The following is a 71,065-nucleotide window of genomic DNA, read 5'->3' as shown; positions in this document are numbered from 1 at the left end:
ATTTTTTGAATAAATATTTTGAATAAGATGAGTGGTTAAAGTTTTCGAAAAAACATTAACGGTGTCATATATTTGTGAACGTAGGTAGTATAATTCTAGTCATACGGTTACCGGGCAAGACTAGCTACCCAAAAAATAAATCACTTTGAGTTTCACTATGTTTATTAAAAAAATTAGTTTACCCTAAATTTAGTAAGAATCAATATTTTTATATTAAATAAGGATTGTTAAATTTATCACAACATATTTTTAACACCTATATTTTGGGTTATAAATCTTAAGTCATTTTATAGATTATGTTTAACTTTAAAATTTATTAATAAGAACATAATTACACTTATGCAATATCTTTTTATGGTAGAATGTCCTAAAAAAATGTGACGCGTTGTGATCCCTACAAGGGCTTATTTAGTTAGGATATCGAAGAGGATTAAATTCTCTACTAGTCAAAATCAAAATTGCATAGAAGAGGAATTAATACCTCTCAATTCTCTTCGATCCGGATGCAACCGAACCTGACATAAATGGTGAAGGAACCTTAACATAAGGGCATGTACAGTGGAGAGACACTAAAACGGTTCTCCAAGCACAGGAGACAACTAAGAGACTCTATTGTACAATGGAGTGTCTATAAACGTAGTCTATTAATAAATACAGAATTAAATGTATTTGTATAGCATCAGATCGATAGAACAGACGACAAATTCGTACAGTGGGAAGTGAGGCGTCTGTTGCTACTTGGTTTACGAGCCAGAGGCGTCTCTTCACGGAGAGACGGCTCTAAGATTTTTTTTGCAAATAACCCCCTTAAACACCTTAAGAGCCTCCACATTAAACACCACTGTACATGCCCTAAGGTCTAACTGCTTCGATGAGATGCAATAGTTTTGTAATGACAAGTCTATTCTAGTGTGTTGGATATATATATGATGAAACACTGGTCAGAGATATATCGTGGCGTGAAGAGTTTACTATTACTAACATTCATCATTATCGAACTAAGATTTTCTATGTTGCGGTTGCTAAAATTTGTGTAAAGACGAATTGTCGGTTTGGTAAAAGCAAGCGGAGATCTGTTGTTTTTGCTTATCATGTCTCAATAAAAAAATAATGTTATCTAAATTTGGCGCAAACAAGCTTGCTCGACTTGCTAGAGTTTGTGATGATGATTTCTTGGATGGTGAGTGTGAAGTAACAAGAAGTCAACTAAAAACTTTTAATCTTCATGTCAGAAAACATCCTACGTTTCTTGTTGTATGGGTATGAAAGTTTAGCCGCAAAGTGATCGAAACCCAAAAGGACATGGGTTTTTCCTTTAGTTTACAAATTTATCGAGTTGAACTTATTACTGCCGCCTACCGGTTTCTAGAGCATCAGAAGGAAGAGCCTTCTCTGCAGTAAAAATAATTAAGAGCAAACTGCGGAATATAGTTTTAGATTAATGATTTAATCGTGTGATATTGTGTTACACAAAGAGCATCTCCAACAATGCCTCAAACTAGTGCCTTAAATTGAAATATGGAGCTCTATACAGAAAAAACTACTCCAACAGTGTCTCATTTCATAAAATTTTGTCAAAAAACTATAGGGCACCCTCTCAAGTGACTCAAATATACTACACCATAGTGGGCTGCCCTATAATCTAGATTTGGGGCTTTACTGTTGGAGCGGAATGTTTTGTTAGTGCCCTAAATTCTATAAAATATACTTATTTTTAAATTATGGGGCATTTTTATAGGCCACGTTGTTGGAGATGCTCTAAGGGCCTGTTTTGAACCACCCAGTTGTTAAGAAACTGGTTTATGGAAACTGAGGTGTGGTTCAAAACGTACCAGTTTATGCCCTAGTTTATAGAAATTGGATTCACGGTTTTTTAAAAACTAAGAAGCTAGCCTCTTCTAGCTAAAAAAATAAAAATTGGTTTCTTAAAAACTGATCGTTTCTAAACAGGACCTAAGTTATTATAACACTTGATAATACTACAATAGCACCATGGTTCCGATAAAAAAATGCATCTCATGTTAGAAATAATCAGCATAATTTTTAAGCGATTCATTAAAAATGCATGTTTTATATGAATAATTTTTGATACTATCTAATCTCTGAGTAAATTTAATTTAGGGTGTGTTTGGCATAACTCTGCTCCACCCCAGAGCAGCTCTACTCCAAACCTTTGGGTGGAGCAGCTCTGCTCCAGAGTTTAAATTGTTTTTCATAACCGGTGACAATTGCGGGTAATTAACTCCATTGGAGCAGCCATGCCAAACACGCCTTTACTCAGCCTCTTATGTAACCCTAGCTTCGCCAGTGATCGACCCTAAGCTTTTTTTATTTATATATTCGTAGCCAAGAGTACTACCACGAGGAAACAAGCAACAAAATGAAGAGATGGCGTGTTGAGCGATCTTCGTTGGTAGTTCGAGCCATAATAATCGTGCATTATAGCTGGACAAAAATTGGGAGCCAAACGAGCCGAGCCCACATGCATGTCGCCTATTCGAGCAGGAAGCCCCCCAGAGCCCATATATACATACATATACGCAGGAACGTCTCTGCTTCCCCTCTCCACACGTTCCCGCCAATTCTGAAGTCGGCAAGCAGCAACGACCGCCTGTTGCTCCATCCAAGCATCTCCATGACTCCATCACTCGTTGGCACCATCAATACCGCAACCACTTAGCGATCGAGGTCGAAGGTCGGTCACACTCACAGCAGCCTGGCGACGGCTACCGGAGCTGTCAGTCGCATCACCGCTGGCTGCTGCTGCTTCTTCACCGTCGTTCGTCAAGTCGCTCGCCGGAACGAGCTCGTCGTCGTCACTGCTGCCACCGCCACCACTCTCCTCCTCGTCGTCGTCAGCGCGTAGGTTCAGGTCAAGGCCACCGCCGCCGCCGCTGCCCTTCCAGCGGCGCTTGTTGGACTCGCTCGGCCTCCGGACGACACTCTCCTCCGCCTTCCTCTTGAGATCGCCGGACGGCAACCATGGGACCCCGACCTTCTTCGTGCCACTGGGTTCAGCTTCAGCTGCCCCCGCCACGTCTGGTTCCTGCTGCGGCGCCGCCGGCCTGGGCTCGCTCCCGTGGCGGTGGACCTCGTCGGATGACTTGTCGGCGTCCGGGAGGAGGCTCAGGGTGGTCCTGACGCCCTGGTGCTCGATCTTGTTGCTCCTGCATTGGAAGGTGGTGGGAGCCTCCTCAAAGCTCAAGCACAGGCCTGGGTTGCTGCTGCTGTTGCTAGAGGTGGTTGCATTGCACGGACGACGGGCCGGTTGGTTCCGCTGCTGGCAGAGTCGGCTCCATTTCCACTTGAGCTTCATCAGATCATCCTGCACCATTAATCAAAACGATGGATGTCATCATTATTATTCAGATGAGAACGGATCCTTCCTAATTTTTTTTCATCAGCACATGCTAGCGTACGTGTGTGTGTTTCTGCCTTTGTTTTTTTAATCCTGTTTATCATTGCTGTACCTTGTGCGACGTCTGGGGCTCGTCCGCGTGCGGCCAGCCAGGGAAGAAGGTCAGCGCGAGATCGGTGCCTGCTGCCTTGGCTCTCACGTCCGATGCTTCCCTCTCGTAGTGTTCGGCGCATTCAGCGCACAGGGTCGGCGTTGGCACGCCATCCTCTTCTCTTGGTGCACGATCCAGCGGAGGGAGCTGAGCAGGTCGTTGAGCAGCCGGCCTGCTAAGACCGCATAGCACACAACAGGAAGAACAGATGCAACTAGACTTCAGTGTTGCGTATAGACATCACACAATCAGATTGTTTGCATTGGAGATTGCGAATCCTGCTAACGGAATGAAAAATGATACGTAACGTGCACTAGTAGTTTCCGATTATTTCAGGCTACATACGTCTACTCTACTCTAATGGATATATGGCTAAAGCAATGGTTTCAGGGGTATCCGGTATCCCCTTCCAGTGAGTGCAGGGCTGCAGCCTGCAGGCAGTCCATCCAAACTCCAAACAGAACGGACGAGACCAAAAGAGAGCAACCAGGGCAGCCGACAGATAGCAACGCATCAGTCACAGCAAAGTGAACCAAAAGCAAGCAAGGAGCCCTAAAATAAACAAACAAACAATGCAGTAGCCACGTGGATTAATGCATTGTCACCTTGCAGTGGCAGCGCGAGGGCCGAGCTCCAGGCCGAGGCCGCCGCCGCCGCCAGCGCCAGCGGGGACGGACACGGGTTGCAGGCCCCACGTCACGTCCAGGGACGACCGCTGGCAGCGCATGAAGGTGGCATAGCTGGCGGCCGCCAGCAGCCAGGCGCGCGACGCGGCGCGGAGGCGGAGGTCGGCGAGGAGGCGGGCGAGCTCCGCGGCCAGGTGCGCAGCGGGGCTGTAGGAGCCGGACGACGACGGCCCCTGCAGGCCGCGGGCGTGGTCGTCGTCGTCGGTGCCGTCGTCGACGGCCCAGCGCATGTCGCCGACGTAGATGACGAGGCCGCCGCCTGCGCCGGTGCTGTTACTGCCGGCGACGCTTCGGCGCAGGCCGGCCGCCCACGCGTCCGCGTCGGCGCGGGTCATGAGGCGGACGCGGGCGCGGGAGAGGTGGAGGCGGAGGACGCGCGCGCCGCGCAGCTCGTCGGGGACGTCTCCTCCTCGCTCCACCCGCCGCACGAGCTCGGCGACGCACGCCTCGGCGGCGGGCGCGGAGTCGGCGACCACGACGGGGTTGGCTCGTCGGAGTCTCCCCCGGCGCCGCGTCATCACCTCCACGATCGCTCTCACGTCTTCCGCCTCCGCCTCGCATGGGGGCTCGGAGTTCACGTCGTCGGGCTCGGGCGGGTGGCGGCTGTGGACGCTCGGGAAGGGCGCTGCCCACGGCGCGCCGCTGCAGGCACCGGCGTGCGCAGGGAAGCCTCCTCCTCCGTAAGGGTCCAGCAGGAAGAAGTGACGAGGCGGTAGTACTAATCCGGCCGCGGTGGGAGGATGATGGGAGGACGGCGGCGGCGGCGGCGGCGTCGAGGAGGCGCCGTGGTGGTGGACCTGGTGGTTGCCGAGGGCAGCCAGCATGGCGGCGCTCTCCTCCTCGAGGCTGGCCTTGACGGCGGCGCTGGAGAAGCCGGCCTCCCGCATGACCCGGCTCACGCTGGGGTCGTCGAGGATGGAGACGATGAGCTGGTCCAGCTCGACCTTGATCGTGAGCACAGGCTGCTGCTGCTGGTGGCTCGGGGAGGTGGTGGAGTGCGGCTGCTGGCCTGGCGGTGGCGGCGGCGGCGACGGCTGGCTCTGGAGCTCGACGCAGCCGCGGCGCTGATTGGCCTGCGCGCGCTTGAGCGCGGCCACGAGCGCGTTGGACAGCGTCGGGCTGGCGGGCTGCTGCTGGAGGAGCGACGCCGCGAAGGAGGTGGCGGGCGAGGGCGAGGAGCCCAAGCCCCCCGCGTTGGCCGTGCCCGTGGGCAGGCGGTTGAGGGCGACGTTGAAGCAGAGCTCCAGCGCCCGGCACTGCTGCGCCGGGTGCGTCTGGCGGCGGGACCTGGCGCAGGCGCGCACGAGGAGACCGTACGCCGGCGCGGACGCGGCGATGGTGGTGAAGAGCCGAGGCGACGACGACGACGGGGGCGGCTCGGAGCCGCCGAGCAGCGTGTAGGCGACGTGCAGCGGCGTGACCTGCGCGTGGCCGCGGCGGCGCGCCAGGCCCAGCGAGAGCTGCAGCGCCGCGGCCGCCTCCGCGGTGAGCGACTGGTGCACCGTGTACGCCCCCGCCCGCATCGCTGATGCGCGCTGTGTCTGTCTGTGTGAGCGTGTGGCACACCGCCGGTCGCTTGTCAGCAGCAGCTATGCTATGGTATGCTACAATAGTACTGCTCCCCTCTTGTTTGGCCTAGACTAGTAGAGCCCTAGGCGTGGATGGAAGATGGATATAACGCAACCTGTGCTTTTTGCTCCTAGTCCTAGTGGAGTGGCAGTGCAGGTTTTTCTCATGGTCATGGACGCGCGTAGCTTTCTCTTTTGTGCTGGTTTTTTTGAAGCTCCACTGTTCACAGTGCACAGAATAGGTAGACTGGCGACTGGGCTGGGCTCCGATGCAAAGCGGCTTTCTCGTCCCTCTTCTCACCTATCTGATCGGCGGCATGCTCTTTTCTTTTTCTCATTCCGATTCGTCTGCGACTCGTGTCTCTTTGTGCAGAGAAAGAGAAAGAGAGAGAGAGAGAGGAGGGCAAGGGCAGGGCCAGTTTGTCTCTCTTTTTTTTCATGCATGCAGAAGATACACAGTGGACGTACTACTGTACTGCTAGGACGGAAGTGGGGTTGGGCTTGGCTTGGCTTTGCCCTTTGCTTTTGTTTTGCGGTGGCTTCGTGCTCCGTGCTCCCCTCCCCGCTACACACACATACATCCCTTTCAGTCTTTCTGCATCCGGCCAGTACCGCCCTTCCTTTTGTCCCTTTTATCTGTTGCCCTCTAGCTACCTAGCGCCGCGCGCGTAACCTTGGCTTGTTAGCGCATGCATACCACTCTACCACTACCAGTAGTACTGCTGCCCTGCCCTGCCCTTTCCCTACTTAGGGGGTGTTTGGTTGCTCCTGCTAAAGTTTAGCCCGGGTCACATCAAGCGTTTGACTTTTAAATAGGAGTATGAAATGTAGACTCAATCAACTGGACTAGATTCGTCTCGTCTTTTAATCTTCGGCTGACAAATTAGTTTTATAATCCGACTACATTTAATACCCGAAACGGAGATTCAAACATTCGATGGGACATGGGCTAAATTTTAGCGGGGTGTAACCAAACACCCCCTTAGTAATGCTCTTTGAGTTAACACGTCATATAAATATTTGATAAAATAATATCGTATAATTATTACGTAATATATATATATATATATATATATATATATATATATATATATATATATATATATATATATATATATTATGGATCTCAATACCTCACAGTTTATTTGCCAACAACAAATACGAAAGTTAAACTCGAGATCCGGAGCGCTTCTTCCTTCTCCTCTCCCTCGTTCGTTCTTACTTGCTACCTGTGGAGAGCAATGGCGGCGGAGAGTCGCGTCAGTAGCTCAAGGCGCTTGCCGACGGAGAGAGGTAAAGGATGTGCCACGGTTGGGGGCGCAACGGCGATGGATGTTTGTGCATAGAAGGGATAAGACTTATCTTACTTGGTTTTTACACAAGATGTGGTGAAAAAAAATATCTACGTGAAGCATGTGAATCACGATAGTGGTAACTCATACAAAGCAGTAGACAAAAGTAATGACTGCCGGTTGATTTCAAAGAAATGCAAATTTTTTTGAAAGAAAAGTTTACGCGAGACGGCTAGAGATGGCCATACGGGCCACCCGGCCCGGCACGGCCCGTTTTGGATCTAGCCCGCTAGGCACGGTTAGAAAACTGGGTCGAACCATCTAAGCACGCGGGCTCAATTCCTTGCCCGAGCCCGGCCCGCGGCGGGCCTAAACGGGTCGAGCGGCCCGTTTAGCACGAAAAAGCGGGCTATGCAGGCCGGTAAGCACGTTTTAGTGTAAAAAGCAGGCTTAACGGGCTTAGAGGTAAACGGGCCGTGCCGGGCTAGCCCACCGTGCCTAGTTTTCTGTCCGAGCCCGGCCCGCTTGTTCGTGCCGGGCCGGGCCGGGCCCGCATAGAACCGGGTCGTGCCGGGCTCGGACTGGGCCCAAACAACGGGCTTCATACCGAGCTCGCGGGCCTCGTGCTTATTGGCCATCTATAGAGACGGCTGTCGAAACTGGTGCTTTATAGGAGTAAAGAAAAAATGAGAAGTAAGTGTAAAAAAGTTTAAAACTATTTTAACTTTAACCAAATATATATGAGCAGATATTACTATTGATAGTTGTTGAATCTATTTTTATAGTATATTTATTTGGCGATATAAATGGTATTGCCGTTTTCTATAAATTTAGTTGAACTTAGTAAAAAAAATAACCAATATAAAAGGCCCTCTTTGGTAGCGCTTCTTCAAGAGATCCTTCAACGGGTTCTTAGAAAAATACCAAAAGGAAGACTCTTTGATGAGATATTTCTAAAAAAGGAGGGAGAAGCTTCTCAAAAAAACCGCAGGAGCCTAGATCTAGAAAAGGAGTTTGTACCGGCTTCTCTCCTATATTTTTCTCTTTGACGATGCTACATCGTAGGATAAGCTGCACGAGGAGCTATATTTGAACTACAAATAGTGTTATTTCTAGAGCTCTTCCTAAAAATAAGGAGAGGGAGGGGGTCGTTTTCTCATAAAAGCCAGAGACAGGGCTGAAGCTGGCAGAGAAAGAGCCCTATCAAACGGGGCCTAAGTATCGAGAAAAGTACTACTTCCGTTCTCGAATATTTATTGTCGGCTAGTTTATTTTTAAACTAAATCACGACAAATAAAAAGTAACGAATGGAGTACACGTCATGATTCTTCGCAAGATAATTCATTTATACATGTGGGCATGGATCATGACGATTGCCATCACATTCGGTTCGCCAAAAATCATTATTCAATTACAACATCCTCCTGCACCTAGATCCTCCCCGCCTATTGATGGGAAGAAAGCTCAAACACCGCGGGCCAGTAACCCAACCCGCCCGTAATTTTTTTTTATATTTTACCATTGCTGATGTGAAATGTTTTTTTCCATTAGCATGCTGTCAGGCAGGCGGCTCTCTGCACTAGCGAGTCACGGGCGCCACGGGAAGAAGGAAATGGACGACGGGCTGTGCTGCTGCTGCGCCTCTCACGAGGAAATTCCACTGCTCTCATTCCATTCCATGGGCACGTCGTTATACGACGACAGAGGCGATCTTTTCATCCATCCATCGAGCTCGGCGCCGCGATCCTTCCCCCCTCATTCCTTTTGGTCCCTTTTCCTTTCCTTTCTGTAGGAAGGAGCGACTCGTCTGCTGTACCGGCAGCACCGCCACCACCAGCAGCAGCAGCGATGGGCAGCAGTGGTTGCTGGGGGCCGGCCGGGCCCGGGCACCCTGCCGGCGTGGCGCGCGCGCCTTTGGGCTCTGAGCCTCTCTGACCCCCCTCGGCGCCTGCCTGCCTGCATGCTGCCAGGGAGGAGGGATTCGAGGTGGTTTGGATGGATCATGGATGGTGGACGACGGGTTCGCAGTTCGCACTAGCCTAGCCCTAGCCAGCAGTGTGCACTGCACCGCAGGTCCGCAGCAAGCCGGGCTTTCCCGGCCGCCTTTTCCTCGGACTCCGGGGCGGCGACACTTCGCTATCGCGTGCTCCAGCTGCCGCCCCCCGCCGGTTTTTTTTTTCTTCTTTCCCAGAGGAATTGACCGAGCTATGGATCTTGAGAGTTTGAGCGCCTCTTTCCGCCGAGACCTGGGATACTACTACATAAACTTTATCGAACTCCCAAAAGGAAACTTTGCCGTGAATTGTTGGCGATCACCTTTATGTATCGAGACTGCAGCTAGCGGATGACCAGTCGTTCCAACGACACCAACAATTTTTTTTGATAGGACAGGAGGGGCGAGCCCCTACTGAAAATTTTATTAAAACTTTAAAACAACAGAGTTACAAATCAAATAATGGCGAGCAGCTATTCGTCGTGTATATATAAATTAAGAGTATGTTTAGCTCACCTCACAAACATATGCCGCACTAAACATTAGGTAAACCGTGGCTACTGCAGAAAGTAATTAAAGTCTCACTTCAAAAGTTAGGCAAGACAACGAGTTTACAAGCTTGGCACGACTCGCCTTGGCTCGCTTCAAATTTTTTATAAGCTAAGCTAGCATCTCAGATCAATTTGTTAACGAGTCAACTGATTATGTTGCTATATATATTTATATGTTGTTTTTATTGTTGTGACTCGCAAGCTAAACGATCCAACTCAAGCTCACAAGAGAGTCGAGTCGAGCTAGTTCTCTGGCTCATTTTCTTAACGAGCCAAACCGAACCAGCTAGGACCAGCCTTGAGCCCACGCAATAGAGGCGACAGCTGTGGGCCCAATATTTAGTATCTATATCACAATATAATACACTAGTTTACACTTTACAAAACTCATCTAACCAAATAATCCATACACCCATAATCTTTACTAAATCCACCAAACAAATTACACTCATACTATACACAAAATCAAAATCAACGGTTAAGATCGTTGAATAACATCATCTCTCTTGCGCACTTAAATCTAATGGACAATATTATTTGGATCATCCTTCATCCCTTTCCTCCTCACGTCCACACCGCCGTCAACCCCTCCCCTCGCGCCACCACCGTTGTCGTTCATCCCACTCTTCCCATTCTTAGGAATGTAGCATTAGCACGAGCTATATACTAGTAGTAAAATAGTATAGGTAGCTAACAAGCCGGTAGGGCTGGGCACACGGACGCCCGACGCACACGGACCACACGACACATGTTGCCCACTGCCCAGTCATCACGCTCACATCGTCGCGCGTCTGTGCGACCATACCCTGCACGTGATCGTCGTTCGCCATCTCGCCAATCCAGCCCTCCAGGATTCCAGGGCACTGGGCGCCACTGCTCCATCCTCCAGCCACGCACGGTCGAGCAATCAGGATTCATGTTATTGTGTGGCCGTCGTTCTTATTTCTCAACTTGCAAAGTGCTAATTTGCACCGATGTATATTATCTAACGTCTTAGATATTTTAAAAACCAATTTCAATGCACATCATCATTTACATATGAAGTACTAATTTGCTCCGCTGCATATTATAGAATTTTTTTATATAGTCTAGAGGGCCCACCATTATCAGTTCGCCTGGGGGCCCTCAAAATCATAGGACCAGGGCTGGAACCAGCTCGATCGAGTCAAACTGATCTAGCTCGATATCTAGTCCTATTTACATGTGAGACATGGCACTAACAAAACGTTCCAAGCTATATAATTGTGACAATGTAAGCATTTGTGCCTAAAAAGCCATGCCATGTAACATGTGATGTGACACTGTTTCATAGTGAACCAAACATTTTTCTAAGAGTCGAACATGGTTTCTTTTACAATAAAGAAAACGCAAACTCCATCATGCTGGGTCAGTAGCGGAGCCAGGCCGAACTCGAAGCCTAGACACCGTTATAATCTTCTAAACCTCACTTGAAGTCTCAAATCAATTATAGACTAGTAATTCCGAGAGAATAGATAATACTAACAATTATAGACTTGATGTGATAATGTTCATCGTTGAAAATGCCCTTTCAATAGATGTTGTGGATACCGACAATATTTATGCCAAGTCAATGAGTGAACCATATGCTTCTCTGTCTCAACCATTTAAAAGTCAAACTAGCAATATTTGTGCATGTAGAGAATGTTGCATGCCTTCTCACATGAAAAATATAAGTCTCAAGTTATGCCTAATTTATGCAATCTCATTATTAGTAGAGAAATCAACATTATACATTTGAGCAACCCGAACAAGACTATTTGTATGAAACTTGTAGAAGTTATTCTTTGGATCAAGACACAAAAACATGTCAATATCTGTATAGTTGATTATCTAAATCATTGATTCATCTCAACACATATTTTTTTTATCAAGAACCATAAAGAAAAATCTAGCATGATAATGATGAAGGAAAGTAGTAGTTTCATTTCGACGCTTTGCACGGTCTCTAACTGGCATGCCATCCATCATATTTGGCACCGAAATATTTTTTTGTTCACAATATTGCTTAGCCTCATCAAACGCTTGGTCCCAATCGCTCTCACTAAACGTGGATAGTTGAGCTTTCTAAGTTTGTTGATGCTACAACAGCCTCAAATCTTGTACCATCTTCACTTCTATGGTAATGATCTGATTGCAGAACTTTAGATTCAATCTTTTCATTGTTTATTAAGCTCTTACTCGGCTTGTTTATCGTAATTTAGTGGTCATGGCAGCTCTTCTAAGTTGGACACTTTTGTTCCATCCATGGAGATCGTAAATAGTTAGGTTTCAAGAAAGTTGAGAAACACAGTGAAAATGCTTCGTGGAGTGTATCTGAGCTTCATGTTGGTGATGAGAAGTGGCCTGGTTCTAACAAATTTGATATGGTAATAATAATTCTTCCTCTTGCAGCTTATCATCTGTTATAACGCAAGATAAGATTTCTAATGCTCAATCTCCTCCAATCCTCCCGTGATCCTCTTATCACCAAATCAACCTTTAATGGACAAGTTGGTGGCACTCTGTTGAAGTCTTTAGACACCTGCCCTTCTAATATAATATCACTGTTCCTTGGGAAAAAAGATGCTCTGGATTTTACCTTAAAGACTAGCTGGCAGCTTGTTTCATTGTCATATGTGAAGTAATTGGGTGTGCACTAGCTTCTCTTACCATTCTGTATTGAAAATTTGCTTGTATCAACATGGTGTCTATATGTTGCTTGAACCTATAACATTTCCTGGCTCAGTTGGCAGTCTTAAAACTATATTTGACCATATGTTACAGACGGGCGCCTAATGTTCTAGTGCACGTAAACTCCAGCTTATAAACATTTTTTTTTTGTCGAGACGGGACTGATCAAGTATCATAGTTGACTTGCTGTCGATGAAATCGTCGACTAACACTCTTGCACTCATGATTTATCTATCTGTTCTTGGACTCCACGCCACCGCTTTAGTTGGGCTGGAATTTTTTTGGGCCGAAATAAACACAAGTAACGGGAGCTCTTCTAACGAGTAAACTAACACGAGATGGGCCGGGCACTTGGGTCACCCATTCGGGTCAGTCAAACTAGTGACACACCATCCGCACGTCCGGCTGCGCGCCCAGCGTCACTCTACTCTACTCTACTCGCCTGCACGGCAAGCCGCACGCCAACTGTTTCGCGGCCGTTACTGCATCCAGCTAGCTAGCCCGCCGGCGTGACGTGCACCGCGCACGCGTCCATTTCGCCTACCACTTCCGCCGACCAGCTGTATCTCTCTGGCTTTCCCCTTCTCTTCGTCGCCGCTCATCACAAGCCTGTCGTCGTCGTAAACACAGAGAGGGAGCTCGTCCATGTCCTCCTGATTCCTCTTGGCGATCGAGGGAGTGGCCGACCGGCGATAATCTAGCTATAGCCAGCCTCGCCATGCCTCGCCAGAGGACCCTCACCTCCGAGGCGGCCGGCGGGCGGCTGCTGCTCGTGGTGGTCGCGGTCCTGCTATGCCTGTCCGTGCCTCTGGGGCGTGCGGCACCCCCGGGCGCGGAGGTCGCGGAGTTCCCTGGGTTCACGGGCAAACTCCCCTCCAAGCACTACGCCGGGTATGATCTGTCGTCGTCCATCTATGAAAAAAAATCGAACATTTTGTGCCGGGTTCAGTACCTTCGGTTGCATTGCATACACACAATCTCGTCAGTGTTGCAGACATTTCGAGTGCGCAGGTACGTAACAGTTGGTCAACATGAGCAACGAAAGAGACACCTGTACTACTACCTTGCCGTCTCTGAAAGGAACCCAAGCTTGGATCCTGTGGTCATCTGGATAAATGGCGGTCCAGCATGTTCAGGGTTTAGTGCATTTCTGCATTCATTTGGTAAGTATGTGCTCTCGTGTGATGGTATTTGCTCAGTTTTCTGGCCTGATCTTGTTATAGAAAAAAAATGTTATATGCTCTTCTCTTGCTCACTATGTGCAAACGATCTTTTTTTACAGGACCTTTTCGAATGGAGGGCTCCCAAGTTCATATCAACGACGGTCCACGAGTAGCCGTGAACCCTTACTCATGGACAAAGGTACATAAAATTCAGTGTAAAATTGCGCGCCTTTCAGTTCTGCACTGCAATAGTTCTGAAACAAGGCCGCAGACCACCAACAATCCAAGTTGGTATCTCTAATCTCTTCAATGTCCGAAGTCTTCTGTATCTCTTTTGTGTTCAACAGATGGCTAGCCTCCTCTTGGTCGACTCGCCAGCAGGTGTGGGCTACTCGTACGCTGATCATGAAGATGACTACACCACAGATGACACAAGCAGGGTAGCGGACCTGTATGACTTTCTGTCAAAGGTTAGAATGGTTTATGATAAACACAGTATATATATTGTAATGACACAGCGAAATTTCTCCTGTTCTCATGACGTGCGTGGTTCTTGGTCCAGTGGTTCGCTGAATACGCAGAATTTCTGTCGAATCCTTTCTACGTAGCTGGATGCTCGTACAGTGGAGTGATAGTACCTGTACTTGCACACGAAATTATAAAGAGTAAGTTGCAATGCGTGATCTTTTTTTATCCATTTATTATACAACATTCTAGCTAGCTGTGTCGTCTCTCAATCCTGTATGGTTCTCATGTGTTCATACGACATAATGCAACATCTAGGAAATGAAGAATCCGGTGGGGTCAAGATCAACTTCAAGGTAATTCATTTATAGCATCGTTATCAGTAAGCACAGTAATTATTAGTGCGAAAAGAATAATTACTGATGAAATATTCAGTAGTTTATTACTTAAGCAGCGAAGAAATGTTTGGTGATTACCGATAAAACGTTGAGTAACTACAAACAAAACATTCAATAACCAACGAAACGTTCAGTAATTGTTAAACGGAATTGTCAGAGGGCACACTTGTGGGCGCGCGGGGCTAGATGCATGCTAGGACGTGGTGACGCGAGAGGCAGTACGGGACTGGTCCACGTGAAGCTTCACCTTAGGTGACAAATAACATTAGCCTATCTCTATATATATTGCTTTACTTATGTGGAAGCATGTAAAATCTCTACCTTATGATGCACATGTAATCTCTACTACTATAAACTATCAGTTTCGATGGTCATCAAGCGTCACACGCGGAGCACGTAGGTTTATTTGCCTCCTCTACTAGTCAACTATTAACCATAGATAGGCCATAAAAACCATCAAAGCTTCTATTAGTGGGCCGTTACCTACAGATAGGTCGTGAAAAACCACTTAAGCCCAACACGAGAGGAAGCCACACACAACATAACTTTCTCATATAGTACCAACCTGCTAAATGAAGGAGGACGAGCGAGCTATAAAAAAGAGGGTCGAACTCTTTTTTAACTCATACCTTTCTAGACTTTTTGGTTAAGATAAAATATAATATTTGTTCTTATGTGCCGCTGCAATGCATGAACATTGTACTAGTGTAATGTAAGCCAACACTTAAGTGGTGACACCAAAACAATAAAAACAACTAGTACAATACTCGTGTGTTACGACATACACTAATTATATTTGATGGTATAGTACAACGACGGTAAGGCAGACGAGGACCCAGTGACAAGCCAGTGTGATAGACCATCCCCAAATAAATTTAAAATTAAAGTGGACCCTCTCCATAAAAAATAATTTAAAATTAAATTAAATATATGTCTCACATACTAGATATTAATCTGAAGATACTGCACTTTATTTAACAAAAATGTCGAGAAAGATGAGTTGCAAAGGAGGCTTGTCCCTGTTTTATAGCTACCTCGGACGCTCGTCCTTATTTAGCTAGCGAGGTGGTACTATCCGGTAGCATTGCGCTGCATGTGGATTCATGTTGTGTTGGGCTTGGGTGTTTTCATACTGTTCAGTTAGATTAAAAAGAAGTATAATTTTTTTTTTTGTAAAAGGGACGATGGTGAAAACCAAAAAAACCGGTGCTATATAGGCGTAGAGATAAAGAGACATTTAAGCTTGATTGCACAATAATTGTTGCCATATTGTATCCTATTGTTTTTACTGTCCTACTGTCATTAGTACACTAGCACTTTGGCCTTGGTCTGCTTGAACACCCTAACATCAAACTAAGATTTAGTTCACCAACGGCCAAACCCTATCAGATGATCATCATATGGAAAAGGCTCCAAATATTTCTTTCAGTATTGCGGTCATAACAAATGGACAAGTAAAAAAAGGAAAATGTACAAATTACTCCCTTCACCTTTGGACAATGTTAACATAACCCCTAAAGTATTTTTTAGTTCACTTTACCCCTCTACTCATTTGAGTTGGTTCAATTTACCCCTTAACAAAATTTGTATTTTATTTCTTTATGTATAAACCGGGTTTTCAGTTTAAATTTTGTTCGTTAGTAGCAAATAATATAATTTATCCTATAAAATATATTATTACTTTTTGTATTATTTTGATAGATTAGGGATCAGATAAGATAATAATTTTAATGATACAAAACTAAATATAAAATAATGATTAAAAATTCTTAACATATCTTTATACAATAAATTATGATGTCCTCAATTACCTTAGAAAATATGAAATTGGAATTCAACTTGTACATGGAGAAACAAAAAAGACAAATCTCCCCTTAGTAAGATTGGTCCTTTTCGTTTCTCCATATACAAGTTGAATTTCAAATTCATATTTTCTAAAGTGATTGAGGACATCATAACTTATGTTAAAAATGTGTTAATATTTTTTCATCACTATTTCATATTTATTTTTGTACCATTAAAGTTATTATCTTATTGTCGGCGTTTCAGACCCGCGAGGTCCGTCAACCGACCAGTGAATTTGTTGTTGCGTGCCCCTGCCCAGATGGGTTGATGCAAGATGAAACACAAGAGGGAAATGAGGCTTATGTTATCTCGCACCGGGGTGCTCGTAGTAGGGGTTACAAGCGTCGCGAGAGAGCAAGGGCGAGAGCGAGAAGGAGAGAGTCCCTGCGTGCGTCCGTCTGTGCCTATCTCGTCTGTCCTGCCTCCCACTATGTCAATGTCTTTGTGTCAACGTCCACCTGTGTCCATGTGAACGTGTGTCAACGTGAACGTGCCTTAGGAAGGCCCTAGACATCCCCTTTTATAGATACAAGGAGATGCCCAGCTGTACAATGGGGTGTAGCTATGTGCTATCGTGGCTGGCGGAGAAGCGCCTTCAGCCCTGTACGTGCGCTAACGTGGCTGTCGGAGAAGTGCCTTGAGCCCTGTAGAAGCATAGCTGGCGGTGCAGCATGGATCCTGCTGACGTTTGCTTGCTTCCGTAGGGGGTTTGAGAGCAACCGACGTCATGGACGCACGCGGGGAACCATCATTACCTGTTACCGGAGTAACCTTAGATGGGACATCGGTCTTGTTCCTTCGTAGCTTGAGGCAGCTAGCTAGGAGTAGGGTAATGATGTATCCCCTGTAGCGTAGTCGGTCCGAGGCCCAGGTCGGGTGAGGCGGAGACTTCTCCTGAGGCCGAGACTGAGGTCGGGCGAGGTTGTGACTCCTCCCGAGGCCGAGGCTGAGGCCGAGGCCTAGGGTCGGGCGAGGCGGAGACCTTCTCCCGAGGTCGAGGCTGAGGCCGAGGCCTGAGGTCGGGCGAGACGGAGCTCCCTGTTGCGCCTGAGGCTGAACTCGGGAGAGGTCGCGACTTACTGTTGCTAGTCTTGCCCTGGTGGTTGGCACAGCAGTTGGAACGGGGTGAATAGCGCTGTTTTCCTGTCAGATCGGTCAGTGAAAGGGCGAAGTGTCTGCGGTCACTTCGACCTTGCCGACTGAGGCACGCGTGTCAGGATAAGGTCTCAGGCGATCTCCGCATTAAATGCGCATGCGATACGGTCGGTTGGGAGGGCGATCCGGCCGAGGTCGCTGCACGACAAAGTTCGCCCAAGCTGGGCTTCAGGCGAGCCGAGGGTGCGCTCACTGCCTGAGGAGGCCCTCGGGCGAGGCGTGAATCCGCCCGGGACTACTGTTCCCGCCCGAGGCCGAGGCTGGGCTCGGATGAGGTTGCGTCCCTTGGTAGACGAGGCCTTGACTTGAACCACGCTTTATCAACTATTTATGGTTTGTTCTGAAGATGTCTTCCGGCCGCGTTTAAGAGTATTGGGGGTACCCCTAATTACGGTACCCGACACTTATCTCATCTATTAAAATAATTATACAAAAATTATAATTATTTTTATAGACTAAATTATGTTATTACCTACCAACCAACAAAATCTGAATTGAAAACTCAATTTCCACATAGAGAAGTGAAAAAGACAAATTTTGTTAAGGTGTAAACTGAACCAACTCAAAGGAGTGGAGAGATAAAATACACTAAAAATACTTTAGGGGGGTTATGTGAACATTGTCCATAGTCGTGGAGAGTAATTTGGACTTTTTCCTAAAAAATAGATTGACATTTCTAACCAAGAAATGTAATGGAAACCCTATCCTTAAGTTGATCTTTGTGGATAGCATATGAATAATAGACAATTCCGTAGATAGATCACCTCAAGATAAAACTAGCAACTTGATATTTAATATCAAATAAATCCCTAGAGCAAAACCTATGCAATTAATCAAACTAGAATGCTTAATATAAACGCGGAAGCTAAAGAGCAAGGTAGAGATGCAAACTCTCGTGGATGACGTCGGTATTTTTACTGAGTTATCCGGAACCATGCAAGGTCCCGACTAATCCTTGTTGGTGCCCCTACGCAAAGGGAAGCCCACACGAGGGCCAAGCACCACGGTCGAGTAACTATGTAAAGAGCCACAGGCCTTCTCCACGCGCAAGTGGTGCTCCGCTTCCGGCTCCTCTCGGACGCTCCCCGTCGTCTCCACTATCGAGCTTTCGACCGAAACGCCGCGGGCCTCGTTCCCTCCGGTACACGGTGGCGTCCGTGACACAAACACGGTTGTCACGGTCTCGCGAGACTCTCGCCCCACTTGGTACAATTACAATGGCTCGCGCAAGAGCCGAGGGGTTGTGTGGTTTATCTAAACTCACTCAACTAACTAGGGTGCACCTAGAGCAAGCGCTAATGCGGTCTAACTAACCTAAGCACTTCACAAAGCACCTACGCTAATCACCGAGTGATTCTATTAAGCACTTGGATTATGAGCTCTTGGAAATGTCTACTATATGCCTTGGTTTTAATGCTTGGGTTCCCACACCTTGAAATGGCCGGTTAGGGGTGTATTTATAGCCCCCAACACAAAACTAGACGTTGGAGAAAAGTTGATGCTTTCTGCGGCACACCGAACGGTCCGGTGGGGTCACCGGATAGTCCGGTGCGCCTAGCCGTTGGATTTGACACCGTAGGTGACCGTTGGCGCTGCATGCTTTTACACCAGACAGTACAGACATCACACCGGGCAGTCCAGTGGCTTCTCTCCACTAGTGCCACCTAGCGTTGGGCTACTGTTCCTGGGTGCACCGAACAGTCCGGCATGTGGCACCGGACAGTCCAGCATGTGGCACCAGACAGTCCGGTGCTCTCACCCAGACAGTCCGCCAGTGGCAACACTTCCTTTGTTTCTTGGACTTCACTGGATCTTCATAATGTCTTCTTTTGAGGTGTTGCTTTCCTCAATGCTTTGGTCCAAGTAACTTTAGCATCCTGTGAACTACAAACACAAACACTAGCAAACACATTAGTCCACAGGTTATGTTGATCATCAAACACCAAAACCTATTGAGTCAAATGGTTCGGGGTCCATTTTCCTTACAACATGTTCCAATATTCAATTTGTCCTCCTCCATCCAAGGACAATTGAGGACATGAAGTGCTTAGAAAAAGAATACAATCTAACATAGTACCGAGTTAAAGCATCTTGAGTTTCACATATGTTATATAAAAATATCAATATTTATTATATCAAATAACTTGTATTACTTTATTTAAAATATTTTAATTATTGTCGGGGACCATAATTAGGGGTACCCTCAAGACTCCTAATTCTCAGCTGGTAACCCCCATCAGCATAAAGCTGCTAAGGCCTGATGAGTGCGATTAAGTCAGGGATCAGTCCATTCGAGCGACTCGATCACGCCTCGCCCGAGCCTAGCCTCGGACAAGGGTAGCCGACCCCGGAGGATTTCCGTCTCGCCCGAGGCCCCCCTCCGACGGCGAACATATCTCTGGCTCGCCCGAGGCCCTGCCTTCGCTAAGAAGCAACCCTGACTAAATCGCCGCACCGACCGACCAAATCGCAGGAGCATTTAACGCAAAGGTGGCCTGACACCTTTATCCTGACGCACGCCCCCCGGCAGAGCCGAAGTGACCGTCGTCACTTCGCCGCTCCACTGACCGGCCTGACAGAAGGACAGCGCCGCCTGCGCCACTCCGACTGCAGTGTCACCTGACAGAGTGAGACTGACAGGCAGTCAGGCCCTGCCAAAGGCACCATAGGAAACTCCGCTCCGCCCGACCCAGGGCTCGGACTCGGGCTAAGTCTCGGAAGACGGCGAACTCCGCTCCGCCCGACCTAGGGCTCGGACTCGGGCTAAGTCCCGGAAGACAGCGAACTCCGCTCCGCCCGACCCAGGGCTCGGACACGGGCTAAGTCCCGGAAGACGGCGAACTCCACTCCGCCCGACCCAGGGCTCGGACTCGGGCTAAGTCCCAGAAGACGGCGAACTCCGCTCCGCCCGACCCAGGGCTCGGACTCGGGCTAAGTCCCGGAAGACGGCGAACTCCGCTCCGCCCGACCTAGGGCTCGGACTCGGGCTCAGGCCCAGAAGACGACGAACTCCGCTTCGCCCGACCCCAGGGCTCGAACTCCGCCCTGGCCTCTGCCGACGACCTCCGCCTCGCCCGACCCAGGGGCTCGGACTCGGCCTCAGCCATGGAAGACAGACTCGACCTCGGCTTCGGAGGAGCCTCCACATCGCCCAACCTAGGGCGCAGGCCAGCCACGTCAACAGGAGGCGCCATCATCACCCTACCCCGAGCTGACTCGGGCCGCAGAGAACAAGACCGGTGTCCCATCTGGCTAGCTCCGCCATATAGGCAATGATGGCACCCCGCATGCTCTATGACGATGGCGGCTCTCATCCCCCTTTCGGAAGCAAGAGGACATCAGCAAGGACTCAACCGCTCCGACAGCTGTCCCTCCGCCAGGATCCATCGCTCCTCCAACGGCCACGACATCACACCAGCTGGGTGCCAAAATCTCTCCGGCTGCCACATCGGCATGTACTTAGGGCGCTAGCTCTCCCCCGCTAGACACGTAGCACTCTGCTACACCCCCCATTGTACACCTGGATCCTCTCCTTACGCCTATAAAAGGAAGGACCGGGGCCCTCTTAGAGAGGGTTGGCCGCGCGGGGACGAGGACGAGACAGGCGCTCTCTTGGGGCCGCTCGCTTCCCTCTCCCGCGTGGACGCTTGTAACCCCCTACTGCAAGCGCACCCGACCTGGGCGCGGGACGAACACGAAGGCCGCGGGATTCCCACCTCTCTCACGCCAGTCTCCGACCGCCTCGCTTCTCCCCCCTTCGCGCTCGCCCTCGCGCTCGACCCATCTGGGCTGGGGCACGCGACGACACTCACTCGTCGGCCCAAGGGACCCCCCGGTCTCGGAACGCCGACAGTTGGCGCGCCAGGTAGGGGGCCTGCTGCGTGTTGACAAACAGCTTCCCGTCAAGCTCCAGATGGGCAGTCTCCAGCAACCTCTCCAACCCAGGACGGTGCTCCGTTTCGGGAGTCTTGAGTTCATGTCCTTCGACGGCAGCTACGACATGATACTCCTTCCACCGCCGCGTGACAACGACAATGGCGGCCGACAGCCCGCCCGTCGGCGGCGGAATCGACGACGTCTTCCCCGCGTGGTGGAAGAACAACCTTCGACCTCGTCCCGCCTTCTTCCCCGCCGACGGAGGGGAAGGCAGGGCAACCAAGGCCAAGCAGGAGGCAGCGCCTCGTTGGCTGTCGAGCGAGTCGACAGCGCCGGCACCCCAGCGAGGGGCGCACCGGGTATCGACTTCGCGCCTGAGACGAAGACGAGCGTCGTCTCCCCGCGACACGCCAATCCCAAACAAGCGGACGACGCCAGCGCGCTCGCGGAGAGCTTGCTGGACGTCACCCTCGTACCTGAGATGACGGTGCAGTCAGTCCCCGACGTGACTTCATCGCCGCTCGTCGACCGAAAGGTACCGACCGATTCCCATCCTACGTCATTTAGATTCAGCCTCAACCCGCCGGGTGTGCGGGTTGAGGCGAGTCCAAACCCTCTGGGGTTTCGCATGCGGTCGCCTTGGGACCGGCTGACGGACGTCTCGACCTACGGGCCCTCTGGGTCCGAGGAAGACGACGAGCCCAGCATCTGTTGGGATTTCTCTGGACTTGGCAACCCCAGTGCCATGCGGGACTTCATGACCGCGTGTGACTACTGCCTCTCCGACTGTTCTGACGGTAGCCGCAGCCTCGACAATGAGGACTGTGGCCCAAGCCGCGAATGTTTCCACGTCGATCTAGGGGGTCCCTCCGAAGGCAATCATCTCGGCATGCCGGAGGACGGTGACCTCCCTAGGCCGGTGCCCCGAGTCGACATCCCACGGGAGCTAGCTGTGGTCCTCGTTCCGGCGGGGGGTCACGACCCACAGCTCGAGCAAATCCGCGCGGTGCAGGCCAGGCTCGACGAGGGAGCAGGAGCGCTTGAGCCGATCCGCCGGGACGTCGGGCAGGCATGGGCGGGCCAACCCCCAGCCGGAGAAATACGTCATCTGCCCCAGGGTCTCCAGCACCGCGTCGCCGACGACGCCAGGGTCAGGCCACCACCCGCATCTAGTGGGGTCGGCCAGAACCTGGCTGCAGCAACGATGCTTCTCCGCGCGATGCCGGAGCCATCAACCACCGAGGGTCGGCGAATCCAGGGGGAGCTCAAGAATCTCCTGGAAGGCGCCGCGGTCCAACGGGCCGAGAGCTCTGCCTCCCGAAGGCAGGGATACCCCTCGGAACCTCATGCCGCGACTTCCCGATTCATGCGGGAAGCCTCGGTCTACACCGGGCGCACGCGCAACACCACGCCTGCGGCCCCGGGCCGCCTTGGCAACGAGCACCATCATCGCGACCGTCGAGCCCACCTCGACGAGAGGGTGCGCCGAGGCTATCACCCCAGGCGTGGGGGACGCTATGACAGCGGGGAGGATCGGAGTCCCTCGCCCGAACCACCCGGTCCGCAGGCCTTCAGCCGGGCCATCCGACGGGCACCGTTCCCGACCCGGTTCCGACCCCCGACTACTATCGCAAAGTACTCGGGGGAGACGAGACCGGAACTGTGGCTCGCGGACTACCGTCTGGCCTGCCAACTGGGTGGAACGGACGACGACAACCTCATCATCCACAACCTCCCCCTGTTCCTCTCCGACACCGCTCGCGCCTAGTTGGAGCACCTGCCTCCGGGGCAGATCTCCAACTGGGACGACCTAGTCCAAGCCTTCGCCGGCAATTTCCAGGGCACGTACGTGCGCCCCGGGAATTCCTGGGACCTCCGAAGCTGCCGGCAGCAGCCGGGAGAGTCTCTCCGGGACTACATCCGGCGATTCTCGAAGCAGCGCACCGAGCTGCCCAATATCACCGACTCGGATGTCATCGGCGCGTTCCTCGCCGGCACCACCTGCCGCGACCTGGTGAGCAAGTTGGGTCGCAAGACCGCGAGCGAGCTGATGGACATCGCCACCAAGTTCGCCTCTGGCCAGGAGGAGGTCGAGGCTATCTTCCGAAAGGACAAGCAGCCCCAGGGCCGCCCATCGGAAGATGCTCCCGAGGCGTCTACTCAGCGCGGCGCCAAGAAGAAAGGCAAGAAGAAGTCGCAAGCGAAACGCGACGCCGCCGACGCGGACCTTGTCGCCGCCGCCGAGTACAAGAACCCTCAGAAGCCCCCCGGAGGTGCCAACCTCTTCGACAAGATGCTCAAGGAGCCATGCCCCTATCATCAGGGGCCCGTCAAGCACACCCTTGAGGAGTGCGTCATGCTTCGGCGCCACTTCCACAGGGCCGGGCCACCCGCGGAGGGTGGCAGGGCTCGCGACGACGACAAGAAGGAAGATCACCAAGCAGGAGAGTTCCCCGAGGTCCGCGACTGCTTCATGATCTACGGTGGGCAAGCGGCGAACGCCTCGGCTCAGCACCGCAAGCAAGAGCGCCGGGAGGTCTGCTCGGTGAAGGTGGCGGCGCCAGTCTACCTAGACTGGTCCGACAAGCCCATCACCTTCGACCAAGCCGACCACCCCGACCACGTGCCGAGCCCGGGGAAATACCCGCTCGTCGTCGACCCCTTTATCGGCGACGTCAGGCTCACCAAGGTCCTTATGGACGGAGGCAGCAGCCTCAACATCGTCTACGCCGAGACCCTCGGGCTCCTGCGCGTCGATCTGTCCTCCGTCCGAGCAGGCGTTGTGCCCTTCCACGGGATCATTCCCGGGAAGCACGTCCAGCCCCTCGGACGACTCGACCTTCCCGTCTGCTTCGGAACGCCCTCCAACTTCCGAAGGGAGACTCTGACGTTCGAGGTGGTCGGGTTCCGAGGAACCTACCACTCGGTACTGGCAAGGCCATGCTACGCGAAGTTCATGGCCATCCCCAACTACACCTACCTGAAGCTCAAGATGCCGGGCCCCAACAGGGTCATCACCGTCGGCCCCACGTACAAGCACGCGTTCGAATGCGACGTGGAGTGCATGGAGTACGCCGAGGCCCTCGCCGAGTCCGAGGCCCTCATCGCCGACCTGGAAAGCCTCTCCAAAGAGGTGCCAGACGTGAAGCGTCATGCCGGCAACTTCGAGCCAGTGGAGACGGTCAAGGCCGTCCCCCTCGACCCCAGCGGCAACGCCTCCGAGCAGATCCGGATCGGCTCCGGGCTCGACCCCAAATAGGAAGCAGTGCTCGTCGATTTTCTCCACGCGAACGCCGACGCCTTCGCGTGGAGTCCCTCGGACATGCCCGGCATACGAGGGATGTCGCCGAGCACTCGCTGGATATTCGGGCCGGAGCCCGACCCGTCAAATAGTCTCTGCGCCGATTCAACGAGGAGAAGCGCAGAGCGATAGGCGAGGAGATCCACAAGCTAATGGCAGCGAAGTCCATAAAAGTGGCGAAAAGCGTCAAGCTCAACCCCGAAAGGTGGGTCCTCGGGGTGCCCCAGGGCATGGTCTTGGGGTTCATCATCTCCAAGCGAGGCATCGAAACCAACCCGGAGAAGATCGCGACCATCGCGTAGCACCCCGAGCCCTTGCTGGGGGCACCCGGGGGCTACACGCACCCCCGGGAAAGGCCGCTTGTCATCGCCAAAGTTCTGGAGCCCGGAACGTACAAGCTGGCCGGCGGTCAAGGCGACGTCTACGGCAACGCTTGGAACATCCGACAGCTACGTCGCTTCTACCCCTAAGATGTTTTCAAGTTGTTCGTATACCTCGCTCCCACAAAAGTCTCAGTCGTCAAGGAAGGGTCATCCTCGCCTCGGCAGAGCCCGACCCTCCCTCGGGGGCTAAAAAGGGGGGAACCCCTCAAGATTAGGCGTACCTCTCCGCATCCAAAATTTTCGGTCAAAAAGGCTTTTGCGTTCTCCCGGCTATGTCAGAAGCAGGGCCCCAAGGAGCGAACGCGGGTGCATGTAAGTGGCAAGGCCGACTGAGCCGAGGAATTCCTATGCCTCCGGGTTAGGGACACCTCACTCATCACCCGCCACGAAAAATGACCCCTTCTCGGGAAGCCACCCTGTTATTGACAGGCAAAGCCAGACACGCAAAATAAAAGGAAGAGGAGTACGACTTCATGCAATAGAAACAAAGTGTTCAGGCCTCAGCGGCCGCAGAAAGACACACGTGCATCCAACAGAAACTGTTCCAACGGAGTTAGGCGTCGCCTTGGGAAGGAGTCGCGCCTTCAGCTCCATCCCCGCCTTCGGTAAAGCCCATCTCGGCTTCCGGCGACGGCGCAGGGGGGAGGACCTTCGCCTCAAAGGTGGTCGCCAGCACTGCGCTCGGACCCGCGGCGACCGCGTCGAGCCGCTGGACTTCTGCCAGGGCAGCTTTGTCTTTGTCAGGGAGACAATACCCCTCACTAACCCGCTCTAGGTCCACAACGTAGTGGGAAGCGAGCACGGCGAAGGCTCGCCTGACGCCGTGGTGTAGCGCCTCGCGGAGCCTGCCGCACACGTGATCACCCAAGGCTTGAAGGCGACTTTGAGGGGAGCTTCCTGAGGGGACATCGCCGAAGCCAAGGATCCGATAAACGACTGAGACGGCTTCGGACATGGCCGCGTGGTCGGCCTCCCTCTGCTCGGCCGCCCCGGCAAGCGCCTTGGCAAGCGCCTTGGCGGACTCATCAAGGGCGGACTCGAGCTCTGCGAACAGCCAAAAGAAAGATCTCAAACACAAGCGAAGGGAACAAACAGGAACGAGAACCAAGGATGGCCAAGGCGTACCTCCGGCTCGGGCACGCTGCTCCGAGGCCGCGACCTGAGCTACGGCTAAGTCGGCTGCAAGGGTTTCGGCCCGGCTTTCGGCCTCGGCAGCCCGGCCCCGAGATTGATCCCGCTCCTCGACGACCCGGTCGAACTCCGACCGCTGTCGTTGCGCTTCTACGCGCGTCGCGGCCGCCTCCGCGCGCGCCGCTGCCGCCTCGGCTCTCAGGTCAGTACAGAGCAACTGGAGGTCCGCTACCTCGGCACCCTGCTGAGAAAGGCGCGCAGTAGCCCCAGCGAGCGAGGTCCTCAGGGATCGCAGCGAGCCCCAGACGTCGACCTCGCGGCGGATGAACGACGACTTGGTGGCGCTCCGATCCGTCAGATCCTGAGGGAAGGAAGCGGGGCGTCACGAAGAACGCCTCGGTCACAGAAGAGAAAAGGTATGCCTGAAACCGTTACCTGGAGGATTTTTGGGACGTCCCTGCAGAAAACCTCCAGCGACGACCGGAGCGACCCCACCGTTGCTTCAGCACACTCGCGGAGCTCATCCCAGGACTGGTCCTCCCGTTCATCGTCGAGAACGAAGACGGGGTCCGAGGCCTCACGGGTCCGGAACCGGAGCAACTGGCGCCGTCCCTCGGAACTCTGTCGCACAGCGACGAGGCCGCCGCCCGGCGGGACGGATCGCGCCTCCACGCCCCCTCTTCCGAGGCACCAAGCGCCGACACATCAGCCGTCTTGACGTCGGCAGCAACCGGTCGCTCTCCGACTGGGACAGCGACGGCTTCAGTAGCGGCGGGCGCCGGTATAGCCGGCACGTCCGGTGGGCTCGGGACCACGTCAGCATCAACCGCCTCCACTATCACAATGGCCGCCTCGGCAGAAGAGCCAGCCTCGGGAACCTGCTCCACGGCGACCGGTGCCGCCCGAGCCCCCTGAGGTGGAATGCCTTGCGAGAGGGTCGGCTGAACGGCAAGGCCCGGAGCGGTGCTGGCCGCGCAGGTCGGCGTCGTCTTAAGGGCCTTCCGGGGTGCCAGGTCGGTCAGGCCATGGCTTCGCTTGCTGAGGAAAAAGGAAAAATCACGGCCGAGACATATGAATGGAAAGCCAGGACGAAGACATTCCAAGATACTTACCCGCTCCGGGCCATGATCCACCGTGCCTTGGGGGAAGTCTCTTGGATCCCGACCCCCGGAACCGCCGCCGAGGTTCGCTTTGCCGGCAACTTTGGCACCACCCTCGCTTTGGACGCCCGGGGGGCAGATTGCCCAGGCACTGTCACGGTGACCTGAGGGTCGCCTCCCAGCGCTGCCGGCGCGAGCGGCGGCTCTCGGGGAGCAGACGCCCTGGCCTGGCCCTCCGGGGTCACCTCAGCTCCTCCAGCCGAGGGGTCAGGTGCCCTCTCGGGTTGCCCCTGCCCCTCGGGCCGGGACCCCGATGCCCCGACTCCGGGGACTGACGGTGTCAGCCTGCTCGGGAGCTGGCCTGACGGCTCCTGGCCAAACCCCAAGCCGGGGCTGAGGCCAAGTCGGGCGGCCATGTCGTCCTCCTCGTCATCATCTTCATCATCGTCGTCATCGTCGGGCGTTTCCGGCGACGGCTCCCTCGGGAGCCCCTCCCTCTCCTGCCGGCGACGGAGCTTTTCCAAGGCGTCTCGAGCCCGCCTCCGCTCGCGGGCCCAGGCCTTCTCCGCGTCCTTCTTCTTCTTCTCCTCCGCGGCGACCCGCCGCGCTGCTCGGTCCACCGCGTCCTGCGGGACTCGTGGCAGAGAAGGCTTGTGCCACCCCACCTCCTGAAGAAGGGGGGAAAAACCCCGATCGTAAGAACCAGGAGCAACCCGATGTATGAAGAAGGAAGAAGCGGACACTCACCAGAGTCACGCACCCTCGGTCGGGGCGCATCAAAAGCTGGGAGAAGGCGTGGGGGTCCGGCTTCCCCAACGCGACGGACACCCGCCATTGGAGGGCGTCGAAGGGAAGAGGATCAGGGGACATCCGCGAGCCCTCCCAGTCAGCCTCCGGGGTCATCTCCCAAAGCGACAGCCGTCGCTCCGCCAAGGGAAGCACCCTCCGACGGTGGATGGCGGCAATCACTCCCGCAGCAGTGAGTCCCCCCTTCCGCAACGCCTCCAAGGCCTGGAGAAGGGGTTCGAGGTTCTTCTGTCTTTCGTGCGGGGTCCCATGGCGCCAAGCTTCGGTGGCAGTGGTGACTACTCGCTGGGAGAACGGCGGGAGCAACTCGCCGTCATTCCGGAGGTAAAACCACCGGCGCTGCCACCCCTTGTTCGAGGACGCGAGGATGGCAGGAATATAAAGCGACGCCCGCGACTGCCTCAGCAGGAGGGTGCAGCCGCCGGCCCGCACCGCTGCACGGACTTTCCTCTCCCCCGTCGGCGAGGCAAAAAGCTCTGCGAAAAAGAGATGGGTCCACAAATCCCAATGGGGGGCGATCCCCAAGTACCCCTCGCACACCGCTACGAAGATGGCGGCCTGCGAGATGGAGTTGGGGGTGAGGTTGTGCAACTCCACCCCATAGTGGTACAGGATCGCCCGCATAAAGCGGCCCGCCGGCACACCGAATCCCCGCTCGTGGAAGGAGACGAAGCTCACGATATACCCCGGCGGTGGGGACGGAGCGGCTCCGCCTACGGGAGGAATCCATTCCGGTCGCTGCTCATCGGTGAGAGGGCGAAGCAAACCCTCACCGACCAGATCCTCCAGATCACTCGCCGTCACTGTGGAAAAGGGCCATGGATCGCGCGGCGAGATGATGGTCACCCGGTCAGCCATCACCGAGCGGAAGGGATGGCGGCGCAAGGGGCAGGAAGGGCGGTTTTCTCTTCTCTGGCTATGTCTCTCGGGTTGCGAAAACCTAAGAGGGAGGCAGGAAGCGGAGCAAAGAACCGTCACCAGACCCTCTCCCGGGTATATAAAGACCAAGGCGAGACCGGTTCCAACGTTCCGCCCGGACCGGACGCGGGATTCAAAAACGCGAAGCGAAACAGCCGTTCCTCGAACGGCTCGCGCACGCGCAACGGCCACCCCGCCAACCACCCGCACCGTCGCATTAACTCCGCGGCAGGACAGGCGGCGCTTCTGGCAAGGGAAGCGGGCGACGCTTCGCCTTCGCCGTAATAACCGCGTCAAAAAAGGTACGCCGCGTCGTTCGATTTCGTATCCTTTTCCTTTTTTCCTCTTTCTCTCTCTCTTGCAACAGGGACCGGGAAAGGGGGATACCCCGAAAAGGATCCTTCCCCGTGAAGGAACCAGGCTCCAAGCCTCCCTACTGATCAGAGGTTCGAAGGCTGGCCCCCCCGAAGGGTTCGACAGCCGCCTCAGATCATGTGGGCCCTACACCCACTACTGGTCAGAGGTTCGAAGGCCGGCCCCCCGAAGGGTTCCACGGCCGCCTCAGGCTACTCGGGCTCCGCGCCCATTACTGATCAGGGGTTCGAAGGCTGGCCCCCGAAGGGTTCACAGCCGCCTCAGACGCCGAGCGAGGGATGACCATGGGTACGTTCAATACATAACCAAGGCTCGGGCTGCGCTCCCGAGGTACCCTAGGACATTTCCGAGACCAGCGGGAGCGATCTTGTAACGGAATCCCATCAGAGGGAGGCATCGAGCCCTCGGACCCCGTCGCCAGGGGACCGGGTCCGGCAGATCACCCGCAGGTACTTTTGGGCGTGCCTCTGGGCCCCTAGCCGACCCCTAACGAACGGGGCACGGACGTCCACTCGGATTACCCGCTTGCAGCTCACCGGAGACACCATGTTCGGCGCCCATCGAGGGCAACATGGCGCTTTCCCCCCTCCTCCTTGCGGAAAGGCGACGCAGGGGCGTATGTAAAAAAGCCGAGTCTGTCCCTGATCGCCCTCTCGCCCTGTGCAGAGGCTCGGGGGCTGCTCTCGCAAGCCCGGCTCTGGCCGAACCGTTGACAGCGTCAACATACCAGCCCGAGAACTTGGGACCCGACCGTACACCCGGGCTACGGCCAGCTCGCATGAGGGAACAACCAGACCAGCCGAAGCATTACGCGAGGCATTAAGACCTCGAAGGAGTGAAACCACTCCTCCGAGGCCTCGGGGGCTACACCCGGCGGGTGCGCTCGCGCGCACCCCCCGGAACAAAATGCAACCGAGAAAGGCTGGTCCCCTTGCAAAAAAGTGCGACGAAAGCCTCCAAGCGAGTGCTAACACTCCCTTCGAGGCTCGGGGGCTACTGTCGGGGACCATAATTAGGGGTACCCTCAAGACTCCTAATTCTCAGCTGGTAACCCCCATCAGCATAAAGCTGCTAAGGCCTGATGGGTGCGATTAAGTCAGGGATCAGTCCATTCGAGCGACTCGATCACGCCTCGCCCGAGCCTAGCCTCGGACAAGGGCAGCCGACCCCGGAGGATTTCCGTCTCGCCCGAGGCCCCCCTCCGACGGCGAACATATCTCCGGCTCGCCCGAGGCCCTGCCTTCGCTAAGAAGCAACCCTGACTAAATCGCCGCACTGACCGACCAAATCGCAGGAGCATTTAACGCAAAGGTGGCCTGACACCTTTATCCTGACGCACGCCCCCCGGCAGAGCCGAAGTGACCGCTGTCACTTCGCCGCTCCACTGACCGGCTTGACAGAAGGACAGCGCCGCCTGCGCCACTCCGACTGCAGTGTCACCTGACAGAGTGAGACTGGCAGGCAGTCAGGCCCTGCCAAAGGCACCATAGGAAACTCCGCTCCGCCCGACCCAGGGCTCGGACTCGGGCAAAGTCCCGGAAGACGGCGAACTCCGCTCCGCCCGACCCAGGGCTCGGACTCGGGCTAAGTCCCGGAAGACGGCGAACTCCGCTCCGCCCGACCCAGGGCTCGGACTCGGGCTAAGTCCCAGAAGACGGCGAACTCCGCTCCGCCCGACCCAGGGCTCGGACTCGGGCTAAGTCCCGGAAGACAGCGAACTCCGCTCCGCCCGACCCAGGGCTCGGACTCGGGCTAAGTCTCGGAAGACGGCGAACTCCGCTCCGCCCGACCCAAGGCTCGGACTCGGGCTCAGCCCCAGAAGACGACGAACTCCGCTTCGCCCGACCCCAGGGCTCGGACTTCGCCCTGGCCTCTGCCGACGACCTCCGCCTCGCCCGACCCAGGGGCTCGGACTCGGCCTCAGCCATGGAAGACAGACTCGACCTCGGCTTCGGAGGAGCCTCCACATCGCCCAACCTAGGGCGCAGGCCAGCCACGTCAACAGGAGGCGCCATCATCACCCTACCCCGAGCTGACTCGGGCCGCAGAGAACAAGACCGGTGTCCCATCTGGCTAGCTCCGCCAGATAGGCAATGATGGCACCCCGCATGCTCTGTGACGATGACGGCTCTCAGCCCCCTTACGGAAGCAAGAGGACGTCAGCAAGGACTCAACCGCTCCGACAGCTGTCCCTCCGCCAGGCTCCATCGCTCCTCCGACGGCCACGACATCACACCAGCTGGGTGCCAAAATCTCTCCGGCTGCCACATCGGCATGTACTTAGGGCGCTAGCTCTCCCCCGCTAGACACGTAGCACTCTGCTACACCCCCATTGTACACCTGGATCCTCTCCTTACGCCTATAAAAGGAAGGACCAGGGCCCTCTTAGAGAGGGTTGGCCGCGCGGGGACGAGGACGAGACAGGCGCTCTCTTGGGGCCACTCGCTTCCCTCTCCCGCGTGGACGCTTGTAACCCCCTACTGCAAGCGCACCCGATCTGGGCGCGGGACGAACACGAAGGCCGCAGGATTCCCACCTCTCTCACGCCGGTCTCCGGCCGCCTCGCTTCTCCCCCATTCGCGCTCGCCCTCGCGCTCGACCCATCTAGGCTGGGGCACGCGGCGACACTCACTCGTCGGCCCAAGGGACCCCCCCGGTCTCGGAACGCCGACAATTATGTATCTATTTGATTTCATAAATATTATTTTTTACAAATTTGGGTAAACTTTAGATAGTCAAACTAAAGAAGAGCAAAAATTCATTGCACCCTTTTGCTGATAGAGGTAGTATATATGACAATCGTTGTTAGATTAGAGACAAGATGTTTCTTCTTTTCCATTTATAAATGAAATATTTAAAACTATATTTGGACATAGTTGTAAGTATCGCATAGCCTAAAGAGGGGGTTTCGATTTGAGGCCCTAAAAATCTAAAACAACAAACATTAGCATATTGAAACCACTTCAACCTTATATCTTGAACTAACCCAAGAGCAAATCCAAAAGACGATAATATTAACCCTTATTAGGACCACCAAACTAAGCCATGTTCTTAAAAAGAACGCACTAGCAATAGGACCTTAAGATTTTGCAAGAATAAAACCTAGCAAATACATCACATATGACAAGACCAAACCTTGCATAAGATCTACACAATCTATTGTGCACACATAGAGATGAGCAATAAAAGTAATGTTCATGGAAATAAAAAGTTGGGCAAGACACAATCCAACTTTTTTCTTGGTGTGGAGTAGTTTCCACTACCCCTAGTCAATGCTACAACACCCACTAAAGGTCTCCCTTGAGTCACAAAGGCTGAAGATCTACTAGGGGTACTCATTCTCTATTTTGGATTGAAGGGTCTCAAAACAAGCACACCTTTAGAAGCCTACCAACAAACTCTCGTTATCAAGGTCACCTAGTTCTCGACTAGCCCATCTATGAGTTACCAAATTGCAAGAGTAGCAACTAATCATGATGACTTGATAAAACTCCAACCAAGAGTACATAAGAGGCCCACTAAGTTGCTCGCAACACCTCTTTAGACTTGAACTTCCCTTGGAACCTTCAAAAATCCATCCAACATGTTTGTAATTGTCTAGGGTTGGAGAAATCTCCAAATGAGCTATATAGCACATATATATAAGCCATATATAACATACTAAACATATGCAAAAGACTATTGAGAAAAAAACATCCTAGATGTTTTGTTGTGCCTTACAAAGGGCACTAGATCATCTATTAATCATGTTCATCTTATTTTTTTCAGACGTCCCAGTTAAGATTCCCCAATATTACTAAATGTATGATATACTTCAATCACTAAGGTACACAACAAAGTGTACCTTATTAAGCTTGTCCAAGCTGAACTATCCACTACATAGTGTTAGTGGATGATTCATCAAGGCCACTAGGATGCCAGTAGATCATATTGTGTAATCCAATAAGCATGACCAACTTGATATCTTTGTTGCATAGTGTCACTAGATCATCCACCAATCCATTGAGGACACTAATGGTATGATTGGTTTGGCTTTCCCCCCGTAAAAGTCAAAAGCCAAATCAAAGGGCCAAAACCATGAAGCAGTTTTTTTTCCAAAAGTCGGCTTTCTCATAGAGTAAAATTGAAAGCACCTTTGGACCCTCTTTTAGCGGCTTTCGGATGGAACTGTGCAAATATATATGGAAGCACTTTTAGCGGATTTTATCAGTTTCCACCCTACAATTTTTAGCTTCTTACAGCTCATAGCACAGAACAACTTTTTTCTAGCTAATAGCCCACAGTAGCTTTTTCACGTCCACAACCCAACCAAACAGACTCTAAATCATATCATCTAACATGCGACACTACCTAACAAATAGTGTAGCACATAGTTACCATAAGATCTGGTGTTCCTAATAATCTAATCTTGTCCACTAAGATCTCCACTTCTAGCTCCATTTGAAGTCTGATCAGTTTATTTGAGATTTTATACTCATTTTCTATTTGTTCTAGTCGCTCTTAATCAATTGGTTGGAGTAACTCCAATGTGTGCATCAAAATGCTCTTGAATACAATTTTGAGAAAGCTACTAATATTGACCCTCCTTAATAGTACAACTAAAGATAAACAAATCTTGCTTCCAACACCAGTAATTCACTAGACACTCATGTTTTTAGCCTTCACGAATATCATTGCACCATATGTCCAATCTAGTCACTAAGGGCTAGGAAAACCATGTGATTCAATATAATATGAATAACTATATCTCATTAACCCTCTAAAACAAAGTTAGCCACATATACTTGTGTTCATCAATCTTTGAAATACGAACTAGGGTCCATAATGTGTTTAGTAGTATAGTCATATTATACAAATAATTATTATGTTAGTGGTAAGTACACATTTATATGATAAATATATAATTCTTGAGCTTTGTATTATTATTTTTGTATATAATGTGAAATTAGGATTTGGAGTGTGTTAAAAAAACTTATAAGTAATTTGTTGCCTAAAACTAAGCATCCATGTCTCTATGGGCCACTCAATTTGTGGACATTATTTTATTTTCTTGATCCAAACACTAATTTTCCTAAGATCAACTTAGCATATGGCATTCTACTTTTGAAATTTGTATTACACTTTTTATCTAAAGTACTAAATACCATTTTTGTTTAAATAATTCAATTCCATGCTTTATTTTTAGGGATATTCACTATGTAATCCCGCTATTGATGTTGACATAGAGAACAATGCACATGTTCCATATGCATTTCGAATGGGTTTGATTTCAGATGAATTGTTTCAGGTACTATTATTTAAAGCATGTTGTCATAATTTTCTTATCTAATATTACAAATTTCTCCATGTGGTAATATTTTGATTTTTTGTAACCAGAGTTTAGTTACTACATGTAATGGAAAGTATTGGAATAACTCCAATCCATCATGCCAAGAGAACATGGAGCAATTTTATACTGTAAATTAGATCTCTTAATTTATCCATCTATCTATAAGTTCTATTTGACCACATCTAACAATTCAAAATGTGAGATGCAGCAAATCAAAGGTATTAACATGGAGCATATTCTATGTCCGCCGTGTCGATACAAGATGGGGATAACCAATCAATTCATTGAATATGATTCTGGTCAAATGTTTGAGAGCCTTTCGAAAACCTCCAAGCATGGTTTAGAATGCAATGTCAGTATTTGATCTACTAATGGACTCTATTTCACTAATTTTTTAGTCATGTATGTTCTTTCCCCACCCTAAATATATTGAAGTTTTAGTTGTGCTAAGTCAACCCATGATAAGTTTGACAAAATTTGTAGGAAAAGGAACAACATATTTACAATATCAAATGAGTTTTATTAGATACATTATGAAATTTAATTTTGTATTTTATCTCTCCGTTGTAGTAGATGTTATTGCTCATCTCTATAAACTTAGTTAAATTTAGGATTATTTGACTTAGGACAACAATAAATTTATTATATTTCCGGATTGAGAGAGTAGTATTTACTATTTATTATATAACTTAACTAAATAACAAGATGAAGTATTTTTTTGGGAACCATAAGTTTCTATATGGATTTTGCATTCTAGGATCAAGAGTTGGCCCTTGAGAAACTCTTTGATACAAGATCAGGTAGAGAAAAATTGCATGCCAAAAAGGTTAGTAAGGGCATCACAAAATTTGGTTAATTGATGAGGTGAATTTGGCTACTTAATTTAAGCATCATGTCATTTATTTAGGTTGAAGTATCAGGACCATGGAAGAGGTGCCCCAAGCGTGTTCTGTACACGAGGGATATTCTAACATTGATAGAGTATCACTTGAACATAACATCCAAAGGATATAGAGTGTTTATTTACAGGTCAGCAAATTAGCTAGGCAACCTTTCATTATTATTAAGATTAGAACTAATATTGTCCTAATATAATATTTTCAACATTCATATTATGAATATTCCATGAAAAATCATGTTTCTTCAACATAACCCCTAGTAGTCCAACCCAAAACATCTATAGGTTTCTTTTTCCTTTTGTTCTTGTGATTTTTATAGAGGGACATTAATTTTACATGTAGCCACTAATTGCATATAGAACAAGTGCAGAAAATTATATATTTTTGGTAAAAGAAGCTTTTATTAAATTTCAAGTGTTTATATTAAGATGATACAAAATCTTGAAAAGAGCTTTTGGCCTCTATCTAAACAAGTAGATAATAAACAAAAAAGTAGCCCAAGACATCCTAGTGACTATCAATCCATAAACCAGATTGGCACCTATATGACTTGAAAAATATTTTTGTTGACTGCCTGGTCCCAATTGGTATTATGTCCCCATACCAAACCCTACAAATATGGCTTTCCAAAAATGGACCAAACATCAAGCTCATTGATAATTGGGTATATAACCTGAACATGAGAAATAAACTTCTTGTTTTCAAAATATTAGCATTTTTGTTTAACCATAGGGACCAACAAGTAGTGGTTGACCCTAGCAAAACTCATGGATTCAGATTAGGAAAATATAGTTGAGTGGCGTTCACACATCCTTCAAATTTTATTATTGTATGCAACAACCTTTAAAGTTGAACAGAAAATGTTCAAACTCAAATGCGTGTACCCATTGAGGCTATTCCTAGTTCGTAGTAACATACCCATTTAATATATGCCACATAAGCATTTTTTATGATGTTGCAAGAGAGTTATGAGGAAAGAGAAGGAAATTGTATCTTGAGGGAGATACTGCTTGGACACTAGATCTTAGACATTAAAACTTGAATCATCAAAGTGACCCACATCTCATACTCTCATATATGCAAGTATTTAGTATTTTGTAGAGGATCAAAATACACTTTATAATACTATGCATTGGGCTAGTTGTATCTTATATAATTTCATATGACATGGCAACTTTGGATATGAAGATATAATAGACTAGGAATACCTTGATATGCCGTCGATAGAGAAAAAGAATAGTCGAGCTCATGAATGTGGGATCCACTCATCGATGACTATGGAAGGGAGTCTTGGGGGAGCGGAGGGGTGGTCACCATATAGTAGTTGAGATGACGATATGGTTGGGCCTTATCAACCATATTCCTAGAAGGGAACGAGAATGAGAAATTAGGGTGGTACTTTATAACAATGAAACTCAAATGTTCTCTAAAGGATCTAACACCTAAAAGAAAGACAAATTAGGCTTCTAAAAATGCTTGACCTCTATTTTCCATTGATCAAGTCCTATGTAAGATATCTATCTAAATGTGAACTTCATTTTTGCCTAGTATTGCTATCTCTAATGTAAAAAGTTATGCAACCTACTTTTTAATCCCACAAACTAGCCTAGCTAGCAACCTAAACTAGAAAAGTAATAATACAACCTAGGAAAGCAAGTAAATGTGGAAGTTTAAATGAGTAAGAGATGTAAAATTCCATTAACAATGGTATTTTTTGAGGTGTTGTAAAGCTCATGTTTCCACCTAGTCCTCATTAGAGGCCATTATAAGGATGCCCTCACAAGGCCAAGCACCTGGTTAGGTAAATCTTTGGAGTCCATGGGCCTTCTCCATGCATAAGTGAGTCTCTGTAGGGTATTTTCCTAGAATACTCCCTACCATCTTCACTATCGAGTTTCTAGATCAAATAATATAGATCTCATTTCCTCTAGTACAAGCTAGAGATAACTCCTGAAATATGGTTGGTGTGATCTCATGAGACTATAACCCTCTAGTGTACAACAATGATGCACTCCAAAATCGAGTGGCATGAGATATGCAAACCTCACTAGCCTAAGCCTAGAGCAAAGTGCCAAAATAGAGGTCTAACTAGATTAGACACTTTGCAAAGCAGTACAGTAATCACCTAATAATTCGTTAAACACTTTTAGTGACTAGAGCTATAGAAATGAGCCTCAACTCAGAACAATCCTCAGTTCCAACAACCCTCAAATGGCCAACTTGATAGAGGAGAGACTATAATTTAGATAAAGGAAGCTTTATCAATTCAAATACCACTATATCAATATGATACCAAGACATTAAAATGTTCTTAGTCTATGAATAACCATGATACACACAATCTTAGTTTTTTTAAATAAAGTCCAGACACACTAATAATATTAAATCTATAGAGTAGACTATCATTCATTAAGATGCCACTACAACCAAGCCACACTATCATTAAGATGCCACTACAACCAAACCTATAATATTGGTTTCTGTATGATGGACCATATACAAATCCAATGTATAATATAGTAAATAACCTAAAGGAGAAAGAATTTAGTTTCTTTTTAAACATCGTGTCATTCTTCCATAACCATAGCGACTAACATGTAGCCACTGCCCCTAGCTATGCCAACTATTTTAGTTCTTTATTACAACCACATAGCTGTGTTCCAAACATGTTTGAGACACTATGCGGTTAAGACAAGCTTGTGAACAATAGACTTGATAGTACGAGTAAAGCAACACTCAAAAAACATGTGCTTAGGTCTTATCTTTGTGAGAAAAACAAGAATGTTTGCTTTTCCTAGTTCGGTTTAGCTAAGGTTGTCTTTAGTGAACACAATGACTTTATGTAAATACCAACCTACCACAGAAGGATCTTTTATTTTCGATGAAATATTAATTTCCCACATACACATATTAATATTAGGGACATCGATGGGCACCACAACATGCTAATTAGAAAGGAGAAAACAAGGTGGGTAGCATCCACAAAGCAGAATTCCTCCCTAAATAACTCTAAAAGACTACCAAAAAAGAGACTCCCCCATCAACTTACAAGATTGAAGCAACAACAAGAACGAGTCAAGTTTTTTATAGTATCCACAAATATTTATGTACCTCATTCTTTGAACTATATAATATCATGCAAATATTGATGTATAATATTGGTTATCTTCCTATAACTTCAAAATTATTAGATCAAAGAAATGTAAATATTGCAGTAATTGACCATGTAAAAATAACTAATTAAACAACTTTAGCATGTTTAGAGTGTGTTTGGTTTGAGGAATGAAGTGATCCATCTTTTTCTCACTCCTCACTTTTTTATTTGGTTTGTGGAATAGAATGGGTTGATCCATCACCACTTCATTCCTCATAAGCTAATAATTAGTATATACATGAGGAGTGGGTTGATTCCACCAAAATTAATGGAATGAACTTATGATGCATCACTTCATGAAGCATAGAGTGACTCTACAAACCAAACACACCATTAGTTTCAAGGATATAAGAAATTGACAACACAACTAAAAAACCCATTTGAGGAATGATTAGCCACCTGCAGCTAGCAACATGAAGGTGATGCAACTACCATTGTTTTATTCTAGAGTAACTTCCATTTATCTAACGTGCATGTAACCTTAATTATTACTGCAATGCAGTGGAGACCATTCCTTGCTTGTTCCTTTTACTTCAACTTTGGAGTGGCTAAAGAAACTAAACTACAAGGAAATCGAGAAATGGCACCCTTGGTACTTGGAGAATCAGATTGCTGGGTAAGTAATAGTAACATGCACTTGCTAGACAATAATGAGATAAATCCGAATATTTGTTGCTCCATGAACTGCACTAATAACGTTTTTTATTCTGCATCTTGTTTGAAAAAATGGATACATAAGCTATTGGAACCCACTCAATATGTCTTCCATGTAGTTTCTTCATCTTAATTAAATTTCTTTACAAAAAAAAAATAACTAGTTTAAGTGACTTTTGTTGTATTTGATATTCTAATTCTGAAATATATATATATATATATATTACTTAAAAGTATGTTAGTACCAATAATGAACGTCCCATTCTTTCCTGTCTCGCTAGTCTTTTGGGTCCAAATACAATTGTGTAGTTCTGTTAGACTACCCGTCTAGGGTTTGTGTTATTCCCCATGTAATGACCGTCATACCCCCAGTGTAATGGGCCTGGCCCAGTTACCTACTCTATTAATATCACTCCCAACCCTGTTTAGGGTATGGGTTCAGTTCTCCTACATGGTATCAGCTTAGGTTTTTCCTCCCTCCCAGACGCCAGCCGCCGGCTCCTCTTCTCCTCTCTCCCCTGCACCCGTCGGATCCGCGACCAGGCCAACCACCGCCTGGGCCGCCGCTCCCGTAGCCGCGCCCCCGACGCCACGCGCCACCAGGGCTGCCGCTCCCGACGCCGCGCGCTCCAGCGACCTGCGCTGCCGCCGCACCCGCGCGACTCGACCGGCCCCGCCCCTGTCCCGACCGCGCCAGGCCGCGACCGGAGACTCGCACGCTAGGAGCCCCGCCGCGCCCGACTTGCCGGCGTGCTCGGTGGCCGCTACCCAGCCGCCGGCCGCCCGCTGGGCTCCCCAGCCACCGGTGTGGCAGCTCCCTGCGCCGCCGAGCAACCCCAGGCGCGAGCCATCCGCGCGCCGTGCCCCGGCCTCCCCGCGGCCGGATCCGAGCGTCTGCCCCGACCCCGCGCCCGACCGGCTGCTCTCCGCCCCTACCCAGCCGTCAGGCTCGAGGCCCCGCGCCCGTGGAGCCGCGACCCCGACGAAACCCGGCCGCGCCCGGCGCCGTTCGGGTGGCGCTGCTGCCGCGTGCACTCCCCACCGCGCCCCCTGTTCCCTGCCGTCGAGCGCCGTCGGCTCCAGCTCCCATCCGCGCGCGCCCTGTGGTCGTCCCCTCACCATCCCTCCTTGCTACTCGCGTTGTTGCGTTTCTCCCACCAGTGGTGTCTCTACCCTCACCGATTTCATGACGTCACCCCAGCTATACATGAGCTTTACCTCACCTGCTGCTCTCGTGAGTGTGCGTGCACTCCTCCACGACGGCCAGCTCATCCAGGGCATGTTCGTGTCCTTCGATCCCGCCTGGAACCCTATTCTCCAGGACTGCGTCGAGCTCCACCCTCAGGCGGGCCGTCACGTGCCTGGACCGCTTATCTTCCCACGTGCTGCGATCGCCTCCTTAGCGCTTGAGCCCGTGTCATCTCCCTCACTTCCTAATGCACCTTCTTTGGCCCTCTCCGCTCACACAGTTCCTTCGCCACTTCCACCTCCCCGAACCACCACCGATTGGGTTGTTGACTCCGGGGCCTCCTTCCACACTACCCCCACCACTAATTCGTTACTCCACTCCCATCCACCCCACCCCTCACATCCTACCTCCATCGTCGTCGGCAACGGTTCCACCCTCCCGGTCACCTCAGTAGGTACATCGGTTCTTCCAGGACCATTCTGCCTTAATGACGTCCTTGTTGCTCCCGGACTGACTCATCCCCTCCTCTCGGTTCGTCGCTTCACTAGTGACAACCAGTGCTCTATGGAGTTTGACCCCTGGGGCCTCACCATACGCCACCTTCCCACACATGCTGTGCTAGCTCGCTGTGACAGCTCCGGCCCCCTCTATTCTCTTCACTTGCCCTCCACTCCCCACACCAGAGTAGCCTCATCTCCTGTACTTACTACTACCACCACCCCCTCCGCCATTTGGCACCGTCGCCTCGGGCACCCTGGAACTGACGTCATGTCCCAGCTTGCCGGCCACTCAGACATATCCTATACTCGGGGCTCCTCTGAGCGCCTCTGTCATGCTTGTCAGCTCGGTCGTCACTCCCGCCTTCCTTTTTCCACCTCCACGTCTAGGGCTGTTCAGGCCTTTGATCTTGTCCACTGTGATCTCTGGACGTCTCCTGTCCTTAGCCTCTCCGGCTACAAATACTACCTGGTCATTCTGGACGACTACTCTCATTTCCTTTGGACTTTCCCCCTTCGGCTGAAGTCTGACACGTTTACCACCCTCACTCACTTCTTCGCCTGGGTATCCACCCAGTTTCGGCGCCCGGTCCGTGCCCTGCAGTGCGACAATGGCCGCGAGTTCGACAACAACGCCTCCCGTTCTTTCTTCCTCACTCACGGCGTTCAGTTACGTCTCTCGTGTCCCTACACCTCTGCTCAGAACGGCCGGGCCGAGCGCATGATTCGCACCACCACCAACATGATCTGCTGCCTTCTCTTTCAGGCGTCTCTCCCTGCCACCTACTGGGCAGAGGCCCTTCATACTGCAACCCATCTCCTCAACCGTCTTCCCTCGAAGGCGGTGAGCCATCCTACACCTCACTTTGCCCTGTACGGCACAACCCCTTCCTACGACCACCTGCGCGTGTTCGGCTGTGCCTGCTACCCTAACACCTCCGCTACCGCCCCTAACAAGCTTTCTCCTCGCTCCACTCGATGCCTCTTCCTCGGCTACTCCCCTGACCACAAGGGGTATCGGTGCCTGGACCTCACCTCCCACCGCATCATCATCTCTCGTCACGTCGTCTTTGATGAAGATGTGTTTCCACTTGCAGGCTCCACCCCACCCACCGATCTAGACTCACTCCTCGAGTCTGATCCGGTTCCCCTCCCACCCCCGGCGCCCCGCCTTGCGCCGTAAACCGTACCTCGTGTGGCCACAACGCCACCGCTCGCGCCCACTCCCGCGCCACGCGCGGCCCCATCGATCACGCCTGCGCCACGCGCGGCCCCGTCGATCACGCCTGCGCCATGCGCGGCCCCGACGACCCCGCCTGCGCCACGCGTGGCCCCGTCGATCACGCCTGCGCCCCGTGTGGTCCCGACGACCCCGCCTGCGCCACGCGCGGCCCCGACGACCCCGCCTGCGCCACGCGCGGCCCCGTCGACCCCGGCTCGCTTCGCCAACCCCGCCCTCGTCTACCATCGCCGCGGCCATGCCACTACCTCGGCGCCCCCCGACTCGGGCCCGTCGCCGAGCGCGGCCCGATTCGCCGACCCCGCCGTCGTCTATCACCGCCGCGAGCCGGCCCCACCAGCCGCTCCCGACGTTCCGGCGGTTCACTCCGAGTCGTCCGTCTACCACCCGGTCGCCATCCACCGCGACCCTGGGCACGTCCACCCGATGGTGACTCGGCGCGCTGCTGGTGTTCTCCGCCCTGTCGACCGGCTGATCCTGGCAGCTACTACGACCAGCACCCCCCCCCCCCGACGCTTCCCCGGTGCCCTCCTCCGTTCGCACTGCCCTCGCCGACCCACATTGGCGTCGGGCTATGGAGGAGGAGTATGCGGCCCTCTTGGCCAACCACACCTGGGACCTGGTGCCGCGTCCACCAGGCACCAATGTGGTCACCGGCAAGTGGCTATTTCGCCACAAGCTGACCTCGGATGGCTCCCTCGACCGCTACAAGGCCCATTGGGTCCTTCGGGGCTTCACACAGCGCCCCGGAGTGGACTACGACGAGACCTTCATCCCCGTCGTCAAGTTCGCCACTGTTCGCACCGTCCTCTCCCTCGCCCTCTCCCGCGACTGGGCGATTCATCAGCTCGATGTCCAGAATGCCTTCCTCCATGGCACTCTGACAGAGACTGTCTACTGCAGCCAGCCCACCGGCTTCGTTGACGCCGACCGTCCAGATCTGGTCTGCCGGCTGAACCGGTCCCTGTACGGCCTCAAGCAGGCGCCACGGGCTTGGTACAGTCGCTTTGCCTCCTACCTGGCCTCCCTCGGCTTCGTTGAGGCCAAGTCGGACACGTCCCTGTTCATCTACCGGCGCGGCGACGACACCGTCTACCTCCTGCTCTACGTCGACGACATTGTGCTCACGGCATCCACCGCCGACCTTCTACACCGCACGATCGTCGCCCTTCAGCGGGAGTTCGCGATGAAGGACCTGGGGCCCCTCCACCACTTCCTCGGCATCACCGCCGAGCGTCGGCCCCAGGGTCTCTTCCTCCACCAGCGCCAGTACGCCATCGACATCCTGGAGCGGGCTGGCATGTCTGACTGCAAGCCCTGCTCCACACCTGTCGACACTCAGGCGAAGCTCTCTGAGGACGACGAGCCTCCGGTCGCCGACGCGACGTCCTACCGGAGCCTGACCGGCGCACTCCAGTACCTCACCTTCTCCAGGCCCGACATCGCATATGCCGTCCAGCAGGTGTGCCTGCATATGCACACTCCGCGGGAGCCCCACCTCACCGCGCTCAAGCGCATTCTGCGCTACCTTCGTGGCTCCCTCGACTACGGCCTCCTCCTCCGACCGTCCCCGACGTCGGAGCTCGTGGTCTACACCGAGGCTGACTGGGCTGGCTGTCCCGACACGCGTCGGTCCACCTCCGGTTACGCCGTGTTCCTGGGCGCCAACCTAGTCTCTTGGGCCGCTAAGCGTCAGCCCGTCGTCTCTCGCTCCAGCGCTGAGGCCGAGTACCGTGCCGTGGCCAACGGCGTGGCCGAGGCCTCCTGGCTGCGCCAGCTCCTCCACGAGCTCCACAGTCCCCTCCAGCGCGCCACCCTCGTCTACTGCGACAACGTCAGCGCGGTCTACCTCTCCACCAACCCCGTGCAGCATCAGCGCACGAAGCATGTGGAGATCGACCTGCACTTCGTCCGCGAGCGTGTCGCTGCCGGTGACGTCCGTGTTCTCAGCGTCCCCACCACGCTTCAGTTCGCCGACATCTTCACCAAGGAGTTACCGTCGAGTGTCTTTTTAGACTTTCGATCCAGTTTCAACATCTGTACAGGATAGAGTTGTGACTGCGGGGGGTGTTAGACTACCCGTCTAGGGTTTGTGTTATTCCCCATGTAATGACCGTCATACCCCCAGTGTAATGGGCCTGGCCCAGTTACCTACTCTATTAATATCACTCACAACCCTGTTTAGGGTATGGGTTCAGTTCTCCTACAAGTTCTGCCATAAGTGTAGTAAAAGCACGATACAGCTTTGTAGTAAAAGCATCATACAAGTTTTTTTAGGTACACTAAAACTACGTTCAAATCTACCATATCTCCTTAAGAATCTATACGATAAGTAATTAGTCTGAGATAATTATTTCTAAAAAACTAACATAACCTTTTTTGCTTTGACTACTTGAACAGGTACTCAATTAGGTACGAGAACAATATATTGTTTGCGACAATAAAGGTACGCATATCTGTGCTTCTTGTAAAATTCACTGTAACAATTGGTTCTCAAACTTGCCTTGGAGGTACCATTCAGGTCCCTAAACATCCATGACATTTGGTAAACTTGTCTATTAACTATGCAATGACGACTTGGACCAGAGAGGTGGGCTCCACATGATAGCCGTAGCCGCGAGAGCAGGCATCCTCTTCCTTCACCGCACACACATCCTTCCCTACCTCTTCGTCCTCCAACACTTGCCATGGTGGCCTCTTTCTTGGCTGCCAAGTGTACTGACAACAAGTGGATGTCCTAAATCATTGTGCCAGCATCTAGAATGCTACCATATCTAGAGAGAGAGAAGTGACAGATATGTGGGCCCCACTTCTCTAGATAGTGAACAATGAATTAACACAAATTACAGAGGTTAGGACCTCACATGATGCAGTTGCCAAGATTATTGACCTGAATCCATATACTAGCTAGCTCTATAGAATATGTATCTATTACTACCAAACCACCACTGTTTACTAATGGGTTGAATTTCGTGCATTCACTTTAGGGGGCTGGCCATGTTCCATCGGACTATCTGCCATTTGAAGTATTTGCTGCCTATCAAAGGTGGATAGACGGGGCTGCTTCTCTCTGATAGCGCTTGTCGTACTCTTGTGCTGCAAAATCTTTGCATAATAATTAATAAATCCGAATAGAGTACCGAGGCCAACTGGGAGATCACCTCTGTTGTTGACATTGAAAACCAATGTAAGAGTGGTTAATGGCTACTCCTTCTATTCTAGATTATTACAAGTCATTTCAACTTCCTTCGAGAGGTTTAAGTATCTCAAATTTGACTAAAACTACAGAGAAAACTATAAAGATTTAGGACATCGGATATATGTGCTATGAAAATTTAATTAATTAGTAATCTAATAGTACTTAGCAGTCGGTATCATGACAAGCCTAATAATATGGGTGGTGAATGCACACAAGTGGCTAATCATAAGATTAACACTTCTCTAATCTCCTCACTATATAAAAGGTCTTCCTAGCTCTCACAAGGTTGTTATATCTATTAAAGGGGGCAAGACTCCTTGTGGAGCTAATATGAGATGGTATATATAACCCAAAGGGCCAAACTAGTTGTTACTATTTCACCCAGATCTTTCGTGTGCACTGGACATGTAGAAGAATAGCCATACCAAAAAGTACATTGACAATATTTATCTATGTGCAATATATCTTTTTCTAGATACATATTGTTTCTATGTATCACATGTATATATCTAAATATAATGAATATCTAGGTGTGTAATAAAAGCTATATATCTAAAAAAAAGTTATTTATAACATAACTAGTAACACATATACTTCATCTTCTCATCCTGCTCCTCCTAGTATTAATGTTAGTTTACATACTGCCTTACCTTATTTGAATTTTGCATTTAGCCAATGAATGATTTAGCTCAAGTTTATTTAGCACATGCACAAACTGTCTCGTTATCCTGATCCACCTAGTGGTAATTCTAGTCTATTATATAGCTCAAATCGATTTGGCGCATCCATAAATAATCCAGGGAGCAGCTGGAAGTAGGTATCACAAAAAGGCTCGAAAAGATGTTAAGTGTTACCCTAGGTCGAGCAACCAGCCAACCAGATTGCATTCGGAGCTACGGTCAGATGGTCTAATACCATCCCACTCATCAAACCGAACATATCTCCGAAACACTCAAATGCGTAATATCTGCCACGAGTTTTTGGTTTCCCTCCTTAAAAATTTAGTTCGTGCCACATCAAATAATTAAACATCAATTACAAGTATTATATATAGACTTAATTAGGTTTAATAAATCTGTCTATTTTTTAGATAAATATACTTATAATTATCATTTAAACATTTGATGGGATAGAAATTAAACTTAAGTGGAACCAAACAAGTCAACAAACTATTGTTGAAGCAACTGGAAATTCTTCTGTTCGTACATGACGGTGTGTTTACCTGAAACCAATTTATCCTAGACTCAGCGATGCATCACGAGCCTATACCTCACATTTAGTGCTAGCTTGGAGGGATTGAGGAGAAAATCAGTTCATTACCTCAATCCTCTCTAATCCTCTTGGGAATTTGAGTTTCCAAACTAACCCTCAGTGAAATAACCCATTCCTTATGCTATTATTTGCATTAATTGTTAGCTTGTGAGGAATGGGATGATGATGAATTAACTCAATCTATTCCACAAACCAAACAAAGCACTAGAGTGAGATAATGATGGACCACATCATTCCACCAGCCAAACACCTCAGAAATTACAGACCGCACATGTCTCACAGATAAGGCAAGACCACAGCATGACTGATCAAACTGCGACATTACAAATTATCTAAAAAATTAAATGGAGAGAAAAACAACTCTCATTGAACGGTCATTGAGAGGATCTGACGCGCAAGTCCTGGGTCCTGTTGAAGCAGCTCCCTAATATTGTTCTCCACTTCGCCCTGCTGTTTCTCAAGGTAGTCTTTGGATGTCTAACCAGAAAATAACAGACAAACGGTGAGAAATCTATGCTTATTTCTGTCTCGACACAATCTGGTAAGACAGGATCAGCGATCAAGCATACCTGCATTGAAGCTATCGCACTCTCACTGTCATTAAGCTTTTGCTCCTGCTCATTGAACAGAACTGACTTCGGCTCCAGAATAAACCTGGCAACAGATGGACGTGGGGGGAAAATGAAATACACGATACCGTATTTTGCATCACAGCACCATACAAGAAAATGAAATTGAACTCGCCCATGGTCAAGATGGTCTTCCTCATTTACTTACACTTTTCCTGCAAACAAAAGCAGCCGTCATCAAACCAACGGAAAGCAAGGCACATATAACATCTCACTCAAAGTTGGACAGCTGCAATAAAAGTTTTCCAGCTACGCATTTAATGTTATATGTTTCAAAAGAAAAACATATCCAGTAGAATTTAGTTGAGCAACTGGAATAACTTGCAAGTTCTACGACCATATCATATTGCATGATTTCGCATTTTTCATCATATGCCATTTATTGGAATAACACAACAGGCAACATCGAATCAATAGAATAACACAACAAGCAACATTGAACCAATTGCAGGAGTTGACTATAACAGGAATGGAGGTGTGCCTAGCTTAGTTAGTCAGGGTGACAGGTTTGGTTGTGCATTCCAACGACCTAGATTCGAGTACTGTTCAACTTAGGTTTGGGTGGCAATTTCTTCTTCTCAATGAAAAACCAACTAGTTCCTCCTAGGTTGGATCTGAGACCAATGACATTTCAAAAAATGAAACCTTCCACTCTCAGATACATTTGGCTGCTTTCTTAATACATTCAAAATCATTTGGATGACTGCTGTTTAGGGATATTGCCTGCAGCAACAATATACAAAAAGACTAGTACCACCTTTCACTTTTACTACTAGTCTACTAAAAGGTGACCAGAGGCAGTGAAATGTGAAAGTAGGTCCGCAAGTTTTCTCCAGTGAATTTGACACAACCACTCAAAAATTGATTACACTTACAGCAGAGGGGTGCTCTAAGAAAATGAAACATAGCTCAAACTTAATAACCTCCTTTGCTATTAATGTCTCAGAATTCTCTAATGTTTATTAGTGTTCTGTTTTACTTGTTTGGTTCCTCGATTCGTCTGTCATGTGGGGACAAGTCTACACTAGGAGGCGCCGGGCCAGGGACGTACGCCGAGCAGAGGAACGCGCGGCCAGGGGGGACGCGCGCACAGCTGGCTCGAGCTGATCGAGTAGATAAGGCAGAAGGATATTATTAGTTTCCCTTTAAGAGTTATCAGTTCCATAATTTCAGGAGTTTGTTACTCCAGTTAGTTGGGCTATGGCCCTATATATTCTTGTAACCAGGACAATTAAGGCAAGCAGATTGTTAGCCTCATCTCTCTTATTCTCTAAGCCTACGGTAGAGGGGAATAACCTCACCGGAGAAGACGGCCGACGGCTACGAGTTCCGTAGCCGCGGTCCAGCCAGCCAAGGGTTTAACGCCCTTGACAACCTGGTATCGCGATCTAGACGATCCTCACCATCCCAACTCAACACCTCTTCTGCAGCCTCCAACAGCCGCCATTTTCAGCCGCCGCCATCACCACAATCTTCCACTGCCTCCGCAACATCACCAGCCACCATGACCGACCCTACCCTCGCCGACGTACTTGCATCGCTGAAATCCCTCACCTCGGAGCTCCAATACATGAAGGCAGAGGTGACCGCCTTGAAGGAAAAATCCGACTCAACATCGGATAACGGCGGCAGACGACGGTCGGATGGAATGTGTGATCCGGACCCGCCGCCGCAACACAAAAAGTGGCATTTTCCCCGCTTTGACGACACGACAGATCCAATGCTCTTCCTCAACAAGTGTGAGGCCTACTTTCGCCAGCATCGCACTATGGCGGAGGAACGCGTGGGACGAGCTTCGTACCATATGGACGACATCGCGCAGCTGTGGTACACCCAACTACAAGAGGACGAGGGCACACCAACGTGGGGGCGATTCAAGGAGCTCCTGAACCTGCGATTTGGGCCTCCCCTCCGTTCAGCCCCAATGTTCGAGCTCGCCGAATGCCGGCGTTCGAGCACAGTCGAGGAGTACGCCAATCGTTTCCAAGCCCTCCTGCCTCGCGCGGGTCGCCTTGACGAGGCTCAACGCGTACAGCTCTTCACGGGGGGTCTTCTTCCACCACTCAGCCACGTCGTCCGCATTCACGGCCCAGAGACGCTCGTGGCAGCCATGAGCTTAGCGCGGCAGGTGGAACTAATGGAGTCTGAGCGGCCGGCGCAGCAACCTCCTCGGGCGCCATCGCGCGGTCAGCCATCCGCATACAACCCTCGGGCCGCACTCCCTGCGACTCCGCCACTGATGGCACATTCCGCCCCTCCGGTGGTCGCCCAGCAGGGTCGCGGCGAAGGGAACCAGCGACGCCTCACTCCGGACGAGATGGCAGAGCGGCGCCGCCAAAACCTGTGCTTCAACTGCAATGAACGGTATACTCGGGGCCACAACAGGTTCTGCAAGCGCCTTTTCTTCATCGAGGGCGTGGAGATCGACGACGCTATAGACAGCAGCGCTGCTGCAGCAGCCGACACAGGGGAGACGGACGTGCCCATCTTTTCCCTCCATGCAGTGGCGGGCGTGTCCATGGGCAAGACCATGCAGATCCGCGTCGTGGTGGGCGCGACAACTATCATCGCCCTCCTCGATACTGGCTCCACCCACTACTTCATTGTTGAAGAGGCGGCGCGACGATCCGGGCTGCCCATCCTACCCCGACCGCGACTCACGGCAACGGTGGCTAAGGGCGACAAGGTGCCATGTCCGAGGGTCATCCGGCATGCCCCAATCACCATTAACGATTTCAGTTTCGCCGTCGACCTGTTCGTTCTACCGTGTTGGAACTTGCTATCAGGTGCAAGAGGATCCAACGGGGATGAGAGTTGACGTAAGCAGGGTTCTCGCACGAGATGGCAAAAGCTCTGTTAATCTAGCCTCTCACGGGTACTGTGCGGGGGTATTTATAGGTATCTGAGCGCCCAGCGTCTCGTGTTAAGGACGCATGTGCCCTCAGACACCTAGGTTATCCCCAGAATATTCCCATAAAGCAGGGTTACAGACTGTAATTACAGGGATGCCTTTACAAATTAGGCCCGTAACGCGCAGCGACCACGCAGGGCCCGTTACAATGGGCCGGATCACCCGTGGGCCTCCGAGCTGGACGAGTCCGCACGGTGGGATGACCTCGTCGCAGGCCTTCGTCTGATGTCGTACGGGGCGAAGGGTGTCCCTGCCCGTTTTATCTCCGTTGGACCAACGACTGCAGCGAAGGCCTCGAGCGAAGGGTGGCGTCTTTGCCTTCGCCCCAACATTTGCCCTCCGAGGGACCAGTTCGACAAAGTCATCTGGTGCCGAAGACGTCGCTAGATGGCGGAGACGCTGCCCTCGCTCGAAGTGGTTCCGCGGGGGTTTTTGACATGACCGTTGATTGACACCGTACTGTTGGACTGCGGGTTTCCCGAAGCGCCGCGCCCTGTGTATAAAAGGGGGCGGGGGTCGGCGCTTTTTGAACTTCACTTTCCACGCTCCGTGAAAACCCTAGCCGCCTTTTCCACCGTCTTGCTGCTCGTCTGCCCTCCTTGCTCTTTTTCGCCGGAGATCTGGCTCGAGTGAAGCAGACCGCCCGCCGCCGCCGACGGTACGTAGCGATGCCGACCTCCTCTTCTTCTGCTGCCGCTACGCCGCCGGCCGACGCCTCGTCTGAGGAGACGCTGAGTACTTTGGTGGCGGAGGAGTTGCGCGCCGGCGATACGGTGGATTTTGGTGTGTCGAGGATGTCGTCGGTCCGCGTGCAAGATATGCAGCGGTTGGGTTACTTTGGCGGCGGAGTTGCTCGTGTCCCGGGGACGGAGGAAGTCCCCGAGCCGGAGGGCGAGTTGGTTGTGTTCGAGGCGTTCTTCGCCGCCGGTCTCCGCCTGCCTGCGCACCGATTTGTTGGAGAAGTCCTGCGCAGATTTAATGTTCAGATACATCAGCTGACTCCGAATGCCGTGGTGGCTCTGTCGAAGTATGTCTGGGCGACGACTTCGTACGGCGGGCAGCCATCAGTCGAAGTCTTTGCGAAGTACTATTGCCTGCACTGGCCGAAGAGGATGATTGGAGATGAAGTTGCTCAGTTTGGGTCGTGTACGTTTACGCCGAAGACCGGCAAGACCACGATGGAGGTAGTCGAGTTAGTCCCTTGCGCCCGCAACAAGTGGGGCAATTGGAATGAGTTTTGGTTTTACGTCGCGGAGGGTACCGTCGAAGACCATGAGGGGCTCCCCGTGTCTGAGATGTGTTCGCATTTTTACTCAGCATACCCGCCCTTTGAGGTGGCGGAGGAGGATGCGAACGAAGGGGCCCTTCGGTGCGCCGCCGGCCTGAGCAGTGGGCACGATTTGGTTGAAGAATTTGTGGCGTACGGGGTATGGCCCTTGGCGCATGGCTGGGCGTTGGGCGAAGTGTGCCCTCGCCAGATGCCTTCCCATGGTGGGAAGCTGGTGCGAAGTCCTGCCTTCGCGCTGGATCTGCAAAGCCGCGATCCGGCCGCCTTTGTACGTGAGGCGGAGGATGGGGCGGTGCGGATCGTTGGTCGGTACGTGCCGAGGACAGAGGGCCAGCGTAGCTGGGATATCCGCGGGTCGAATGACCGTTTGAACAGGGTTTTTGAATTGAATCGACTGTCGTATAACGGCTATCCCGGCCAAGACGATGTGGACCGCCGCGGGAAGAAGCCGGTGGTAGAGTCTGGAGACGACCCTGCGCCGGCGGCCGCCCCATCCTCAAAAAGAGGAAACTAGGTACTGCTATGGGAGGACTTGGGGTTTCCGATGGTTTTGCTAGAGAATTGATGAGGACATGCGCGGCCCCGGGGGGAAGGATGTCTTCGCCCGAGCTTCGGGAGTCTTCGGCGCGGATGCTGAGGGTTACCGGGGGTTGGTGGCCTAGAAATGTTCCTATCCCCCGCGCGGCCGGCGAAGACTTTTTTACATCTCGCATGGTTCGTGAATGGAGTGTTTCCTTACGGGCGGAATATTGCTGATGTTGTGTCGGCAGTGATGGACAAGGATCGCCAGGGAGCTGCACAGAAGCGCCAGGCGGTTGTCAGGCTTCATGAAGCCAGGCCGAAGAGGCAGCGAGGGGCTGCGAAGGCTGCTGCCCCCGGCGGAGGCAAGCCGCCGCTGGCGGCGAAGTCGGCCGTCCCTGCGTCTAGCAAGGCGGCGGAGGCTGCGGCTGGCGCCGGTGGTTCCAAGTCTGCGAAGACTGTGCCGCCGTCCAGCAGGGCGCCGGAGGTCGCGAAGGCGGCCCGAGGGTTGCCGTCGCCGGGCAAGCGCGTCGCCGACTTCGCCACCGATATTAGTGTTGACGACTATCTTGGTGGTAAGTCGTTGGCTTTTTTTTTAATTCGTTGATACGTCGCAGGGTCGGACGAAGGCCAACTTGTTATTGTTGCGCCTGCCGCGGCGACCACGGCGGCTGCCGTAGTGCCGAAGGCGAAGGGCGGTGCTCTTAGTGCCGGAGGCGAGATGCCGGCACTCGCTGCTGTCAGGGACGAGGCGGGCGCTGTGTCCCGCCGGCTGAAGGAGATGAAGGAGGCGCTAAGTCAGGTACATTGAGCTAGACTTCGGTTTTTTTTATCGGCTTTGTTGGGGCCGCGGTCTTACGTGTGTTTTGCAGGCGGCTGACTTCGCAGACCGCGCGGCGTCGGGGGCCCTCACGGCAGTTGTGTCTGCCGAAGTCGAGAGACTTCGGACGCAACATGCTGACGCCGTCCGGGAAAAATCGGTCGCCGACAGTAAGTGCCGCAAGCTGGCGGACAAGGTGGCCACGCTGGAGGGGGAAAAGACTGACCTCCGGCGCCAATTGGTGGAGGAGAGGAGGGAGGCCAATGAGGCCCTCGCCAAGGCGCAGGCTGCGCTGGCGGAGGCCAATTTGGCGCGGGCGGAGGGCAGTCTTGCCAGGGAGCGCGCCGCGCAGTTGGAGGAGCGGCTCAACGCCCTGCAGAGCCGTGTGGAGAGGACCGAGGCCGCGACGCGCGCGGAGGCTGAGCGGACGCGCAAACAGCTTATGGATTCATACCATGAGCTGGGCGCGCGGACCGGTGACTTTGAAGTGCCGGACCGAGAGCCCGGACTTCGCTGCCTGGAGTGGGTACAGGAGGAGTTGCAGGCACTCCCCACTATTGTGGAGGGGTTTATGTCGTATGCCTCCCTGGTCACCTGCGAGGGGGCGATGAACGCGCTCTCTCGCGAAGGGTGCCGGCACTTTGAGGTCTTCGACCAAGCTGACGAGGATTTTGAGCGAGATATCTACAAGGTTGAGGACCCTATAGTGAAGGAGTCCGCCGAAGCCATCTACGACCGGATGTGGGGCCCGCACGGTCGAGAGGTGGTCAGGGAGCGGGCCGAGACGGCGAGGGCTCAGGTAACGTTTGGCTTTTGTTTGACATTTGCTGGATGTGGGCTATGTGTGGGTTTGCTGAATATGTGTGTTGTGTCTTAGGCGGCGCGTGGCGAGAGGGTGGATGATTTCGGGGCGTTGAACAGCGCGCTGCCTGACCCGGAGTCGAACCCGGCGGAGGCCGTGTCCGAGGCCGCCCTGGAGCCGCCCCCGGAGACTGCCGAAGGCGCTCCTGATGCCCCCGCAGCCGCTGCGGCCGGCGGAGGCCCGCCCCCAGAGACCGCCGGAGGCGCTCCTGATGCCCCCGCAGCCGCTGCGCCGAGGGCTGAAGATCCTGCGATGGTGGCGGCGGAGGCGACAGCGGAGGCAACAGCGGAGGCTCCCGCGACGGCTGGGTCTTCGCAGGTGGCGTAGTGGGTGTGGGTAGTTAGGGAATTTTGGATATGTTGCTGAATTTTGGTTGCTGCGCAGGTTCAAGATTTTGGGCCTGCGCACGCAACCGCCACTACTAATTTTTTGGCGGCTTCGACCGTGGATGGTGGTAATAAATATGATGGGTCTGCATCTGAGTTTTCTGATTTTGCTGACTCTGGGAGCTCGGTTGAGTGGACTGAGGAGTCGTCGGAGGAGGACTTGGACTATTTTGCGGCCTTGGATGTGGCAGCGGCGGAGGCTTCACCGCACGCTGCGGACACAGAAGATGTGCCTGGTCCGAGTACTGGGCGCAGGCGGCGAAGGGCGGTTGCGAAGCGTAGAGTGAGCGGGGTGGAGGGCGGTCGGCTTCGTGTGAGTAGGGCTAGCCGGCAGGAACTGTTGTCCTTGCCTGCCGCCGCGAGTACAGGTGAAGGGGAATTGCGAAGTCTTTTTGCGGGTGAGGAGCTTAGGATTATGTTATTTAACTATAGGGAGATGGGAATTATTCCGAAGGTTGAGCCGATGTAGAGTGTGATGCCCTCGCTTGTACATGTGTAAAGGCTTGTATGATGAAGTTGTGTGCCCTCGCACATTTGGCTATGCTCGCGAAGGCGTTACGTGCTTGGTCAGGTGTATTTGTTATGCTGGACTGGTGCGTATATAGTCGGTCTTGGCGCGGACAGTTTGGTGTGGTCGTTTTTGCTTTTGTTACGCTTCGTACGGCTGTGCCCTCGGGCAACTTCTGCGCGGATGGTCTTTGCAGTAGACTTCGGTTTTTCGCACTTGCTGTGCTAGTCCGGCTGCACCCTTAGGCGACTTCTGCGCGGCTAATCTTCGCGGTAGACTTCGATTATTCGCACTTGTTGTGCTAATCCGGCTGCACCCTTAGGCGACTTCTGCACGGTAAGTCCTCGCGGTAGACTTCAATTTTTCGCACTTGTTGTGCTAATCCGGCTGCACCCTTAGGCGACTTCTGCACGGTAAGTCTTCGCGGTAGACTTCGATTTTTCGCACTTGTTGTGCTAATCCGGCTGCACCCTTAGGCGACTTCTGCACGGTAAGTCTTCGCGGTAGACTTCGATTTTTCGCACTTGTTGTGCTAATCCGGCTGCACCCTTAGGCGACTCCTGCACGGTAAGTCTTCGCGGTAGACTTCGATTTTTCGCACTTGTTGTGCTAATCCGGCTGCACCCTTAGGCGACTTCTGCACGGTAAGTCTTCGCGGTAGACTTCGATTTTTCGCACCTGTTGTGCTAATCCGGCTGCACCCTTAGGCGACTTCTGCACGGAGTTGTCACACGCGAGGGTGGCTAGCGCTGAGCCTCGTGGTGACTTCGTATTGGTCGAATGTCGAAGACCGTCGTCGCGGTCTTTTTTCGACGCATGTTTTTGCGGGGGATTTTTCACTTGTATATTACATGGCTTCGCCTCGTTAAAAACCTCACCCCCCGGGAGGAAAAGAGTGCGGGCCAGAATAAAATTGTTTTTGCGAATTACAAGGGCGAATCAGCCCTGATGAGTCAAACAAAAAATTTGCGGAGGTTGTCGATGTTCCAGGAGTGCTCCAGGTCTTCGCCGCTTGGCGTTGTGAGCCTGTAAGCGCTGGGGGAAGCTTTCGTCTTGACTATGAACGGGCCCTCCCACCTGGGCTCCAGCTTGCCCCTGGACTCTGTCCGAGCTGTTCGGACGAGTACGAGGTCCCCTTCGTTGAATTCCCTTGGGATGACTGCATGGTCGCGCCATGCTTTTGTCTGGGCTTGGTATTTGTTTAGTGCTTGTAGGGCGAAGACTCGGTCTCCATCGATGAGATCCTTTGAAGTGGCCTCGTCCACGTCGGGGACGGCTGAAGGAACTGTTCGCGGGGACCCATGTTTTATTTCTTGTGGGGTCATAGCCTCCGATCCGTATAGAAGGCGGAAAGGAGTGAACCCGGTCGCCCTGCACTCAGTCGTGTTTAGTGCCCAGACCGCCTCGGGTAACAAATCGGCCCACTTGCCCTTTTTTCGTCGAGGAGCATCTTTTTGACGGCTGTGAAGATTTTTCCATTGGCGCGTTCCACAACTCCGTTGGACTGCGGGTGATAGACTGAGGCGAAGGCAAGCTTGGTGCCGATGGAGAAGCAAAAATCCTTGAAGTCTTGGCTGTCAAACTGCTTGCCGTTGTCGACTGTTAGTTCGGACGGTACTCCGAAGCGGCAAACAATGTTTTGCCAAAAGAATTTTTGGGCAGTTTTTGATGTTATTGTGGAGACAGCCCTTGCCTCGATCCATTTGGTGAAGTATTCGACAGCGACGAAGGCGAACTCAAGGTTCCCCTGAGCCGTGGGTAGGGGCCCGACGATGTCTAGGCCCCAGCGCTGGAGAGGCCATGTGTGGGCGATCAGCTTTGTAAATTGCGAAGGGCTGCCTGATCGAGGGGAAAACTTCTGGCAGGCTTCGCAGGACCTTGTGACCCGATTTGCGGCGCAGATCATTGCGGGCCAGTAGAAACCTTGGCGGATCACCTTAGCAGCTAGGGCCCTTGGCCCTGCGTGAGAGCCGCATGTACCACTGTGGACTTCGCGTAGGATCTAGACACCTTCGGTTTCGGTGACGCATTTGAGCATTGGTTGACTGACCCCCTTCTTGTAGAGTTGGCCCTCAATCAGTGCGAAGTCCCGGCTTCGATGTTTGAGGCGCTTGGCCTCGTTGATGTCGGTTGGGTGATAATACCCCTGTAGGAACAGAGTTATTGGTGCCCGCCAGTCTTCGGTCATGATAAGGTTGACTATTCGGTGGCCCTCGCTGTCATTGGTTATTTGGAGCCCTTCGGGGCTCCGGACGGCTGGTGTGCGATGACGTGGTAGAACACGTCGGAGGGCAGGGGCTCGCCTCTGGCGGCAGCCTTGGCCAATGTGTCGGCCTCTTCATTCTTGGCCCGGTCCACATGCTGCAAAGTGAATCCCTTGAATTGTCTCTCGAGACTTCGGATGGCCGCGAGGTATTGCATGAGTGCGGTGTCTTTTGCTGCATAGTCTTTCTCGACCTGGCCAGCAACTACCTTGGAGTCTGTTCTGATGATGCAGGTGGTGACCCCAAGGGCCCTCAGCTTGCGGAGACCGAGGATGACTGCTTCGTATTCTGCTATGTTATTTGTGCATCTGTCGGATTCCAGAGCGAAGCTGAGGCGAGCCGCATATCTGTGCTTGACTCCGGTTGGCGAGGTGATGACTGCCGCGGCGCCTGCCCCCGCATGGCACCATGCGCCGTCGCAGTGGATCGTCCAAACCTTTTCTGCGGACGGGTCCGGCTGTGTTGTTGGCCCAGTCCAGTCGACGACGAAGTCTGCCAGGACTTGTGACTTGATGGCTGTTCTGGGCTCGAAATTGATGTGGTATCCGGAGAGTTCGGCCGCCCACTTGGCAATCCTCACCGATGCTTCCGGGTTTCTGAACAATTCGTCGAGTCCCCTGTCTGAGGTGACCCGGACCTTGAATGCTTCAAAGTAATGGCGCAATTTGCGCGAAGACATAACGACTGCGTAGGCAATCTTCTCCAGCTCTGTCATGTTACATTTGGACGGCGTCAGCACTTCGGAGACATAATAAATTGGGCACTGCCTGATCACGCCCTCAACTGTCTGCTCCTGCACCAGTGTCGCGCTGACCGCATGCGGCGAAGCCGCAACATAGAGCAACAGAGGTAGTGAAGAGTCGGGGCTTGTAAGGACTGCCAACTCCGACAGGTACTGTTTTAATGAGGCGAAGGCCGCTGCCTGCTCTGGTCCCCAAGCGAAGTCTTTTGCGCCACGGAGAGTTTTGAGGAAAGGGAGACTTCGCTCAGCGGATCTGGAGATGAATCTGTTGAGGGCGGCCAATCTCCCCGTCAAGCGCTGGACGTCTCTGGCGGACTGCGGAGGCCTCATGTTTATGATGGCTTGAATCTTGGTTGGGTTGGCCTCGATGCCACGGTGTGATACCAGGTAGCCCAATATTTTGCCTTGGCGAACGCCGAAGACGCACTTTTCCGGGTTTAGGCGGAGTCGTGCGTCTCGCATGTTCGCGAATGTCTCGGCAAGGTCAGTGAGATGGTCCGCCTTGCTCTTGCTGGCGACGACGATGTCGTCCATATATGTGAATATATTTCTGCCAACCTGCCCGTCGAGCACTGTCTTGGTAAGCCTGGAAAAGGTGGACCCGGCGTTCTTGAGTCCCTCCGGCATCCTGATGAAGCAATATGTGCCGAAGGGCGTTATAAAGCTGGTGCTAGCCTTGTCTTCCTCCTTCATGTATATCTGTTGGTAACCGGAGAAGCAGTCGAGGAGTGACATGACTTCGCATCCGGCCGCGCTATCGACTATTTGGTCGATCCGCGGCAACGGGAAGTTGTCCTTTGGGCAAGCCTTATTGAGACTGGTGAAGTCGATGCACATTCGCCACTTCCCGCTCTTTTTCTGCACCATCACAACATTGGAGAGCCACGTGGGGTAAGCCACCGGCTCGATGAAGTTGGCTTCCAGGAGGCGGTGCACTTCTGCCTTGGCGGCCTCTGTCTTCTCGTCGGGCATCTTGCGAAGCCGCTGTTTTTTCGGCCTCACCGAAGGGTCGATTCCCAAGCTGTGCTCAATTATGGATCGGCTGACCCCGACCAGGTCGAGGGCTGACCAGGCGAAGACATCTTTGTTCTTGGACAGACAGCAGAAGAGCTTCTCCTCTTCATGCGAAGTGAGGTCTTCGCTGATAGTGACTGTCTGCTTGGGCGTGGCCTGGTCGAGGGGGACAGTCTTGGTCCCGTCGTTGCTCTGCAGCTGTGCCTTGTCGTGCTGTTTATCGGTTGGGCTGGCGGGTGCGGGGACCTCGCGCTGGGCCGTGAGGCAGTGCACGTTTCTCTGACCGGGCACGAAGTCTCGCTCTATGTTGCGCGCAGTCTGTTGATTGCCGTAGACCGTAATAACGCCTAACGGACCTGGTATCTTCATACATAGGTACAGTCTGTGAATGGCTGCTTCGAACTTATTGATGGAGCCCCGGCCCATGATGGCATTGTATGGATATACCATATCCACAATATCAAATGTTACTTGCTCGCTTCGGGCATTGGGTGCTACACCGAAGGAGAGAGGCAGCTCTATTTTGCCGACAGGAAAGGTGCCCTTGCCGCCGAAGCCATACAACGGGTTGTCCGAAGGCTTGAGCAGGCTGTGGCTTATGCCCATGCGATCGAAGGCGTGGAGGAAGATGATGTCCGCCTGACTGCCATTGTCGACTAGGACTTTGTGCAGGTCCCAGCCTGCCACGCTGCAATTGATAACCATGGCGTCGCTGTGGGGGGCGCTGTGCAGGTCGACGTCTCGTGCGTCGAAGGTTAGCGGTATGTGGGACCACTTTGTCTGCACGACTGGGCCAGTGACGTCGACGTGGTTGATGCTGCGGTAGTGGTCCCGCTTCTGCCGCTTTGTATCGAAATCAGTGCTGGACCCCCCAGTTATCATGTGAATGACTCCGCGATACGGCTGATCGGCGAAGTCTTCCTGCTTTGGGGCGTGGGGGATGTTTTGATGTTGCTGGTGTGGTGGTGGGGGTGGGGGAGGTACGATTTGTACTTCCGGATGGTGTTGGTAAGCGTGGTGCGGTGGATGCGGGGCGGGGGCGTGGATATATGGTGGAGGGGGTTGCTGGTAAGTGTGTGCGACAACTCTGGGGTTGTCGGCTGGTTGCGCCCGTGCCATCCTGTCTTTGGTGGCCTTCGTTTCTGGGCAGTCTTTGGTTTGGTGGGCGCAGTCTTCGCCATGGAAGAGGCAGTAGAATCGGCGTGGCGGCTGCGCACGCCCCCGACCCCTGTCGCGAGTTCCATTTCCGCGGCCCTGGGGGGATATTCCTGGCGACGAGGGGCCTCAGCAGCGGGGTGCTGGTTGGCGATGTTGTGCACTTGCTGTTGATTGCGGCCGTCTCGACCGGAGTCTTGCTGCGGAGTCCTCGTCCACGTGCGGCTGGACTGTGGAGCATCCTTAGGCTTCCTTTGGGACTCAACCTTGCGCTGGTGGAGCTCTTCGGATTTGGCGTATTTTTCAAACAGCTGATATAATTCCTGGAGGTTCTTGGGCGGATCTCTGATGCAGTGGCTATAGAGGACGCCGGCGCGAAGGCCACTGATAGCGTAGTGGATAGCGATCTGGTCATCGACTGAGGGCAGTTGTGACTTGAGTGTTAAGAATTTGCGGTAATACTCCCGCAGAGTCTCCTTTTCCAGCTGCTTGCAGAGCGAGAGTTCGGCCAAGGCGTCGGTGTCTGGGCGGTACCCTTGGAAGTTGAGCAGGAACTTGTCCCGGAGGCTTCTCCAGGAATCAATGGACAGCGGAGGCAACCTGGTGAACCAGGTGAGAGCTGGGCCTTCGAGGGCGATGATGAAAGACTTGGCCATTGTGGCGTCGTCCCCTCCGGAAGATGCAACGGCGACCTGATAACTCATTATGTATTGTGCTGGGTCGGTGCTGCCGTTGTACTTGGGATAGGTCCCTGCCCGGAAGTTAGCGGGCCAAGGCGTCACTTGCAGGTGTGGCGCCAGGGGACTTCGCTCGTCCAGGTAGTTGACCCCTTGGAATGGCGCGGCGTGCGGGGAAGTGTGGTCGCGCTGGGGGAAACGCGGGTCTTGCGGTTGTGCGCGCTGTTGCAGGGGTGGCCCATGCTGCAGGCCGAGGTGGCCTTCGTGCGTGTCTTCCAATTGCTGCTGCGGGGGTGGCCCGTGCTGCAGGCCAAGGTGGCCTTCGCGCTGCATCAGCGCGATCTCCCGCTCGAGGTCCTGGGCCTTATGCTCTTCGTCGCGTATCATTTGCCGCACTTTGGCTAGTGCGGACACGCGCTGGCGCTTGGCCTCCAGTATCTCTTTCTGCCTCTGGAGATTGCGGTTCTTGAGGCGCAGGGCGCGCAGCTGTAGCTGTTCTTCCGCTGAGACGTCGAGGACTTCACCGTCCTCAGTGAGGTCCGCGCCCTCCAGTGGGGCGAAGCCTGGGGGTGGCTGCGATTGTCCTTCAGGGCCGCAGGTGCGGAGGGGGTCGTCTTCGCAGGTGCGGAGAACGTCGTCTTCAGTGGCCTCTTGGTGGGTGGATTGGGTGAGGGCGAGGGCCTTGCCCTTTCTTGCAGCAAGTAGTGCTGCCTTCGCAGCCTCGTCAGCCTTCGGGTTAGCTTTCTTGGGTGCCATCGCGGGTGGTTTTCTCGTAGCACGAACGGTGGGCGTCAAATGTTGGAACTTGCTATCAGGTGCAAGAGGATCCAACGGGGATGAGAGTTGACGTAAGCATGGTTCTCGCACGAGATGGCAAAAGCTTTGTTAATCTAGCCTCTCACGGGCACTGTGCGGGGGTATTTATAGGTATCTGAGCGCCCAGCGTCTCGTGTTAAGGACGCATGTGCCCTCAGACACCTAGGTTATCCCCAGAATATTCTCATAAAGCAGGGTTACAGACTGTAATTACAGGGATGCCTTTACAAATTAGGCTCGTAACGCGCAGCGGCCACGCAGGGCCCGTTACAATGGGCCGGATCACCCGTGGGCCTCCGAGCTGGACGAGTCCGCGCGGTGGGATGACCTCGTCGCAGGCCTTCGTCTGATGTCGTACGGGGCAAAGGGTGTCCCTGCCCGTTTTATCTCCGTTGGACCAACGACTGCAGCGAAGGCCTCGAGCGAAGGGTGGCGTCTTTGCCTTCGCCCCAACATACCGCTTGCAGGGTATGACTTGGTGCTCGGCACCCAGTGGATGGAGAACCTCGAGCGTTTGACGTGGGACTTCATCGCGGGCACGGTGTCATTCGTGCGCCAAGGCCGCACGATCTGCTGGGCAGGGGTGCCGCTTCCGGAGGCGGTGGAGTCCTGTGCGGCCGCGACATCGGCGCCTTTGCTCGATGAGCTCCTTGCCGGTTTCGGGGATGTCTTCAGGGAGCCGCAAGGACTGCCACCCACGCGCAATTGTGACCATACCATCACCCTCAAGCCCGATGCACAGCCGGTGGCGGTTCGCCCCTATCGCTACCCGGCTGCACACAAGGACGAGATGGAGCGGCAATGCGCCGCAATGATCACACAAGGCATCGTCCGTCACAGCGTCTCGGCGTTCTCATCGCCGGTACTCCTCGTCAAGAAGGCGGACAGCGCATGGCGTTTTTGCGTCGACTATCGGGCCCTGAACGCGCTCAGCATCAAGGACGCGTTCCCGATTCCCGTCGTCGATGAGCTGCTCGACGAACTTCACGGTGCCCGCTTCTTCACCAAACTCGACCTATGATCGGGATATCACCAAGTTCGCATGTGGCCTGATGACATCCACAAGACGGCGTTTCGAACTCACGACGACCTCTACGAATTTTTGGTGATGTCGTTCGGATTGTGCAACGCCCCGGCAACATTTTAGGCGCTCATGAACGACGTCTTACGGCCATTTCTGCGGCGCTTCGTCCTTGTCTTTTTCGATGACATTCTTATCTACAGCCAGACATGGGCGGAGCACCTGCGCCATCTTCGCGTCGTGCTCACTGAGCTCCGGAGACACCAACTCTTCGTCAAGCACAGCAAGCGCGCGTTCGGCGAGCAGTCGGTCTCCTACCTTGGCCACAACATCTCGGCGTCCGGCGTCGCCATGGACCCGGCCAAGGTGCAGGCCATCCGCGACTGGCCTGTCCCTCGGTCCGCTCGGGTTGTGCGCGGCTTCCTCGGCTTGGCGGGATACTACCGCAAATTTGTCCACAACTACGGCACGATCGCCGCCCCGCTGACCGCTCTCCTAAAAAAGGAGGGGTTCTCCTGGAACGACGCTGCGGCCGCGGCTTTTGAAGACCTCAAGTCTGCAGTCACTTCAGCGCCCGTCCTCGCCATGCCAGATTTTGCCAAGTCCTTCACCGTTGAGTGCGACGCTTCCTCTTTTGCTTTTGGCGCGGTCCTCATCCAGGGATGCCACCCGATCGCCTTCTTCAGCAGGCTGATCGCTCCTCGACATCGCGCACTCGCTGCCTGCGAGCGTGAGCTCATCGGCCTTGTTCACGTCGTGCGACACTGGAGGCCGTACTTGTGGGGACACCGTTTTCTGGTGAAGACAGATCACTACAGCCTCAAATACTTGCTGGACCAGAGGCTCTCGACGACGCACCAGCACCGTTGGGTGGGGAAGCTTCTCGGCTTCAATTTCGTCGTCGAGTACAAATACAGAGCGACGAACGTGGTCGCCGACGCGCTCTCACGCCGCGACACGGAGGACGGCGAGGAAGGCGCCACGCTAGTGCTCTCGGCTCCACGCTTCGACTTCATCACTCGGCTCCGACAGCACCAAGGCTCGGACCCGACACTCGTGGCGTTGCGCCAGGAGATCACCAGTTGCGCACGTGGCGCGCCCTGGTCCCTGGTTGACGGCATGATCCAATACAAGGACCGGCTCTACATACTGCCTGCCGCCACCCTGATCCAGGAAATAGTCCAGGCGGTGCACGAGGACGGCCACGAGGGCGTTCAGAGGACGCTGCACCAACTCTGCCGAGATTTCCATTTCCCTAACATGAAACAATTGGTGCAGGATTTCGTTCGGGAGTGCAGCGTTTGCCAACGTTACAAGTCGGAACACTTGAATCCGGCGGGACTGCTCATACCTCTGCCTGTGCCGAACAGTGTCTGGACCGACATAGCGCTGGATTTCATCGAGGCACTGCCCAAAGTGCGCGGCAAGTCCGTCATTTTGACGGTGGTGGACCGTTTCAGCAAGTACTGCCACTTTATACCACTGGCGCACCCGTACTCGGCAGAGTCTGTCGCATAAGCTTTCTTCATCAACATTGTTCGTCTGCATGGCGTGCCACAGTCGATGGTGTCGGATCGCGATCCGGTCTTCACATCAACATTCTGGCGCGAGCTCATGCGCCTGACAGGGACCAAGCTCCACATGACTACGGCATTCCACCCTCAGTCGGATGGACAGTCCGAGGCGGCTAACCGGGTCATCATTATGTATCTCCGCTGCCTTACAGGGGACAGGCCGCGACAATGGCTGCGTTGACTTTCATGGGCGGAGTTCATCTTCAATACGGCGTACCAAACATCCCTGCACGACACGCCATTTCGTGTCGTGTACGGTCGCGATCCACCGTCAATCCGATCGTACGAGCCAGGCGACACGAGGGTCGCTGTTGTCGCCCGGAGCATAGCAGAGCGTGACGAGTTCCTCGCCGACATTCGCTCTTGGCTAGAGCAGGCGCAGCAGGTTCAGAAGCGCCACTACGACGCCGGACATTGCCAGGCGGTCTACCAAGTAGGCGACTGGGTCCTCCTCCGCCTGCGTCAGCGTGCAGCCTCCTCGCTTCCTCAGGCCTCGACGGGAAAGCTAAAGCCTCTCTATTTCGGGCCCTACTGCATCACCGAGATGATCAACGACGTCGCCGTCCGCCTCGACTTGCCAACCGGAGCCCGCCTGCATGACGTGTTCCATGTCGGACTTCTCAAGAAATTCCATGGGACACCGCCAGCAGCACCTCCACCTCTGCCGACGATTCACCATGGAGCGGTTGTCCCGGAGCCGGAACGCGCGATGCGCTACCGTCTTGCACGTGGTGTGCGCCAAGTGCTGATTCAGTGGAAAGGTCAATCGGCTGCATCGGCCACCTGGGAGGACATCGACACATTCCGTGCCAAGCATCCAGCGTTCCAGCTCGGGGACGAGCTGGGTCTCGACGGAGGGGGAGATGTCATGTGGGGACAAGTCTACACTAGGAGGCGTCGGGCCAGGAACGTACGCCGAGCAGAGGAACGCGCGGCCAGGGGGGACGCGCGCACAGCTGGCTCGAGCTGATCGAGTAGATAAGGCAGAAGGATATTATTAGTTTCCCTTTAAGAGTTATCAGTTCCATAATTTCAGGAGTTTGTTACTCCAGTTAGTTGGGCTATGTCCCTATATATTCTTGTAACCAGGACAATTAAGGCAAGCAGATTGTTAGCCTCATCTCTCTTATTCTCTAAGCCTATGGTAGAGGGGAATAACCTCACCGGAGAAGACGGCCGACGGCTACGAGCTCCGTAGCCGCGGTCCAGCCAGCCAAGGGTTTAACGCCCTTGACATCGTCAGTTCGTCACAAAAGGTGCTAAATCCATACTTTTCTTAAACCATGTATTAGGATAGCACAAGTTCATACTTTTCAAGTGCCATATCCATATCTCAAGATATTGTTAACTGTCAAATATGCTAATAAAAGTGAGGTGTCAGAACTTGAAACAACCTTAGATCAAAAGATGATTATATCCACCATTGACACCTCACAACTGAGTTACATCAGTTGTTACGAGAGATCAGTTTGGACATTATATGGCGAAATTTTAGCACATGAGCTATTGGTACTCAACGTATTTTCAAGAAATTGGACACCCAAAAATAGGTTATCCAGGATTCAGGTTTCAGATTGCAAAATAGGACTACCCAGTGAAAGAAATTTCTTCCTTACCGACAGTCTTGTAGGTGTTGGTATCATCTGGCAACTGGCGAAGTTCCTCCAAAGTAAGGTAGGCACGCTTCTTTTCCCCTTCTTTAGAACGCATTTGGGTTTGTAACTGATGAAAGAAAGGTATTATTGCAACAGAGGTTCTATGACATAGGCTAGAAGTTACTATAGAAATTTCCTTACAAAGAAGCTTCCATCAAAGGTAAAATCACAACAGAGTACAAGTGTAGAACCCATCAAGGTAGTCAAACAGAACTAATATGCTTGCATTTACAAAGGCTGTAAATAATTTTGTGCAATATGATTGTACACCGACAGAAATGATTGAGTCACAACATTACTAGCAAACTGTTGATTTCTCTTTCAATAATAACTAACAAAAACCAAATCAATTCCTTTTCTACTCATGCTTTGGAGTTCCTACTAGGAAATAAACAAGATAGAAAATTTTGTAAAGCACATATGTTAATCTGAATTTAAAAGGTTCAACATTACACTTCATATGGGAGCTCTTGGAGAAAAAATAAATTAAAGGAAAACAATATCACTGCATTAAGAAGCCAAAATTCTTGGACATCGAGCTGGCCATTTTTACATAAATTGTGAGTGACTGTTGTAGAAGTAATGCATGTAATGAGCCACCCATACAACCAAAGCATATTACTGGCTGAAAAAAGGGTTTCCAGCACAGCAAAGTGTGATAGCTCAATAGCTGACCGGACGAGATCCAGAAGAATCTACAGTTGTACTACGAGCAGCAGCCGCACTGAACAGACAATATGAAGAGCAACCGTCAAAGTTTCAACCCGCCGGACAAACCAAGACCCGACAACTAAAAAGCCCTAAGATGAGGCACGACCGGAACCTATGAAACCGGTCAGAGAACGGGACCAAGGGAGCAACCTGCTTGATCTTCGCGGTGGTATCTATCATCCGGGACTGCAGCTCCATGAAGGCCTGCACATGAGCAAAGCAAGGAACTTTCAGCGACATCACAGGAAAAAAAAACTAGGGCACAGGCACGAACCGCTCGGTTGGCATCGTCTGCCATGGGCGACGGTGGAGCGGGGCCAAGAACCCTAGAAGTGAGCTCGGATCGAATCGAGGGGGGAAGTCGGGAAGAGGCGAGGGATGCGGCGCTTGCTAGTTGCTAGATCGGGCGTCCGGACACAGGTAGTTTCAGTGACAGGCTGGCAGCGCTAGAATGGGCCGGACTCTCATAGGTTCCAGCCTGGGCCCAGTAAAAGCTTATATTTCTTATTTAGCGGTGTAATCGGATTTCATATTTATTTTCATATTTTTCTCTTCTGATATAAACATTATTAAGTTGTGTGAAATAAGATTTAAATAGATATTGAACATCTTAAATATATCACCTTGAGTATATGGATACGGATATAGATCTGATACTCAATATCCAGACTCGGATACGGATCGGATCTTAACTCTCTTAGACGGATCAAATTTAAATACGGACGTATAACATTCATACCATTTACATTCCTATTTAGACGATGTTTAGATAAAGAGTTATTGTTGTATGGTAAGCGAGGGCTCATGTTCATCCACTGCAGCTCATATACGTTTGTGCTATATAAAAAGTGATATTATAAATATACACATATAGTATTACTTTGTAAATGGGAAGTATAATCATGTTTAAGCAAGGTTTATCTATATGCTAACAACTATCTCAATAACTAGAGATGTCAACGCGGAATTTCTCGTCGAGGAATGGCTCATCATCCCTGTTGGTGTTTCATACCAGCTTCGACAAGTAAATTTGTGTGTGCACATTCTCGATTCAGATGGTGTGCTTAGTGGGCGCAATACTTATAATGGTTCGGGCAGAACGTCCCTACACCCAGCCTTCAATGGCTCGCGCTACCGACACCTTCTTGCTCAATGCTTGTAGTAGGGTTATGAGCGGGCGAGAGAGGGAGGAGTTCCCAAGTCTCTGTGAGTGGCGTGTTCTAAGGGGCTACGTATCGGGTGTTCGCTACCTAGCTAAGTCGTGAGCGTCGTCCGTCTCGTTCCTCTGGCTTCGCCCTCCCAGACCACGGTCGACCATCATCCTTTTATAGAGCAAAGAGGGGCCAATTACAAGTGGCTTCTCGTGGAAGGAGTTTACTGTATCAGGGTAGAACGAAGTGTTTACCCTCGGTAGAAATGGAAGGGAAATGTGCTATAGGGCAATTTCTACCTGTTTTGGTGATTAAGTGTCCAACACACCATCATAGACTAACTTGTTTTATATGAGTATGAGCACAGGTCCACTGAGATGCAATTTGAAGGTTTCAAGTCCAAAAGAGCTGAAACAGGGGCCTGAAAATGCAACTTGGAGCAAAATGGTAAAACTATGAGGTTTGCACCCTTAGACATGTTGCATATGTCCATTACAATGTTTCTAGCACTTGCACTTGTTATCTAACCCATTTTGTAGCAAAACGTGTGTTTTGGGCTTGGTTTAGCCCAAATCAGGAACCCTGATGAAAATCTATGAAAGAGGTGAGTTTCACACTTAGTCAATTAGATTATGTACAACTATGTTTGTCTAAGTAGTAGGGAAGCCCCCAAGAACAGCCAAAAAGGTTTGAAGGAGATAGGCTCAAAAGAGCATCACTTGGGTTGTTCTGGGCCTCACCAAACCGGGTCTGTAGGGGCCTGGACAGAGCCGTTTGGGCGGCCTGGCACGGCGCACCGGATCGGTTCGTATGCACCGGACCTCTTGTACAGTTGAACTCGGCGGTCTCGGAAATTTTATTATAAAATTCACCAGACCGTCATTGTTCATGGTCCGATGGCGCACCGGACCGCCTCCAATGGCTAGTCTTTGACACGCGCGGGCGAGCCAACGGCTAGCTGATGTGGCACCCGGTGCGGAGGTGCACCAGATCGGTCTGGTGCCTATTAGTGAAGGAAAGTGCCGATGAGGATCCCAGATTTGGGGCACGTGGACCCGATCCGGTGGGCACCGGGAAGCTGATTTTTTGGCATCTTTTTGCAAGAAAGGAGCAACAACTATGGGGTCTTTAGGAGCTATAAAAGGACCCCTATGGCGACCACCTTTAGTAACTCAAGCAATCCAATAGCAACACATAACTCTGACACCACACTGCAACGCATTCTAGTGATTTAGTGTGATCTAGGTGCTGTTCCTGAGTGTTCTTGTGTCTGTGTGACTTTGCACACTTGTGATCTTCTCACTTGTGTTGTATTGCTGCATTTGCTCATGTGTGTGTAGCTTCTCCCTCTCTTGTGCTATAAGTTGTAACTCTGATTTTGTGTATGGCTGCAAGAGACTCTAAATTGTGGAGATTCCTTGCGAGAGGGAACCATCTTGATATGAGGCAGAACTGTGGCACTCAAGTTCAATCTTTAGATCACTTAAGAGGGGTTGAGTGCAACCCTTGTACGTTGGGACACCACAACATGGATGTAATCAAACATTTCAGGCTTGGCCGAACCACATGATAAAATTGCTTGTGTCTCCTGTGCATTTACTTCGTTGTGATTTTGTCTCTTCCTCAGTTCTCCTAATTCACTTGGAATATTGTTCTTAGTTTATTTCACATCTTTGAAGAGCAATCAAGTAAAGGGAATTTTCTCTCTTCTCCCTCAAACTTGGTTTAAGTTTTGCTCTAACTTTCTTTTTAGACCAAATTTGTGTTTTTAGTGATTATTTTTTGTAGGATCACCTATTCACCCCCTCTAGGTGCTCTCAATTGGTATTGAAACCGGTCTCTTCATATTGGGACTAACCACCCAAAGAGATGGATTCCAAAGGCAAGAGGAAGGTGTCCGACGAGAAGGAAAGGATCCCCATCGATGGCGAGCCCAATGGCGAAAAGATCTTTGGCTCGGGATCGGGAAAAAGGAAGGAGGACAAGAAACGCATAAAGAAGATTATCTACTATGACAGCGACATTTCTTTTTCTTTGCCAAAGGACGACAACGCTTCTCCTTCAAAACAAAAGACGGTCAAAACCTCTTTTAATCGCACTCCTTTTAATTATTCATTCATTTCTCGCTCCTCGAATGCTTCATTACTTTATGTTTTGATCATTTGAGCACTCTGGCCAGGCTCATTAAGTCTAGCTACTCATGGGTGGCGATGAGCTCAGGCGTCATCATCACTCTTCATGTGACATGCTGACCCCTGGCCTTTGTAGCCTGAGCCTCAGTGTGACTCGTCGTGTTGCCAGTCCTATAGATCTCTAGGGAACTTAGGCCTAGGCTCGGTAGACCATAAGTGGGTCACATATTTACAACCTCATAGGTCATGAGTGGGGTTTTGGCCTAGGTTCGCGGGTCATTGGTGGAAGGAGGACTGACTTCCCTGCCGTGATTCGGCGGCAAACGTACTCGATGCGATCAGTCATTTGTGACGAAGCAATCATGGGCTGAGTGCGGAATCCACTCGAGTGGCTTCCTCTTGATTCGCGTGACGCCTATTTTGGCTCCACCTCGCCTGACCCCGGGCTTGCTTCCTCGAGGTTACTCGGGGGTGGGTCCTTCCGAGGTGGAACCTTCATCTGTCCTCCCTCTAACTTGTGGGCCCTCATGGCCCAGTGGATCTTATCCCCGACAATCCCTGTCCCCGCGATGATCCCCACGAACACTTGTTTTCCTCATCTCCGATCTTCACAGGGATAAATCCCAGATGGGGATCACTGTCCTCGCTTAAATTATAATTAGGACATACATCTTTTGTTATTAATGCAAATCATTATCGCTTATACACATTGTCTATGTAAGAAATTGTTATGTGTACATTAAAATGAACACATTTGTACAATGAGGGATCTCTTGAAACAACAATTATTTGTTTTTATAATTAACTATTACACAAAAAATATTATCACGTGCAAGTTTAACGGTCATCGCGGGAAACAGGGATGGGGAATGCTTCCCCGTCCATGTCCATGTTTCCCCGTTGAGGGTGAATTTTTTTTCTCGTTTACATTCCCATGGGGGAAGAAACTTCCCATCCACATCCCCTAATGGGAGAATTCTCCACAAAAGAATTGGAGACCGGGGCCTCATTGAATCTCTATCAATAACTGGACTAAATCATATTTTATCGAATAATTTGTGTACCGTCGCAATGCATGGGTGTTGTACTAGTTAGCCTTAACATATTAATGAGATACAAGAGATAAATTAGAATTAACATATCAAACAGGAGCCTTCGTTTTTATTTATAGAGTAAAATGCATGAAAGATTTGTGAACTTGCACAACTATGTTATTTAGGTCCATAAACTATCGAAATGCATTTCTAATCCATTAATGATGTCTTTTGGTCAATGGCAGGTCCACACCCTTTCATCCTACCCTCAAATCTAGCTTGGACTGTCCAGGCCGACTCCACGTCGAATTTGAGAGTAGTAAAAAGGGCATAGAACTGACATTAACCAAAAACAATATTAGTGGCTCAAAATGTGTTTTGAGAGTTCATGAACATAAATGCTACAAATGTGCAAGTTCATGGATCGACCATGCATTTTATTCTTATATATATATATATGTTTATCGGGGACCATAATTAGGGGTACCCCCAAGACTCCTAAACTCGGTTGGTAACCACCATGAGCACAAGCTGCAAAGGTCTGATGGGCGCAATA

At 51.7% G+C, this 71,065-nt stretch overlaps 2 protein-coding genes and 2 pseudogenes across 4 annotated transcripts; 1 reads left to right on the top strand and 3 right to left on the bottom strand.

The window, feature by feature from the left end:
- Positions 1-2,420: 2,420 nt before the first annotated feature.
- Positions 2,421-4,085, bottom strand: LOC109939559 (SMAX1 pseudogene; annotated as a pseudogene). The gene is made up of 2 exons (NR_161275.1): positions 3,471-4,085; positions 2,421-3,325 (listed from the first exon to the last, which is right to left on the bottom strand). The product of NR_161275.1 is annotated as an SMAX1 pseudogene (transcript).
- Positions 4,086-4,108: 23 nt separating this feature from the next.
- On the bottom strand, positions 4,109-6,040 carry LOC103627148 (SMAX1 pseudogene; annotated as a pseudogene). The gene has a single exon (NR_161274.1). The product of NR_161274.1 is annotated as an SMAX1 pseudogene (transcript).
- A 6,854-nt stretch (positions 6,041-12,894) lies between these two features.
- LOC100193762 (uncharacterized) lies at positions 12,895-45,432 on the top strand. The gene is made up of 14 exons (NM_001138848.1): positions 12,895-13,181; positions 13,302-13,453; positions 13,573-13,652; positions 13,801-13,923; positions 14,016-14,118; positions 14,237-14,274; positions 34,393-34,494; positions 34,584-34,664; positions 34,745-34,888; positions 35,294-35,362; positions 35,444-35,565; positions 39,092-39,205; positions 44,570-44,615; positions 45,157-45,432. Exons 1-14 carry the CDS (start codon positions 13,009-13,011, stop codon positions 45,241-45,243), a joined length of 1,434 nt encoding a protein of 477 aa, NP_001132320.1. The 5' UTR covers positions 12,895-13,008; the 3' UTR covers positions 45,244-45,432.
- A 1,298-nt stretch (positions 45,433-46,730) lies between these two features.
- Positions 46,731-66,660, bottom strand: LOC100282212 (uncharacterized). The gene is made up of 6 exons (NM_001155124.2): positions 66,467-66,660; positions 66,343-66,396; positions 65,443-65,548; positions 47,418-47,424; positions 47,210-47,294; positions 46,731-47,117 (listed from the first exon to the last, which is right to left on the bottom strand). The coding sequence occupies exons 1-6, from the start codon at positions 66,488-66,490 to the stop codon at positions 47,004-47,006; spliced, it is 390 nt and encodes a 129-aa protein (NP_001148596.2). The 5' UTR covers positions 66,491-66,660; the 3' UTR covers positions 46,731-47,003.
- Between the last annotated feature and the right edge of the window lie 4,405 nt (positions 66,661-71,065).

This window comes from Zea mays, chromosome 5, assembly GCF_902167145.1.
Source record: "Zea mays cultivar B73 chromosome 5, Zm-B73-REFERENCE-NAM-5.0, whole genome shotgun sequence".
Taxonomy (NCBI): domain Eukaryota; kingdom Viridiplantae; phylum Streptophyta; class Magnoliopsida; order Poales; family Poaceae; genus Zea; species Zea mays.
Note: the sequence above shows the minus strand (reverse complement) of the source record. Positions and strands in the feature narration are given on the sequence as shown.

Bases quoted from the DNA above. Each gene is read 5' to 3' on its own strand.
- LOC100193762 (NM_001138848.1), top strand. From the start codon at position 13,009: ATGCCTCGCCAGAGGACCCTCACCTCCGAGGCGGCCGGCGGGCGGCTG. The intron at 14,275-34,392 runs GTAATTCATTTA...CTTTATTTTTAG, and splicing joins GGGTCAAGATCAACTTCAAG to GGATATTCACTATGTAATCC. The intron at 35,363-35,443 runs GTTAGTAAGGGC...TCATTTATTTAG, and splicing joins AAAAATTGCATGCCAAAAAG to GTTGAAGTATCAGGACCATG.
- LOC100282212 (NM_001155124.2), bottom strand. From the start codon at position 66,490: ATGGCAGACGATGCCAACCGAGCG. The intron at 66,397-66,466 runs GTTCGTGCCTGT...GCTCATGTGCAG, and splicing joins CAGACGATGCCAACCGAGCG to GCCTTCATGGAGCTGCAGTC. The intron at 65,549-66,342 runs GTTGCTCCCTTG...TTCTTTCATCAG, and splicing joins CCACCGCGAAGATCAAGCAG to TTACAAACCCAAATGCGTTC.